The 60,948-nt window shown below is 45.6% G+C and overlaps 3 protein-coding genes and 1 non-coding gene across 13 annotated transcripts in view; 2 read left to right on the top strand and 2 right to left on the bottom strand.

Moving 5' to 3' along the window:
- Positions 1-503: 503 nt before the first annotated feature.
- Positions 504-14,003, bottom strand: Kpna2 (karyopherin subunit alpha 2). Its single transcript, XM_038327725.1, has 11 exons — positions 13,875-14,003; positions 12,388-12,503; positions 11,853-11,990; positions 6,193-6,281; positions 5,469-5,737; positions 5,024-5,118; positions 4,665-4,928; positions 4,249-4,482; positions 3,728-3,910; positions 1,317-1,466; positions 504-837 (listed from the first exon to the last, which is right to left on the bottom strand). The coding sequence occupies exons 2-11, from the start codon at positions 12,460-12,462 to the stop codon at positions 745-747; spliced, it is 1,590 nt and encodes a 529-aa protein (XP_038183653.1). The 5' UTR covers positions 12,463-12,503; positions 13,875-14,003; the 3' UTR covers positions 504-744.
- A 14,394-nt stretch (positions 14,004-28,397) lies between these two features.
- On the top strand, positions 28,398-28,470 carry Trnar-ccg. Its single transcript has one exon. It is a non-coding gene; the product is annotated as a tRNA-Arg (tRNA).
- A 19,605-nt stretch (positions 28,471-48,075) lies between these two features.
- Positions 48,076-53,008, top strand: C4H17orf58 (chromosome 4 C17orf58 homolog). Of its 2 annotated transcripts, none has more exons than XM_038327727.2 (4): positions 48,076-48,151; positions 49,955-50,413; positions 50,508-50,699; positions 52,077-53,008. In XM_038327727.2, exons 1-4 carry the CDS (start codon positions 48,076-48,078, stop codon positions 52,265-52,267), a joined length of 918 nt encoding a protein of 305 aa, XP_038183655.1. In that variant the 3' UTR covers positions 52,268-53,008. The 2 variants fall into 2 exon arrangements, with proteins under 2 accessions (XP_038183655.1, XP_038183654.1); XM_038327726.2 differs by having other exon boundaries at positions 50,505-50,699.
- Positions 53,009-57,130: 4,122 nt separating this feature from the next.
- Positions 57,131-60,948, bottom strand: part of Bptf (bromodomain PHD finger transcription factor) — a 108,590-nt gene continuing 104,772 nt past the window's right edge. For 8 of the 9 annotated variants that reach the window (XM_038327706.2, XM_038327711.2, XM_038327714.2 and 5 more), the window contains one exon: positions 57,131-58,023. In XM_038327706.2, the coding sequence (XP_038183634.1) occupies positions 57,987-58,023 (37 nt within the window). In that variant the 3' untranslated portion in view covers positions 57,131-57,986. Of the gene's footprint in view, positions 58,748-60,948 lie in introns of all 9 variants that reach the window. The other variant, XM_038327712.2, reaches the window with a different exon arrangement.

The raw sequence follows: 60,948 nt of genomic DNA, 5'->3' as shown, positions 1-60,948 counted from the left end.
GAGACGACCCTTTTTTCCTAATCGAACTTTTTTTTTAAATTAAAATTTCTTATGATTTATTTAACTTTATGTGCCAGGGATCTTCAGACAGTTGTGAGTGCTATGTGGGTGCTGGGAATTGAACCCGGGTCCTCAGGAAGAACAGTCAGTGCTCTTAACCACTGAGCCATCTCTCCAGCCCCCTAATCAAACTCTTATCACAGTACTTCAGGTAACATACCCAGGGGTGAAACTGTAGCCAGGCTCCACTTGAATCCAGAGATCCATGATTAAATTTAGGTTTTTATCAGAACTCCACTAGCCAGAAACAGACGGTACTGGCTGCCAGTACTGTGGGGTATGTGAGGGCCAGCCCTGATGCTCACTATGTATTCTAGGGACAACAACCTCACATCAAAGTATCTGCAAGCAGGGCCACCTCTGGCCATCCACTGCAGAAAACTTAGGTCAACCTTCATTTCCAATAGTAATGGCCTAAAGTAAGAAAACAGCAAGGCACAGAGTAAAGGAGTAGAACCTAATCTTTATTTACAGACACTGCAGGATACGAAATTCCACATAGAAATAAGAAACGCAGAGGACAGCTTCATATAGTATGTACAGTTTACAACTGTTCAAGTATAGTTTCTTTGTAAAAAGTGCTACAATAACAAACCACATTTAAAAAGAGTTCTTAGAGAAAACAGTAAGACAAATTTATGAGAGAACAGCACATAGCTAACAACTTTGTGCCTCAGCTGGACATTAGAAGTTAAAAGTCCCGGGAGCCCCATCCTGAACTTGGAAGGCAAAGCCTTCAGAGGTAGCTTCTGGCACCACGTTTTGATCTTCCTCTTCCTGGAAATAGTAAGACAAGATAAGATATAACCATTAAGTGTGGAACATTTTGAGCAGTAATCCTATCTCAAAACCTGTACTTACTGTCGTAACCTTGATGGGAAGGGAGAACAGGACTGGCTACAAACGTTTAGGTGATAATTAGCACCTGGGAAAAGGTTCTGTATACTCAACTATCTGTCTACCAATCACTATACAATAGGAGACCTATCAAGCAAAATAAGGCCTTGGGGTTGGTCCACTTCTACATAAACCCCCATCACAACACCCATAAACTTCAATCTCAGAATATTCTGAGATGTCAAAGCCAATACCCAAGGAGCAAATACACATACAAAGCAAGTCCTGGCTGCACTGATGCCATTCTATGTAAGGGCACTGGGTAATATAAAAACCTACACAAAGGATCAAAATCTAATGGGCTTAGGGATACTTGTGAATTCTTATATACTTTCTAAGTTAACATGGCTATTACTCACCTCCACTGAGAAATACTTCTCAATCAAGCTCAACGAGGCTTTGTATACAGACTCATTTTCATGGCTCTGGAGTGCTTCAATTTTGTCCAGGCCCCCACACTCTTCAATCATCACACTCAGTTTCTCTGTCTCACCTAACTTCTCAGCAGCCTGAAAACGAAACACAATTCAAGGTTACTACCATAACTCCGTTTTTATAAGATCATCTACAAGCGTTAATATCTACCAGACAAGGGAGGCTGGAGTGATGGCTCTCTTCCAGAGAGCTCAGGTTCAATTTCCAATCCCAACTCTAGTGTCTGTAACTAAAGTTTCCAGGGGATCTGACACCCTCACACCAATTCTCATTAAAAAAAAAAAAAAAAAAAAAAAAAAAAAATCAGACAAATGCCAGCTCCTTTGAGAGGCATTTTAGTTGTTTTGTATATTCATTTTGATCTGCCTGTCTCCACCTCTCCTGCACCATGCCTGGCTATTTTTCTCTTTTGAGACAGGGTTTCAATGTGTAGCTTAGTAGGACCACTGCAGCCCAGACTGGCTTCAGATTCCTCCTTACCTCAGCCTCCTAGGACAAATCCGAAGCAGCACTACTTTCCAGTTCATTGTGACATGAACAGGAATATCCTGTGAAAGCACCTCAGACTATCTCAGTGGTCATGGTGGAGACGGCCAACTTTATGACATTGCAACATGTAGTTACCTACAAAGTTCATCATGCTCAAAAAACTACACAATGGAAGCATAAGATAGTTTCTTTAAAAAGCAGCCAGGCACAGGGATAAGGATGCTCTTCTTTAATCCTAGTGACTGGGAGTTAAGAGTCAGGTAGTTGTCCAGAAACAGCTCAGCACCTGGTTTCGATTCCCAGCATGCACACTGGTTGTTCACAACGGTCTAAATCTAGTCCCAGGGATCCAATGCCCTCTTCTCTTAAACTCCTCAGATACCAGGCAGGCATGCAAATGGCAGGCAAAACATTCATACACATAAAGATTCCTTCTAAATCCTCAGTTTTTTTTTCTTTTTTTGACACAGGGATTCTCAGTGTAGCTGACTGTCCTAGGATTTGCTCTGTAGACCATGCTGGCCTCAAACTCAAAGATCCACCTGCCTCCTAAATGCTGGGATTAAATAAATACACCACCATGCCTAGAATCCCAATACTCAATTTTTAACAGATTAAATAACTGATTTGATTGAAAACAACATAGGGACTCAATTGAAGATGAGCAGGAAACCTGTCCACATGATACAGATTTACACACAGGGATGAAACACCACTGTTCCTTTCTCTAGACTCCATTACTTTTGTAAAAGGGTCTCACTTTGTAGCCTAGACTGGCTTGGAACTTACTATGTAGTCCAGGCTGGCCTTCAATTCATGGCAGTCCTCCTGCATGCTAGGACTATAGGTGTATGTACCAATTCCATCTTCCAGATTCAATTATAAAAGTTCCAGAATCAGAAATATATTAGTTGATGAACTAGGCTTACCTACCCTCAATTACTGTCACATAGTGCCAGATGCTGGCACACTTGAATCAAATAGGGGTAGAGTTGGGGGGGGGGGAAGATAATTAACTTATTTAAATTAAATCGCCAGGTGGCAGTGGTACACACCTTTAGTCTCAGCACTCAGGAGGCAGAGTCAGGTGGACCTCTGATTTTGAGGCCAGCCTGATCTACAACAAAGCTAAATAGAGAAGCTCTGTCTCAAAAACAACAAAAAATTCTTTGTGTTTATGGGTAAGAACTGGAGCTACACATGGTTGTGAGCAACCATATGGGTGCTAGGAATCAAACCCAAATCCTCTCCAAGAACAAATGCTATTAACCTCTGAGCCACTTCTCTAGCTCCCTTTAAGAATGGAGGGTAAACAGGGCAGTGGTGGTGCACGCCTTTAATCCCAGCACTCGGGAGGCAAAGGCAGGCAAATCTCTGAGTCTGAGGCCAGCATGGTCTACAAGAGCTAGTTCCAGAAGCTACAGAGAAAACAAAATAACAAAAAACAAAAGGGCGGGGGTATTCTTTGTGGCAGGGTATCAGGTAGCCTAGCCAGCTTGACCTCCCCGTGTAGCTGAAGACATCCTTGAACTTCTTTCTAATCCTCAGATGTTCTTTACCTCACTAGTCCCACAGGTTTTTGGTTTCTTTTGAGGGGGGTAGCTCTGTAGACCAGGCTGGCCTCAAACTCACAGGGATTCACTGGCTTCTGCCTCCCAAGTGCTGGAATTAAAGGCGTGTGCCACCATTGCCCAGCTAATTACTCATTAGTAAATTTACATAGTGAGGCTGCACAACCTTCTGATTCTATGGACTGTTAGTAACCAAACTTACCTGTCCTCTCCCCAGTCCTAAATAGTAACTATCAACCCCAAATTTAACCAAACATAGCCTGGTTAGGACTTACCTGAAAGATATTTGAAATGGCATCAAGAATAACCAAAATAATTTTGGTATCTTTTGCACTCAAGAGGTTCGTCAAAGGTTCTATTATGCCACAATGAACAAGATACACAATCTGTTCAACTGTCCCACCACTGGTGTAGTTGGTTACAGCCCACACGGCTTCCTTCTGTGTCTTAAAGTCGGCCTGAGAAACAAGAGGAAAATGCCTTTAGTTCAGCAGTCCTACAATAAGACTCCAAAAGGCAGTAGTCACAGACACCAACTAAACTACTTGTGGATTCTACCCAACATTAGAGATACTATCTGTATCTAACAAAGGGCTGTTCTTTAGACTCTTCAGTAGTTATTGCTGGGTTCTGAGACAAAATCTCTCTATATCTCTCTATGTAGTCCTACCTATCCTAAAGCTTGCTGTGTAGATTCCGAGATCTCCCTCCTGCCTCTGACCCCCACACCCATGGATTAAAGACATATAAGTTGTCATAAATATTAACAACCTGGCAAATCCTACACTCTCATTACCTTAGAGAGAACACCAACAAGAAATGGGACTAAGCCATGATTTACAACTTGCTGTATCTGGTCCTGGCGTCCAGCTGTGATGTTTGACATTGTCCACGTGGCTTCCTTTTGAATATTAGTTTTGGGGTTTGTCAGCAGGCTGGGAAAGACTGCAAGTGCTCCTGCATCTATCACAATTTGAGTCTGTTCGTCTGTCCCAGTGACAATATTCCCTATGGCTCTCAGTGCAGGAGTCTAAAACGGAAAAAAACAACAACAATGTTGATGCATTATTAGTTATGTTGCATTTTTTCCATTACTGCTAAAACATTCTCTGTTCTAAAAATTCTGCAAAAGTCATAGACAGTATCTCAGTACTACCAACTGATGATGCTTCAGGACTGTTAAAGCTCATGAACACAAAGATCAGCACCTACCACAATTGGCAATTCAGTAGCTCCCAGAAGCTTCACAAGTTGGGGCACAACTCCTGTCTTCACAACCATTTCAATGCGCTCGTTTGGGCCATCAGTCAAATAGGAGATTGCCCAGCAGGAATCTGCTAACACTTCTGGATCATTGTGATGTAGCAGACGAACTAAAGTAGGAAGAATCTGCTCAACTGCATCTAAGGGGGGTGCAGGATTCTTGTTTCGACAAAGGTTTGAAAGTGTCCAGGTAAGATTACGTAAGTAACCACACTAAGGAAAAGAAAAGGTAATTAGAAGGCTCGCCTTTGAGTAGATGGAAAATAAGAACAGAATCCTATGTGACTTTATTTATAGTACTAACTTACTGCCAAGGAAGACAGGTCAGGAATTGCAAGAAGTGCCAACAGTGGGTCAACTGCACCATACTTGATAACTAGGTCTCGGAAAACTGAACCATCACCTGAAATAGAAAGCAAGATTAGTTGGGCATGATGACAAACATCTTTAATTCTGGGATCTATTTCTGTGAGTTCCAAGCTAGCCTTGTCTATGGCCAGTAGTACACAATGAGACCCAGTTTCAAAAACTAAAAGAGCAAGATGAATGAATGAATCTAGTACACCAATGTTCAGCTACTGAACGCACTGTCAGACATGCAAACATCTAATGCAAACGTCTCCAGTAGCTTCCATTCCTAATAAGGGCCTAAAGCAAGCTCAAAGCTTGACACAGAAGTTATTAGGACTTCTAACACGGTCCTTTTCTATCACACTGGATATATTCAGTTCAAAGAATTTTAAGTGCAAGTACCTGCAATGTTTCCAAGAGCCCACACAGCTTGCTCGCTGATGTGAGCATGGGGGGATGCCAAGAGAGAGATGAATGCTGGGATAGCACCTCCATCCACCACGGCCTTGGTCTGTTCAGATGTTCCAGAAGCAATGTTAGTAAGCGCCCAAGCAGATTCAAACTGAATGGGACTACAATCAGTTTTGCCCAAGAAGGACACAAATTTGGGGATCAAACCAGCCCGGATAATGTTGTCTATAGGAGGCTGTTTCTCCCTAGAAAGCAGTTTCCTAAGGAGAAATCAAAAGAAAATCAAAAGTTAAAGTTAATTTCCAAGGTGCCTTGAAAGGTTTTAAAAATCTGTACATAGCGGTTGACCCACATATAATCTCCATATGGGAAGGTAGAGGCAAAAGGAGTGTGTGCTTAAGATCAGCCTGAACTACACGAGATTCTGTTTCACATTTTTAAAGTGGGGAAGGGGACGGTGAGATGGTCTAAGTGAATAAAAGTACTTGCCACCACCAAGCCCGACAACTATGTTCAATCCCCAGGAGTCATGGTGAAGAGAACTCCTTCAGGTTGTCCTCTGATTTCCACAAAAATAAAATAAAAATAGACCTAAGAAAAAATTCTCATGGAAAGTGGACTGGGTGGCTTTTCTTTATTCACCCCATTCTCACTGCCACATCTGAAAGGGTAAATTTCTGAGATTAACCATGCATGCCAGAGCCTACAGACGTACCGAGCAGCTTGAGTAGCTTGCAGCTGGCTTTCCAAATTGGTGCTGTTTATTCCTTTAACAATGTCCTCAACAGACCAATTTACAGTGCCCTAAAAGAAATGCAGTATTTTATAAATCATTATTACTAAATACAAGTAATATACTTTATACCTGCTGTTTTTGTTGTCAGCTTGACAAAATCTAGTCTACAGAAAACAGAATCAAGATGAAGAATTGCTTTGGTCAGATTAACCTGTGACCATATCTGAAGTAATCTTGATGATTGATGTGGGAGATTCCAGCCTACTATGGACAGCACCACTCCCAGGCAGGTGGGTGTGGGTTGTACAGAGAACCAGTCAGTAAGCAGAAACACCCTACCTACTGCCTCATGGTTTCTGCTCGAGTTCCTGCCCTGATTTCCCTCATTAAGGAATTATAATCTGCAGGTATAAATCAATAAACCTATCCATGCTGCTACATTGCTTCTCAGTCAACAGAAAAAAAAAACTAATAATACACAAGACATTGCAAATGTCTTTTTATGTATAGTCTGTTACTAAAAAATTAGCCTTACATTTAATTTGGCCTACTAAACACTTTCAATAGTTCTCCAACTTGGTACCATGACACTGGATTCTCAAGTCAGAGCACTTAAGCTATTGTCACTAAAATAAAAGGTAGCTTAAAAACCATTTCAAGAACAGTTTAGGGCTGGGGAGATGGCTCAGAGGTTAAGAGCATTGCCTGTTCTTCCAAAGGTCCTGAGTTTAATTCCCAGCAACCACATGGTGGCTCACAACCATCTGTAATGAGGTCTGGTGCCCTCTTCTGGCCTGTGGGCATATACACAGACAGAATATTGTATACATAATAAGCAAATATTTTTTTTTTAAAAAAAGAACAGTTTAGGGCAAAGTAAAGGTTATTCTTACACTAGTCATAATCACTTTAACTGCAATATAGTTTTAAGAAAGATATGTGGGCCAGGCAGTGGTTGTGCACGCCTTTAATCCCAGCACTGGGGAGGCAGAGGCAGGCAGAGCTCTGTAAACCAAGGACAGCCTGTTCTACAGAGCTAGTTCCAGGACAGCAGGGCTACTACACAGAGAAACCTTATCTCAAACTGACCCCTAAGAGAAGTATATAGAGCTATAGGCAATGTCTCCAATTTTTTGGTTTTGTTTTTTGACACAGAATCTCTCCGTGTAGACCTGGCTGTTCTGGAACTCATTATGCAGACCAGACTGACTTAGAATTCATAAAAGATCCACTATCCTGTCTCCAGAGTCCATTGGGATTAAAATCAGGTACCACCACACCTAGTCCAATTTCTTGGATTTTTACTTAAGATTTTCGCCTACAAATTTCTATAGCAGATATTTTTTATGTTGTCAGCCACTTCAGGAAAGAGGCTTGTCGTTGTCCTCAAAACAATTATCAGCTACTGTCAGTGCTCTTGGTTGGCCACTGGAACTTTATGCTAAGACCTCATTAATTGAAGACACTTTGGCCATTGGACATGAGAGGGAAAAAATATATATATCAAGCTGAGACTGATGTGGAAGCTTTTCCTCACTGCGGGCTAACTTTCATAGTGTTAGAAGGTAGTATACAGGCTGCTGGGAGGGGGGGAGGTCAATCATCTTACCCAGCTATAAATAACCCCTATATCCTGCCTTGCATGGTGTACCCACTGGTTCAATAGTGACCCCAATGCTATGGAGTTAACCAACTGCTTTCTGGTTGTATTCAAAACCTGTTCCACAAGGGAGATCTCATGCTTGTTCCTGCATACCTGGCCATGAATCCCCGTTGAGAGGTCATAAGCCCTAGGGGAAAATCAACTATTATTTCACTGAACAGACATGGTATTAGAATCTTTATACTTATAACCTTGCTCAGAGAAGCTTCTTTTGGCAATGAATGGTGGTTAATATAAAGATTCACAGATGGTCAAAGTGAGAATGAGTGATTAAGTGCTCAGCTGTAAAAGAAACCTCTCTCTCTCTTTCTCTCTCTCTCTCTCACACACACACACACACAGAGAGAGAGAGAGAGAGAGAGACTCCCTCAAGGCTCAGAGAAATTGAAGAAAAGGAAGAAAGAATGCAAGATGAAGATCCAGTGGTTGGGGAGGAATGTCAATCTGTTTTCTGGACATGACACAGCAACTGCACTCACTGTGACAATTAAGGAACTGTCTCTACCAGATTAGTCTGTAGGACATTTCTTGATTTCTAATTGATGCAGGAGGACCCAGCTCGCTGTGGGTGATACCATCCTGGGCAGGTAGGCCAGGTACCTGATATATTCAGGTGTGTTGGCACATGCCTTTAAGCTAAGCACTGGGGAGGCTACCCTGGTCTATACAGTGACTTCCAGGTCAATCAAGGGGTACAAGGCAAGACCCTGACTCAAAACAAAAAACTGAACAAGTCAGAGACTAAGCCCATAGGCAATGTTGTTCTTGCATTGGTTTCCTTGGGATAATGGACCTTAACTTGTAAGATAAATAAACCCGTCCACCACCCAAGCTGGTTCTGGCAGTATTCTATCACAAGCAACAAAGAAACCTAACTAAAGAACTCATGCTCATCACAATTTAAACTACCTTTTAGAAGATTAGATCATCTTAATACTTCATCAAGCAAGGAGGAAGGGCCCATAAGACCCCACCCCTACCCGGGGGACTACTGAGAGCTGGGGAGATGCATCAGCTTCCTTCAGGAGTAGAGCCATTGACAAGCTATGCATGCTCCTCCAGTAAACAAGCTTCTACCCATCCTCAAGCGGGCACCACAAACACGCTCAGTGGGTCACAGATAAACAAACACAAAGAAAGAGGAAGACTTGTTTGGAAAAAGGGTGATGAAAAGGACTAAAATTCATTATATACATATATAAACATTCAAAGAGTAAAAACTAAGTTTGGAGCCATGCTTTTAATTCCAACACTCAGGAGGCAGAGACAGGCATATCTCTGTGAACTAGAGATTAAAACTAAAGAAAAAAATTATAATAAGCAGGAAAGTCTAAGATATAGAATGGTAAAAGAAATCAAATGTTAAAGGAAAAGAAAAAGAAAAAAACTGCTAGTAGGCGTCCAGCACTGCCTCACTCCTCCTGTAAGGTCCTCACTGGGAGGCTGAGACAGTGTGAATCAGAGGCTAGCCTGGACATCTTGCTTCAAAAGACAGGATTAGAAAGTCTAAGATAGGTCCAATGGGAAGGCCACCATGGAGCAGACTTTGAGCAGAAAGAACATGGCATTAACTGACACAACACAGGATCCAGTTTAAGAAATGCGTCTCATGAACTTTTGTTGTAGGAAGTTTCAAGTGCCTAGGCTATATAATACAAACCTATCCTGTTTCCTGGGCTACAAAGCTATGGAACATGTTATACTGAATGCTGCAGGTAATTCTAACACAGTGGGAAGTGTATGTGTAGTCAAATGTGTAAATGTAGAAAAAAGTATATTAAAGGATAGCATAGAAGATAAAAATGGCATGTATAACCAAGCACTGGGCACTTTCCATTAATGGAGCTTCAAGACTAGAAGCTGCTCCGGGTCTAGATCGTTACCTTACACTTTATACTTGGTTCTTAACCTGGGGGGTGGGTCGATGGCCCTTTCACTGGGGTTATCAGAAAACAGTTATTTACATTATGACTCGTAACAGTAGCAAAATTACAGTTATGAAGTAGCAATAGAAATATTTTTATGGTTTATAACATGAGGAACTGTATTAAAGGGTTGAAGCATTAGGAAGGATGAGAACCACTGCTTTATAGTGTGTAGCCTGGTATAGTTAACTGCCACACACCTGAACTGAGTTCCAGACCAGGACATGCTATAGAGGAAATATCAGACCAGCCAGGGACAGCAAGACACTGTCTCACAAAAATAAAAAAGGAGCTAGCGATATAGGTCATTGGTAGAGTACATGTCTATTAAACACAAGACCCTGGTGTGTGATTCTTTTTTTTTTTTTTTTGGTTTTTCGAGACATGGTTTCTCTGTAGTTTCTAGAGCCTGTCCTGGAACTAGCTCTTGTAGACCAGGCTGGCCTCGAACTCAGAGATCCGCCAGCCTCTGCCTCCCGAGTGCTGGGATTAAAGGCGTGCGCCACCTCCGCCCGGCTAGTTCCCTAGTTATCAAACAAAAACTTTCTCAACTGGAACTGACATGTCAAAGTACTTTGCCAGTAGCTAGAATTGAATTGCAGGCAGTTTGAGGGAAGATCAGAACTAAAAAAACTTTGGACTGGAGTATAGCTCTAGGGGAAAAGCTGGTTCAGAATATACGTGTGAAGGTCCTGGTCTTTATCTGTAGCATTTCCCAAAAAATAAAAAAATAAATGTGGCTGACTGAAGATAAAGAGACACAGGTTCAATAGACAGCACCCATATGGCAGGCAGTCCATTAACTGTCTGTAACTATCTCTAGGAGACCCAACACCCTCACAGAGACATACATTCAGGCAAACCACCAACACATGTAAAATTAAATAACTCACTAAAAAATAATAGTAATAACAAACTGGACTGGAAAGATGACTCAGCCAGCAGCTAAAGGTACTTGCCACAAGTCTGGTGCTGAGTCTGAGCCCTAGAATCCATGCAAAGGCAGAAGGAGAGAACCCATTCCACAAGTTGTCCTCTGCCATCTACACACACATTTGCATGTGTGTACCCAGACACACATACTCAACAGAAGCAGCCAGGTATGGTGGCATATATCTTTAATCCCAGAGAAAGGCTGATTACCACGAGTTTCAGGCTACTTAGTACACAGTGAAAACCTTTTTTAAATTAAAAGTTAAAAAATTTAAAAACCTTTGAATAGCTTCAGTGTTACAGAGAGTAGCTAAGAAAATTCAAAGCTTAAAAAAAAATATTCACCGTGGCTTAAGAGATGGCTGAGCACTGATCCTACCTAGAGGAGCCACGTTAAGTCCATAGCACCTGCATTAGGTGGCTCATAACAGCCTGTAACTCCAGTTTAGGGGACACGACCTCTCCCTCTGGCCTCCTGCACACACCAATACAATTCTTTAAAAAAAAAAAAAAAAAAAACTACAAATCTTAAAAAAAAATTTCATATATTCAATAGTCAAAAGTAAATTACCAGGTATGTCCAAGAATGTTTAAATTTAACCAGTTGTGTTGGCACACACTTTTAATCCCAGCACTGAGGAAGAGGCAGATGGATCTGAGCTCAAAGCCAGCCTGGTCTACAAGACTGAGTTCTAGGACAGCCAAGGTCACACAGAGAAATCCAGTCTCAAATCCCACCCCCAAATTCAAATTTCTAAGAAACATTTATCCTCATGGGGTAGGGAGATGGTCCACACCTTTAATCCCAGTACCCGGGAGGCAAAGGCAGGCAGATCTCTCTCTCTCCAGGCTAGCATGGCCTACATAGTGATTTCCAGGACAGTCAGGCAAGTTACACAGAATTAAAAACAACAACAAAAACTCATTCATCTGGCCCGGCGGTGGTGGCGCACGCCTTTAATCCCAGCACTCGGGAGGCAGAGGTAGGCAGATCTCTGAGTTCGAGGCCAGCCTGGTCTACAAGAGCTAGCTCCAGGACAGGCTCTAGAAACTACAGGGAAACCCTGTCTCGAAAAACCAAAAAACAAACATTCATCGGTGAACTCAAATCTATTTACCTGATTGTTGCGGTTTTCCTGCAAGGGAGAAGTAGCATCATCAGGGAATGAGCTGACGTTCCTCCTTTTCAGCATCTGGTCATCTTTCTTCGCTTTCCTCAGTTCCACATTAACTTCTATTCGGCGGCGCCGCATTTCCTGAAGAAAAGACAACACCTCATTTTATCTATTTCCTCAGTTTTTAATGACAAATGATTTCTCTTTTTTACACCCCTCACAGGCCAGCAAGAGATGGCTCATGCAGGAAAGGCACCTGCCACCAAGTCCGAGGACTTCAATCCTTCAGAGCCAAGTAGAGGAGGGGACCACTGCCTCCAGGTTGTCCTCTCACCTCTGCATTTGTACCAGGTGCAAAATACACACACACAATTTTAAGAGTTTTTCAAAAATACCTAAGACTAGAGCCATAGAAAAGCCCACCTACCATGAGTGAGGCACTGGACTTGATCCCCAGCACCTCAGAAATGTGTTCTATAAATACCCCTTCTTATTTCCACTGGAAAGTATACACTGAGAAGCAACAGAAGGTACTCACTGTACTGTCTTTTCCCTTGTTCTTGAATCTGTTAAGCCGGGCAGCTGGTGAATTAGCATTCTCGTTGGTCGACATGGTTGCAGGAATAAGGGAGTAAGCTAGTAGACAAGGGAAGGCTAGAAAAAAAAATTTAAAAAGAATACAGCAGAAGTCAGTCATAGTAACACACTATCATAGCGCATGGGAGGCACAGAAAGGCACATCTCTGTGAGTTTGAGGCCAGCCTGGTTTGCATATCCAGGCCAGCTAGGGCTACATACCTTAAAAAAAAATAAAATGTAAAGATCGACTATATATTTACTCCATCTCTATGCTAGAAAAAACAAAAACAAAACAACAACAACCAAAAACCTCACAAGCTTTCAATATTATGGCTACAGCATTAAGTGGAGGGATGGATAACTGCCCCTTCTGGCTCCGGAACTGTCAATCAGAAACACTCTTAAACAAACAAAGTTTTCCACTATCTCGAATTTTTAAAAGGCTAAAAAGAAACAACTGAAATTTTAAGACTTTTACCCAAAATAGCTAAAATATTTCCATGTCAGGATGTCATCAACACAGAAAAATTAACATGTCTTAATGTCGTAATACACCTTCAAAATCCTATGTGTAGTTTATGCATACACAGCATCTCATTTCAGATTAACGGCTTTCAAAATCTCAATGGCCTTAAGCCTCTGGCCAGCACGGTATTAAGGCAGGGCTCTACATTCTAGACTCCACTAGTTCATAGAACACCGGCTAGGAGAACCCCGGCCGCCTTAGAGTTAATATCTACATCCTTAAGGCAGTGAGTGCAGTTCTGCTTTCTGTTGATTAATGGCCAAAATCAATACGTAGTGGTATCTTCTATCAAGGTCCATAAAGAATCTGTTCGCTACATTACAGAACCTTTCCTAACCATCGCTGTCAGCAAAAGTGACATTGGCACCGCATCTTCAGCACTCAGCACCTCGCACACACAGATTTCCAGGGAATGCACACAAGCAGGATGACATCAGCTGTGAACACCGATATTTCACAAGTGTGATCGCCGCAAAGTGACAGGTCTCAAAAGTCCTGACAATCTGCTAGCTTTCACCGCTTTACGTTCGTCCTCGACACTGACACGGGTAATCCGGGGTGTCTTTAACTGCCACCTCTATCTCCGGCTCTGAGCCCCGTCCCCCTCCCCAGGCAGAAGCAGCAGGGAAGCAGGGGGACAGCCGGGTGCGCTCGTCAGCGAGCCGGTCTCCCCGCCCCCGCCGACCGTCGAGACCGCGCCGCTCCGCTCCGCATCCCGGGCCCGCCGCCCTCCGCAGCGACCGGGGACGCCAGGGCAGAGCCCGGTGTGGCGAAACCAAGCCGCTGGGTCAACCACCCCGCCCCGAGGCCTCGTCTGGGCACGGAGGCCGAGCACACGCCCCGGCGCGGCCTGCTCCCGCTCCCCGCCCGCTCAGCACTCCGGCCGGCCATTCCCGCCCAGGCCCCGACTCGGTTGCCACCTGCACAGCGGGCTCAGGCGTCCACGAAAGGCGGTGCGGGGCTCGGAAGCTACGGGGTCGACGGCCCTCGAAACGTCCACTGCTCTTCAGCCCTCAGACTTTGTGCCTCGTGCTGCCGGCCGGCGCGATTTAAATTTCCCGGTGACGCCGCGTTCCGATTGGCCGGTTTGAGCCTAAGCTGCGCGTTCATTGGTGGATTTGAAAAACACGTTGGGGGGGTGCACGGACGCCGGGCGGGGGGGGGGGGAAGGTGGAGGCGGGGTGGTAAGGAGGGTAGCCTCGCGAGATGAGGGAGCGGCCGGGCAATCCCAGAATGCCTTGCACGATAGTGATTTCCTCGGAGCTCCCCACGCAATGCTAAGGGGTGTGTTTGGTCTCTGTTTAGCCAGAACGCTGGGCGCTACCCTCTTAGCTTTCCCTGTGGCCTGTCCTTAAGCAAATAAACGAAATTATTATTAGACGCATTATCTTAAAAAAAAAAGTTTGACCTGGCGTAATTGGCGTAGGTTTTTTTTTTTTCCTGGTCTTTCGAGACTGGTTTTCTCTGTAGCTTTGGAGCCTGTCCTGGAACTAGCTCTTGTAGACCAGACTGGCCTCAAACTCACAGAGATCCTCCCCAACCCCGTCTCTGCCTCCCGAGTGCTGGGAATAAAGGCGTGTACCACCACCGCCCGGCCCTGGTGTAGGCTTTTAATCCCAGCACTTGTGCGGCAGAGGCAGGAGTTATGAGTTATAAACTATGAGTTCAAGCGAGCCTGATCTATATTCCGAGGCCAGCCAAAGCTACATAGTGAGACCTCCCCTCCTCAAAAAAAGCCACCAAAATATAATAAAAGAGTTTAACATAAATACATTGATTTGCATTTTTTTCATGTCAAAACGAATTTTAGTAGGGATTGGTCACTGGCAGAAAGTAGTAAAGCAGATCTGTGTCTTTTTTAATTAAAAAAATTGTATTTACTTAGAAGCATGCAAGATGTCAACAAAACAGCTACATTGTTCTTGTTGTTGCAATTCCCAAGTGGTATTCAGTTAACAATTATTACCTTCGTATAAGCTGCATCAGAGACAACTGAAGATGGAAAAAAAAACCCAAGAAAACCTACCGTCCCCATTTTTAACTAAGTTGTGCTGTGCACCAATAAGTACCTGCTTTAAATATCCACATAAATTCACAGCCCCCAGACTGTACCAGGCAAGGTTAGCAGCTTGAAATACCACCAGGAGCCGGGCGGTGGTGGTGCACGCCTTTAATCCCAGCACTCGGGAGGCAGAGGCAGGCGGATCTCTGTGAGTTTGAGGCCAGCTGTCAGGACAGGCACCAAAGCTACAGAGAAACCCTGTCTCGAAATAAACAAAACAAAACAAAAACAAATAAACAAAAACCCCATATCGGTACACTTGTATTACTTGCAAAGAAAAACGGGACAAAAATGCTACCATTTGGCAAGTCTAGGTAAAGGCTTGAGATTCTGTATTTCAGAATCAATAAAGTTTTAAAAAGTGTGAGGATGGCCGGGCGGTGGTGGCGCACGCCTTTAATCCCAGCACTCGGGAGGCAGAGGCAGGCGGATCTCTGTGAGTTTGAGGCCAGCCTGGTCTACAAGAGCTAGTTCCAGGACAGACTCTAGAAACTACAGGGAAACCCTGTCTCGAAAAACCAAAAAAAAAAGAAAAAAGAAAAAGAAATACCACCAGGATAGGATAGGGCTATCTCAAGATATATTCGGTAGTATGTTAACTATACAAAAAAACAAAACAAAACACTGTACAATTTAAAAACAAATCTTACACAGCCTTACATTTCAATTTTTTTCTTTAAAAAAATTGAGTTGTGGCTAGGCGGTGGTCGCACACGCCTTTAATCCCAGCACTTGGGAGGCAGATGCAGGCAGATCTCTGAGTTCGAGACCAGCCTGGTCTACAAGCACTAGCTCCAGGACAGGCTCCAAAGCCACAGAGAAACTCTGTCTCGAAAAGCAAAACAAAACAACAACAAAAAAAAATGAGTTGTGAGTTGTGTAAGGGAGGTTAAATGCTTTATAGACAAGAAAAAAACTGCACTGGAACCAATTTATTCATCATCATCTTTCTCATCTTCATCTTCCTCCTCTTCTTCATCCTCACACTTTTTTTTTTTTTTTTTTTTTTTTTTGGTTTTTCGAGACAGGGTTTCCCTGTAGTTTCTAGAGCCTGTCCTGGAACTAGCTGTTGTAGACCAGGCTGGCCTCAAACTCACAGAGATCCGCCTGCCTTTGCCTCCCGAGTGCTGGGATTAAAGGCGTGCGCCACCACCGCCCGGCCATCCTCACACTTTTTAAAACTTTATTGATTCTGAAATACAGAATCTCAAGCCTTTACCTAGACTTGCCAAATGGTAGCATTTTTGTCCCGTTTTTCTTTGTAAGTAATACAAGTGTACCGATATGGGGTTTTTGTTTATTTGTTTTTGTTTTGTTTTGTTTATTTCGAGACAGGGTTTCTCTGTAGCTTTGGTGCCTGTCCTGACAGCTGGCCTCAAACTCACAGAGATCTGCCTGCCTTTACCTCCCGAGTACTGGGATTAAAGGCATGCACCACCAACACCCAGCTCACAAATGTCGTTTTTATATATTAGTTTTTTAGTCTTTTGATAGCTTCAAAATTATCTCTTTAGCCCTAAATATTCCAAAGTATATCTGCTAAGAAAAAAAGTGTTTTCAAGCCAGACAGTAGTGGCACATGCCTTTAATCACAGCACTTGAGAAACAGAAGCAGGTGGTTCTCTGTGAGTTCAAGGTGAACCTGGTCTACAAAGTGGTGAGTTCCAGGACAGCCAGGGCTACAAAGAGAAACTCTGTATCAGGGGAGGAAAACGACAACAACAACAACAAAAAAAAAACAAAACACCACTCTCTGGAGTGCTGGAGAAATGACTCAGAGTTAAGAGTACTTACTGCTTTTCCAGAGGACCCTGGTTCTATTCCCAGCACCCATGCACCCACATGGCAGCTCACAGCTGTTTGTAACTCTAGCTCCAGGAGATCCTACACCCTCTCACAGACATAAAGGCAGTCAAAACACCAATGTACATTAAATAAAATAAATAAAACAAATATTTTATAAAAGAGATTCTCTTGTGTAAACACACTGCAAACTCTCACATTAAGGAAAGATTCAACTTCCATGTTATCATCATCCCATATTCACGTTTTGTGGTCTAATTATTTCCAAACATCAAAGATGTTTAAAAGCAGCAGGATCGTGAGCCATTTTTTGTATTCTACCTCCAATTTTTTCTGGGTCCTTTAGGGGAGTATTTTAGGAGTTTTAGTGGTTTACTTTGTACAAAGAGATACAAGCAGTACGCTTCGTCTATTCCCGCAGGCATTCGGTAAGCTTCGTCTATTCCCGCAGGCATTCGGTAACTTTCGTCTATTCCCGCAGGCTTTCAAGCCACTTTCTCTCTCTTTTACAGGCAGTTGCTCCCAATCTGACCCGCTAAATGCAAGAATGTGGAAGGAATTCATTCTCAACCAATCACCACCAGGCATTCTCTTGGCGACTGTGAATGGCTCAGGAGCAGGCACATGACCTAAATTCATCCATTTGGGGAGGCTATGTTCTTTGTTTAGTAGTTGGGGTAGGAACAACTTCTGAAGGGAGATTGAGTCTTAAGAATGAATAGGGAGTTTGTAGAAAACCCTTGAGGATTCTGATCAACAGCAACCTGCCCGACTTCTCAAAGCTGATGCTGTCTCCCTGAGTCCCCACTTAGTGATCCGCCTGTTACAGGCTTTGTGAAACTGAACTTTCTTTCCCTAGAAACAATGAATACTGTGTTCCCCAGTGTGTGTGGTGCTATGCATGTATTAATTGTCACAGATAGGATAATACCATAAATACTTCAGTGATTATCCCAGGTTTACAGAGAAACAAATGATAGATGGGAGTCAAGTCCCACTGTCTAGCACTCGAAAAGAAATTGGAAGCCAAGTATAAATGCAAAAGCTGCCTAGAAAATCAAGTGTGGTGGGGCAATTAATCCCAGCAATCTAGAGGCAGAGACAAGTGGCTCTCTGTGAGTTCAAGGCCAGCCTGATCAGTGAAACCCTGTAGAGGAGCTGGAGAGTTGGCTCAGCAGTTAAGAATACTGCTGCTTGCCGGCATGTGGTGGTGTTGGCCTTTAATCCCAAAGGCAGGAGAATCTCTGTGAGTTCAAACCAGCCTGGTCTACAAAGCAAGTTCTAGGACAGTCAGAACTACACAGTGAAACCTTGTCTCAAAAACAAACAAAAGAGAGAGAGAGAGAGAGAGAGAGAGAGAGAGAGAGAGAGAGAGAGAGAGAGAGAGAGAGAGAGAGAGAGAGAGAGAGAGAGAGAGAAGAAAGAAATCCATCTGATTGGTGATGGGTCCCACCTTTAATACCAGCACTGGCCTTTAATCCCAGCACTGAGATGGGGGTAGGGGAGAGGCAGGCGGATCTCTGAGTTTGAGGCCAACCTGGCCTACAGAGGGAATCCAGGTCAGCCAGGGCTACACAGAGAAACCCTGTCTTAAAATAAAAAAGAATTGGTGATACTTCCTTTTGATGCTGAAAGACTCTACATGCATGTGACATGTGTGTCCCTCCCATAGACACGTAAATAAAAATAATTCTTTCCCCTCAAAATAATGTTTTTATTAATTATTTGGGAATTTCAGCACTAGGCAGTGGTAGCACGCCTTTAATCCTGGTACTTGGGAGGCAGAAGCAGACAGATCTCAGAGAGTTTGACTCACTGAGCCTGGACTACAAAGAGAGTTCCAGGACAGCCACAGCTGTTACACAGAAACCCTATCTCAAAAAAGAAAGAAAAGAAGGAAGGAAGGAAGGAAGGAAGGAAGGAAGGAAGGAAAAAAGAAAGAAAGAAAGAACAGAAGAATAAAAAGAGAGAAAAATTATTTGGGAATTTTGTACGATGCACCCTAATCATACTTGTTTCCATTCCTCCCAGGGACACCCTCCCAGAGACACCCTCCCACCCTTGTGATCTCCTGTCCCCGCCCCACCCCCAAAAAATACACCAAGTCCAATTTGCGTTGCCCATATACTTACTGAAGCATGGTCAAGCTCCAGGGGCTAGACCCTTAAAGGTAACTGAGTCCTACCCCGCCCTCCTGCCAGACGCTGTCAACTGTAAAGAGCCACACTTCAGCATCTTTATAACAGTGTTTTAAAATTTATTTCTTTTTTCTTTCTTTCTTTCTTTCTTTCTTTCTTTCTTTCTTTCTTTCTTTTTGTTGTTGTTGTTGTTGTTGTTTTTCAAGACACAGTTTCTCTGTGTAGCCCTGGCTGTCTCGGAACTCACTCTGTAGACCAGGCTGCCTCGAATTCTTAGTGCTCCTCCTGCCTCTGCCTCCCACATGCTGGCATTAACGGTGTGTGCCACCACCACCTGGGTTTTTCATGGTTTTTAAGGACTCTCTTCAATAGCTTCCTGTATGAACCGTTTCTTTTGGAGGGGGGTGTTACAGAAGCCTTCAGTATTTCTCATTCTCGATATAGTCTGCAAAAGAAGCTTCCTTGCCCATAATAGCTAGTGGCAGCTCAGGTGGTGGACATCAACCTGGTGCCTGGTAGTAGCACAGACCCCAGCAGACGTTAACACAGCCTGTGGCAGCAGCATGGAATAGGGGCATCAGCATGGCCTCCAGCAGCAGGGTAACACAGAGCCTGTCATGAGTTTAGTTCTCAGCACCTGCATCAAGAGGTTCAAAACCACCACCTATAATTCCAGCTCCAAGAACTGGCGTCCCCTTCTGACATGAGAGGTAACCTGTATGCTTGTGGTATATGTGTCCCCCCACTAGACACGTAAATAAAAAGAAATATTTTTTTCTTTTTCTTTTTTTAAATCTGATTGGGGCGGTGATAGCACAAGCCTTTGATTACTTTCTAGAGGCAGAGGTAGGAGGATCTCTGTGAGTTTGAGGCCAGCCTGATCTAAAGAGCTAGTTCTAGATGCCTTTAATCCCAGCAGAGGCAGAGGCAGGTGGATCTCTGTAAATCCAAAGTCAGCCTGGCGGATCTCTGAGTTCGAGGCCAGCCTGGTCTACAAGAGCTAGCTCCAGGACAGGCTCTAGAAACTACAGGGAAACCCTGTCTCGAAAAACCAAAAAAAAAAAAAAAAAAAAAAAAAAAAAAAAAAAAAAAAAAAAACAAAGTCAGCCTGGTCTACAAGAGCTAGTTCTAGGATAGACTCCAAAGCTACACAAGGAAACCATGTCTTGAAAAACCAAAAAGAAAAAAAAAAAGAAAAGAAGGAGAAGAAGGAAAAGGAGGAGGAGAGGGAGAAGAAGAAGAAGAGGAGGAGGAGGCGAAACCATGTCTCCAGAGGTAAAAAAAAAAAATCTCCAACTGGACTTGACAGATGATTTAGTAGTTAGGGGTACTTACTGAGGAATTGGGTTCAGTTTCAGCATCCACATTATGGCTCACAACTCACAATTATCTGTAACTCTAGTTCCGAGAGGCCAAAAGGCCTCTTCTAGGGTTCTTCTGGCACCAGGCATGATTATGGTACACAGACAAACATGTAGGCAAAACACATAAATAGATATATAAATACATACATAAACAAATAAACTAAAAACCAAATAAATCCATCTTGATGGGAGCCTGTAATCTCAGCACTCTGGCAAGTTCCAGGCCAAACAACTAGGTCTACATAATGAGGCTCTGTTTTGTTTATATCACTAATAAAAAAAAATGAGGTTGGGGTAGGGAGGTGAGGCCCCAGGTTCAGTTCTCAGCTCTGAAAAACAAAAACAAAGTTGCTGTGAAAGATACAATGCCCTACAGGGAAGACACACTTCTACCCTCCCGCTCCCCCAAGACAAGATCTTATTTGGTGGCTCTGGCTGGCCTGGAAATCTCTGTAGACCAGGCTGGCCCCTACTTCACAGAGATCTGCCTGCCTCTGCCTCCCAAGTGTGCGCCATGACACCCAGCTGCTTCTACCACTCTTAACCACCGTAGTCCATGTATTTGGTCTTTAGCTTTTGTTTGACAAGATCTCAAACCAAGCCCAGCCTGACTTTAAACTCCTAATCCTCCTGCCTCTGTATGCACTAGATGGGGGTGGAAGAAGGCCTTGTCGGTACATTCCATTCTCTGCACGCCAGAGGAAGAGATCTGTTTGGTGGTTGCTCAGTGTAAATGTGTTGAACATAAGATTTGGGGCTGGCAGCCGGTGTGGCAGTGTCCAGAGACCATGGAATCTAATTGGGGGAGAAGAATAGTTACAGGAGGCTTGCCTTTTGTTGTTGTTTTGTTTTGTTTTGTTTTTTGAGACAGGGTTTCTCTGTGTAGCCCTAGCTGTCCTGGAACTTGCTCTGTAGAGCAGCCTGGCCTCGAACTCACAGAGATCCACCTGCCTCTGCCTCCCAAGTACTGAGATTAAAGGCGTGTATCACCACCACCTAGTAAGGTTTGTCTTCTAAAGGGAGTGGTGTAGTTTATGTGAGACCCTGGCTAGATCCTGAGAGGGAGCTATTAGGGCAAGCTTGGTGCCTGAAATGCTTTTTCGCTTGTCACCTAACCATGTAACACTCTTTGAAAATCGATCCTACCCTGACACCATCTGCCTTGTTACAATGTAGCCCAGCAGGTCCTCACCAGGGCAGAACCGTTGGCAGCCCCGTGGTCTTTGAACCTCCAGAACTAAGTCTCAGCTCTTATTTTGCTTCTTTTTTTCCCCTCTATGTAGCTTTGGAGCCTATCCTGGAACTTGCATTGTAGACTAGGCTGGCCTCGAACACACAGAGATCAATCATCCTCTGCATCCTAAGTGCTGGGATTAAAGGCTTGTGCCACCACTGCTCAGTCTGTTGCTTTATTTCTTTTAGGTAGACTAATTGGGCTAGAGTGCTAGAGCATTCCCTGCCTAAGTCTCAACTTCTGAGAACATATCTTTAGTATTTTGACAAACTGGGAAGGATGCATCAATTGCTTCTACCTCAGACCAAAATATAGCGGCTAAGTGTCTATGACACTTGCTGCTCTTGCAGACAAACTGGATTTGATGCCTAGCATCCACATGATGACTCGCAACCATCAATAACTCCATTGTCAAGAGATCTGACCCCAAACTCTTCTGACCTCTGCAAGCACTAGGCACAGGCTTTCCACAGTACATAGAGACCTTTTAAAAAACTGAGGTAGCTTGGCGGTGGCGGCACACACCTTTAATGTCAGCCCTCGGAAGGCAGAGGCAGGTAAATCTCTGTAAGTTCAAGGCCAACCTGGTCTACAGAGCAAGTTCCAAGACAGCTCGGACTTTTAGACAGAGAAACTCTGTCTCAAAAAAAAAAACTTAAATACATAAATAAATAAAGTAAAAAATGGAGGGAAGAGTACAGAATCCTCAAACACATTCTCACCTTCTGGAATTCTCCCATGAACAATTTGCATTCAGTGGTACATTTGTTACGATTGATGAACTCACATCGATACATTGTTAACTAAAGTTCTTAGTTGACATTAGGGTTTTCTCTGTGTATATTCTATGATTGGTACAAATGTACATTATTATGTAGTCTCTATTTGCAACATCACACAGAAAATTTTCACTGCCTTCAACATACTGTGCTTAGGCGGAGAGAGATGGTTCAGCAGTTAGGAGCCCTTGCTGCATGTGAGTTCTAGAGTTTAAATCCAAGAACCAAATAACAACATTCTTGAAAATGCCTATAACTCCAGCTCTGAGGACAGTGGAGACAGGAGGATCGCTGGGACTTGCAGGCTTCCAGCCTTGCTGAGAAAACGTGAGCCCCAGAATCAAAAAGAGACCTTGTGCCTCAAAGGAGAAGCTGAGAGATGAAAGAGGACACCCAACACCCTCTTCTGGCTCCCACTCATGTGACTACACTCACACACATACACACACACACATTCAATTCACACACACACACACACAAGTGAGTAAATAACTCACTTGTACTTATTTTCTGTGTATGAGTGTTTTATCTCCACAAATGTGTGTGCACCGTATGATGCCTGGTACCCATGGAAGTGAGAAGACGTCATCAGATTCCCTGGACCCGGAGTTAGGGACGGTTGTGAGCTGAAACATGTGGGTACTAGGAACTGAACCCAACTATTCTTCAAGAGCAACAAGTGCTCTTAAGCACTGAGCCAAATTTAATTTTTTTTTTTTTTCTGAGACAGGGTTTCTCTGGTAGTCTTGGCTGTCCTGGAACTAACTCTGTAGACCAGGCTGGCCTCAAACTTAGAGATCCACCTGCCTCTGCCTCCCAAGTGCTGAGATTAAAGACTTGTGCCACCCCTGCCTAGTTTAAAATAAAATCCTTAAAATGCCATGCTTTTTAGAATGTAAATAGACGGCAGTGTTGGTAGCAGAGCGGTTTAATGAAAACTTAATGTGTCCCAACTTAGATTCAGTATCTCTGTCTCCTCCATAGTGGCAAGAGTCCAAAATTAGAGTCCTGATAATTGGATGTCCCTCTCAATGTACCAGGTCAACAACAGTTGGGCATCTAGCAGGAGAGGCAGCCAGCCTGCTCCAGTGGCAGGGAATGCATATTGCAGAGTATGTTTAGCCTCTGTCTCTGCCACCACGGCCAGGTCCTGTTAAGCAGGAGGATGATAAACATCCACCAAGGAGGTCACCACAGCCACCTGAACGTTAAGAGCCTATGCCACCATGGAGGCCTTTGGGTAAACATTCACATGACTTAATCTGTCACTCCTGAGGTCATTCTAAGATACACATGCAGCTGATAGAGCTTTGAATGTTGACCTGACAGAACTCCAAAGCAAGCTGATATCTTAGCCCTGCACCCATTTCCCTTTGGGTACATACACACACACGGCAGTCATCCTGGCTCAGAAGGCCTACCATGAGTAGCTTAGCAGAGCTCTCCAGCACCCGCCTTGAACCAGCTTTCCCTTTGCCCTTTAAATCCTTCCATTGCTGGATTTGCTCCTTCTCACTGGGTCCCCCCACCTGCTCATTTGCATCAAGTGAATTCCACGGAATGCTCCCACCCGCTACACAGTGAATAAAACCACCTTGCCTCTCGCTTCATCTCAGCTGCTGACCTCAACAGTTTGCCGTTTCCATTGGAGTCTACCGCCAGTTTCTAAGTCCCAACGCCAAGTGTTCATTCAGTTTGAGAGGTTGGGCTGCTAACCACAAAATAAATAAAACCCGACCTTATTTCTGATAAATTAGGTGGGTGCAAATGCCTGTCCCAGCACCAGAGGTAGAGTAGAAGTTCAAAAGCATCCTTGGATGAACCCTTTTTTCTCCATCTCTGCTCAAGTCCAATTTCCAACTTAGAATCGGAATGGGTGTTATGGATTAAATGTTTGTATCTTCCACACAAGCCCCCAGGCTGAAGCCCTAGCTGCTGGTGCGACCTTTGAAGGCCAACCCTTTGGGAGGTGATGAGCTTTGAGTGAGTTCCCGAGAGGGTGAGTTGTCTCAGTGGGAGACCCTGGAGGGCTTTGCAAGTTTGTCCCCCTTTCTTCTGTTTCCTACCCAGAGGCCTCAGTGACCCTGAGTAGGAGAGGTTCTTATCCTCCCCTGGTTTCCTCAGATGCTCTTCAAGGACCACACATCCATTAGGGCAGCTCCATCCGTATCCACATTGGCGCGGAACACGTCACTCAGCCTGACGACCAGATGCCCACTGACAAGACAGTTTGGGGAGGGAGATGACTCGCGTCTTTAACACCTCCCCAGGGTGGTGTTTGTAGACATGGAGCCCACAATCACTGATGAAGTTTGCAGTGGTACCCACCACCGACTCTTCCATCCGAGCAGCTTATCACAAACAAGGGCAAGGCTGTCAATAAAAGGCCCGTGCCTACTGGACTATAGGGATGTGGTGTGGTCATGGCCAAAGATGCTGCTGCTGCTGTCATGGCTACCTTCAAGGCCAAGCATAGCATCGACTCTGTGGACCCGAGTCTCATTGTTTTCAAGGTTGGTATCATCCTTGCACTGTGGTACCTAGTGGAGGCTTTGCTATGGTACCGAGAGCTGACCACAACAGTGTCACTGCTCAGGCCTCAGCCCTCCCAGACCACAAGTTTGACTTGATGCATGCCAAGTGTGCCATTTTGCATTTGTATATGGATGAAGAGATGGAAGAAGGAGAGTTTTCTGAGACCCTAGAGGATTACGAAAGTCGAGCAGATGGTGCCGATGGAGATGAGATGATGAAGATTGGCCACGTGCTACAACCTCACTGTCTCAGAGCTGACTTTGAATGGGTTGTTGTTTTGTTTTGTGGGGCTCTCTATTATAACCCTAATCTATCAGTAACGATTGATGATTTTCCATTTTAAATGACAAAACAAAGGGACCTAGCTCACACACTCGAGCAGTAGTTCCTCGTCAGCCACCAGCCCACAAATAATGACAAGGGGCCTCTTATTAATTATGAAAGTTCTGTCACAAGGCTTGTTACCTCATCTCTCCATACTGCCCATGCTGCTTCCTCCGTGTCTGGCTAGTAACTCTGCCTTCTTCCCAGAGGCCTCTCTCTACCCGGAAGTCCCACCTATACTTCCTGCCTATCTACTGACTGTTCAGGTTTTCATTACATCAATCACAGCAATACATGTACACACAGCGTACAACCATCCCACAACATTTCCCCCCTTTGTCTAAACAAGAAGGAAAGGTTTTTAATTCCAATACAGTAAAATTATATACAATAAGAACAATTATTGACCAGGCTGTGGTGGTGTACAATCCCAGCACTTGGGAGGCAGAGGCAGGAGGATCTCTGTGAGTTCAAGGCCAGCCTGGTCTGCAAGAGCTAGTTCCAGGACAGGTTCCAAAGCTGCAGAGAAACCTTGTCTCAAAAAAATCAAAAAAAAAGGGGGCTGGAGAGATGGCTCAGAGGTTAGTTCCCAGCAACCGCATGATTACTCACAACCATCTACAATGAGATCTGGTGCCCTCTTCTGGAATGCAGTCAGAACACTGTATATATAGTAAATAAATAAATCTTTAGAAAAAAAGCAAAGGAAAAAAAATTGAAGAAACTACTCTGTTTTCTATCTTATTTTGATAAGTCCAAAGTTTGATGCCTAAGCTGTTTCCTATCATTGAATTACCATCCTAAAAATAACTTTTTAGATCTTCAAACATCTTAGATAAACAACTTAAGCCTTATGGTTTTCAGCTTATAAACTTTACATATTTTATGTAAGCTTTTTCTTTCTGAATTGTTTAACAAGGAAAACTATATACTATCTTGATACATGATTAATAAAACTCAGAGAGAGAAATCAGGGTTCATAGCCCGGCGGTAGTGGCATCTGTCTTTAATTCCAGCACTTGGGAGGCAGAGGCAGGCAGATTTCTGTGAGTTCGAGGCCAGCCTGGTCTACAGTGCAAGTTCCAGGATAGGCTCCAAAGCTCCATAGAGGGGAAAAATGAAACGAAATAAGAGCTGAGACTTAGCCAGGTGTGATGTTACAGGCTTAAAATCCGAGCACTGAAGAGGCAGAATAGAATTGTTGCGTTTGAAGCCAGTTTGAAGCTAGCCTGGTCTACATAGTGATCCCCAGGGCTGCACAGAAGAAAAGGAAGGAAAAAATTGTAGAATGGAGCGGCAGGGCTGCGTCCCGCCACCCGGCTAGCTTTACCCAAAATAATTACACAGAAACTGTATTCTTTTAAAACACTGCCGGGCCCATTAGTTTCAGCCTCTTACTCACATCTGGATTAACCCATATTTAGTAATCTGTGTGGCTTACCAGGAGAGATCTTAACCTGCATCCATCTCGGAGAGGAGAAGCATGGTGACTGCATATGGCGACTGCCTGAAGCGTCTCCCCACTCCTGCTACCCAGCATTCTGTTCTGTCTACTCTGCCTACCTAATTTTCTGTTCTCTTAAAGGGCCAAGGCAGTTTTCTTTATTAATTAACCAATGAAAGTAACATAGACAGATAACTCTCCTCCATCAAAAAATTCCCAAAGGCATTAAGTGAAGCCTTGTCTTTCCGTGTGGGGAAGAGGGTTACCCCTGTAACTGGGAGGCATTTTCATCCACTGCTGCTTACACCATCACTGTTACACGCCATCATCAAGGCAAATTACAACCACTAAATAATAACTTGGAGCTTAAGAAGAACGTTTCCCAGAGGCTCAGGGGCTCACAGGCTACAAGTAACCAAACAGTAAGTGACTTATCATTCAACGAACTGTCGAGGGCACACAGGCACTCAGTTAACAAACTTCAAGTGGTAAACTTAGCAGCACTTTTAATTTTCTATTTGATATCTTATTTACTTTTCCTGTCGTTGCCACAAAATACTAGGAGAAAAGTGATTTAAGGGAGGAAGGATTTATTTTAGCTGACAGTTCAAGGTACAGTCAGTTGCATCACGTGTGTGTGTGTGTGTGTGTGTGTGTGTGTGTGTGTGTGTTTAGCTCACAGTTCAAGGTACAGTCAGTCCATCACGGGTGTGTGTGTATGACCACAGCAGGAACTTGAAGCAGCTGATCAACCACAATCAGTAACCAGAGATAGTGCACACCGGCCAGGCCGCTCCATTAGTGAGCCCCTTACAGAGTTTGTTCCCGCCTCCGACAGGGAAGTAAGAGTCTTCCCAGGCAGATTTAGGTAATAAAGATAATCCCCCGTAGACATTCTCAGAGGACCGTCTCCCAGGTGATTCTAACCTGAGTGGACAACACTAACCAATACATTTGAATTACTCATATACACGTATTCTTACATTGCAAAGAAGGGGGATTATCTGTCCATGGGGGAAGCTCTGAAACTGTTTTTAAAACCTACAATGTAGCATTTTACACGCTGGAAACAAATTACATGAAACCAGAAAGTCAGTTGTTATCCGATATCTACCTTTAGGGTAAAAAATAAAAAAGGATTAGTTTGTATTTAGAAACCGTGTTCATTTCCCTTTAATGTAGGTGGGAAGGAATGGGGGGCGGGTGTAGTCAAGTGGACGTTGGGAAAGAGGACAGATTAGAAGTTTCGTTAGGCTGGAAAAGCCTGTTCACCCTAGAATCTGCCAAGAGTCCGCAGCACATAACAGGTTACCAAATCAATGTTTGCTGATAAAAAGCACGAAAGAATGGGGAAACGGGGATGGACAACCCAGGGAGTTTAAGGAGGGTTTGGGAAAGGCGGCTGCTGCGGCCCGCCCGAGGCCAGCGACTACGAATGCAGAGCACAGCAGTGGCTGTTTTAAAGTTTCTAGGAGGAGCCTAACAATGTCAATATCAAGAGTTTTCCCCCCAAAAAAAAACCTCTGAGGAGGCCGGAGACACGCTCTCGCTTGCCTTCCAGCGCCAAGGATCGTCCAAAATCAGGCGTCCGCAAACCAGGGCGGCGGCGCAGGCGCCCTGGAGGTTCCTGCGGTGCAGCAGTGAGTGCGCAAGCGCACTCGGCAATCGCACACTGGCCTACAGGAGAGCGGAGCTTAGCGTGTGTGAACGCGATGATTACATCACTTAAGGAGATGCAGTGAGAAGCAGGATCTTGTGGTGACCCAGTGGCCTAATGGATAAGGCATCAGCCTCCGGAGCTGGGGATTGTGGGTTCGAGTCCCATCTGGGTCGTGCCAATACTTTTTATTTTGTTGGAAGGAAAAAAAAGACGAACAATATATAAATCGATTGTTTCTCGTGCTGCTGAGTATTTTAAAAATTACGCAGAACTTTCAAGTAAAAGATTTATCCTTTAATCGTACGTCTGCTTTTTTTAAAAACATTTTTGTCTAATTTTGTTAAAGTATAATGAACAAAAACTATATATTTAAAGGGACTTTACTCTTTTTCTTGGTTTTTCTTCTCGATACTGATTTTTAGTTGTTTTTCTTTTTTTTTTTCTTTTTGAGGCTTGAATTTATTTCTAAGGCTTTAATGAAAAATAAATTTGGCGTGATGGTGCTTCATCCCAGCACTCAGGGAGGCAGAGGCACGCGCGCGTGCAAGTAGACCTTTTTACTTAGGGTTTCCTATAGGTATCAATATTCATAACGCTCCCTTCTCATCATGACCCAAAGGAAAGCAGCAATAACAGCACACAAATGTAATAAACATAATTTAAAGTTCTATCCTCGGAGTACTATGAATAATGAAATGTAATTAGGGCATCGTTCCAGGGACTAAAAAAAGAAAAGAAAACCAGGTGGCAGAGGAGCACATTGTTAATACCAGCATTTAGGAGGCAGAGGCAAGCAGCTCTCTGAGTTCAAGGCCAGCCTCGTCTACAGAGCAAGTTCCAGGACAGCCAGGGTTACACAGAGAAACCCTGTCTAGAAAAACAAAACAAAAAAACAGAGAAAAAAAAAAACCATTTATTTGTGTGTATCACATGTGTGCAGTGCCCTCGGACGCCAGAAGAGGGCACAGGATCCCCTGAAACTGGATGCAGGTGCTGGGATCTGGTCCTCTAGAAGGGTTACCAGATCAGGGCGTTACTGTTGAGCTCAAGACGCTAGGAGCTCATTTTGTTGTTGTTTTGATGTGTGTGATCTACAAATCAGAGAAACGAAAGAAACAAATAATTCAAACTTAAGCTTGTGCACCATTATTTAGGAAAACACAAACTCTTGATTTCTCTTGTGCAAAAGGAAAGTTCATTCTGAAAGCACACACGGTCACCCGGACCCCAGTGTGTTTTTATTTTATTTAGTTGTTTAGTTATTGAGAAAGGGTCTTATGTAGCCCAGGCTGACCCAGGAACACCTGTCCCTCCTAAGCCTGGGATTGCTGGTGTGTGTCATCCTGTCTGACTTCGGATTTGAATTTAAAAGCAGAAGAGGGTTGTGAGAGTAGAAAACAATGAAACCTGAAAACAGGGCGCAGTTGCTTTCTCATCATGTGCGCACTTGATTTCTTGGTCATGACGTAGGACCAAGGTGTGAGGTGGAAATAAACGCTCTGCGCCATCTTTGCGACTTGCTGTGTGTCTGTAATCATTCCAGATTTAAAAAAAAAAAAAAAAAACAAAACAAAAACAAAACAAAAAAAAACTGTACAGCCCAGGGAGATGACCCAAGATGTTAGGAACTAGGGAACTAGTACTGCTCTTTTTTTGTTCGTTGGTTTGTTTCTGTTTGAGAAAGGGCTTCTCTTTGTAGTTCCTGGAATTCACTCCCTAGACCAGGTTGGTCTTGAACTCACAGAGATACGCCTGCGGCTGTCTCCAGACTGCTCGGATTGCAGTAGGAACTTTCAAAACAAAACAAAACTGGGGACCGGAGAGATGGTTTAGTGGTCAGGAGCACTTGCTGCTATTCTAGGGGACCAGAGTTCAGTTCCCAACACCCAAGGAGCAGCTTACAAAACTTCAGGCAATCTGGCGCCCTCTTCTGGCTTCCATAGACATCTGCATGCACATACATATCCTCACATAAAAAAATAATGAGTATTAACAAGAATAAACTGTGATGTTTCTTTCATGCCTGCTACTAGTAGGTAGCACTGGGGACAACAGCGATACAGTTTCCTAGTCAACCAAATGCAAGGTTTCGTTCAGGAATGACAGGTGCGGATTCCTCAGGCACTCTGTCTTACTGGGCGTCTTCTCCACGGGACTCACCCCGTCTTCCCACCTCATTCCTCTCCTTGAACTCCTTACCCCAGCTCCTCTCTGGCAGATGTTTCTCAGTTTGCTCGCCACAGCTCATTCAGCTAACGTCAGCAGACTTCGCTGAGTGTCTGTGAGTACCCCAGCTTGTGGTTCTGAGTGCCTCCACCTCCTCCACTTCCCCTCACCTTCACCATCTCTAACCCCCCTTCCCGTCTCAGGGGAGAGAGTGTTTTTCTGATTTACTGTCAGGCCTTTGGGATGGACTTGCCCCTTTTCCTCGGGAAATCTGACCAGCACTTAGCTATCGATCTCTCTTGGAAAGGGACAGGGTCTTAATTCCCTGTGTCTCCAGCTGGCCCCTCAGCTGGCTCTTTACTCGGAGCCCTGAAACCTTTACCAGCATCTTCAATCCCAAAGAGCTCTTTCCTGGCTCTGTGGCCGCATTTGTGAGCTTTGCTGGCGCGCTCTCCACGTAGCCAGGCTGGCTCAGGATGCTCAGGATGCCCTCACACCCAGCGCGATCTCTGTGCACCACCCACCCCCTTGTCACCTGACTCGACTCTCTTCCTCAACATGGCCTCTACCATGGCATCATTTTGTCTGAACTTACAAACATGTTTCCTCTTCTTCCCCAACACAAGAGGAGCTAACACAATTTTACTTCAAATTTCTCCTCCTTGGCTTTTAGTTGGCTTTCAAATTCTTAATCGTTCAAGCTTAAAAATTAGTTTTGTTGGGTGTGGTGGTGCACACCTTTAATCCCAGCTCCTGGGAGGCAGACAGGTAGATCTCTGTGAGTTTGAGGCCAGCCTGGTCTACATAGTGAGATCTAGGATACGTCCAGCGGTGGTGGCGTTTTTAAGCCCAGCATTTGGGAGGCAAGGGTATAAGGAGCTTGAGTTCAAGGTCATCCTCAGCTACAGAGTAAGTCGGAGGCCAACCTGTCCTTTGTGAGATGCTGTCCTCTTTTTTTGGTCATTCATGACAAGGTTTCTCTGTATTGTACTGACTGCCGTCAGTTGCTCTGTAGACCAGGCTGGTCTCGAACTCTGTGAAACCCACCTCCCTCGGCTTCCCAAGTGCTGAGATTATGGGCATGCGCCACTGCCCAACTCTCCTTTTCTCCTTTATATTTTTAATAAAAGTCCTTTGTTATTGGTCCCTCAATTTTGTTTGTCTAAGTCTATTTGAACTCTCTTTTTAAAAAAGATAATAATATATGCTAGGTCTCCCTCTTTTAATTTTACTAATTCATTCATCTATCTATCTATCTATCTATCTATCTATCTATCTATCTATCTATCTATCTATTTATATGTATTTTAGATAGGATTGCTCTGTCTGCATGTATGCGTGCAGGCCAGAAGAGGGCACCAGATCTCATTACAGATGGTTGTGAGGCACCATGTGGGTGCTGGGACTTGAACTCAGGACCTCTGGAAGAGCAGCCAGTGCTCTTAACCTCTGAGCCACTCTCTCCAGTCATCACTTTGCAGGTGACCAGTGGCTTCATTTAGTTTTGGCCGTTCTTTTTAAAGCTTTATTTCTTTTTATTTTATGTGTATCTATGTCTGTGTGAGGACGCCCTGTAATGGGAGTTACAGACAGTTGTGAGCTGTCATGTGGGTGCTGGGAATTGAACCTCTAGTTCCTCTGGAAGAGCAGCCAGTGCTCTTAACCACAGAGCCATTTCTCCAGACCCCTTGTTTTGTTTTGGTTTTATACACGTTCTTATGTAGACCAGGCTGGCTTCTAATTTGCTATGTAGCCAAGAACAATTTTGCCTCTACCTCTTGAGTTCTGGGATTACAAAGGTGTGTCACCATAATAAACTAAAATAGAATACTAGTTTTCAAAATTATGCCTGAAAGGCTGGGGGTGGGGGTATAGCTTGGTTGGTAGCACGCACAAAGAACTGTGTTTGAAACCTGCCCCCAGCACTGTACAACCTGGGAGACACTGTGCCATGTGCCCATAAACCTAGCATTCAGGAGACAGACAGATGGATTACTGAGAGTCTAAGGCTAGCCTAGGCTATGTAGTGAATACCAGGCTAGGATGGGGGTACAGACAGAGTCCTTATCTTAAAAAAAAAAAAAACAAAAAACAGAAAATGCTGTCACTGGGTGGTGGTGGTGCATGCCTTTAATCTCAGCACTCTGGAGGCAGAGGCAGGTGGATTTCTGAGTTTGAGACCAGCCTGGTTTACAGTGCTAGTTCCAGGACAGCCAGGGCTACACAGAAAGACCCTGTCTTATAAAACCAACAAAAGAAAAGAAGAGAAAAAAACCCGTCTTGGTCCGATTCAGTTGGAAGCTGAAGCTGTTACCGGTCATTTAGAGTTACTATTGCTGCTGAACTGTGGGGAGAACATTTGCCCAGACATTGGGGGCCAATAGGCTCTTGCTGGCCTAAAACCGGACTAAAACAGTTATCTGATCACACAGTGTGTAACTTCCCCAAATTGAGCCAACCTACGTTTGCCAAGGGGCTCCAGCAACAGCTGCCGTGACTTGAGACAAGAAGACCTGAAGCAGTATCCAGCTGCCGCAAGGGACCCTGATGCCGGTGATGCTACTTCCCCTCCCCCGGATGTGTGGGGGCTATATAATGCTTTCCCCTTCCTACCTAAAATAAACTGAGCTTGCTACGTCCAGCTTGTCTTCCAAGGTCTGAGTCGTTGTCCCCGCTATCCCACAGGTAAGATCAGAGAGACAGAGCAGCAGATCAAAGCAACACTGAACCCACAGGTAAAGGAGCGGAATGCAGAATAAGGGGTGAATGACACCCTTCCCCTCCTGCGGTTCAGCGGTGAAGACTGAACCTTCAAGGTGGTCAGAGTCTTTGAAGGTGGTGAAATTTGGATCAGGATTGAACCTTCCTGAAGGTAGACTCTCTAGCCAAAGAGACAGCCAGGTGTGGTGCACATCTGTAATTTGATAGGTTGAGGTCTGAAGCAGGAGGATCAGAGTATAAAGCCTGGGAGTGGGGACATACATTACAAAAAAATTTAAGTGTTACAGCTGATCAAAGGAAAACACCAATTATAATCCTATTGTTTAGAAATTAGCAGTATATTTTGATGTATCAATTCCCAGATTCTTGTGCATATCTATGTGTGTATACATAAATTTATACAAATGTGGAATGATTACAAATATACATACTTTGCTTTAAAAGTCCTCCCCTTGCCACCCCCCATTGTAACCCTGGTTGTCTTGGAACACGTTCTGTAGACCAGGCTGGCTTTGAACCCACAGAAATCCACCTGCCTCTGCCTCTTGAGTGCTGGGATTGAAGGTGTGTGCCACTACTGCCCAGCTTACATTAAAATTCTTAAATATTTCTTACTCTTTAGTTTTCAGTAAATACAAGAGTCCATGATCTTCCATCATGGTTTTTTTTTTTTAAGATTTATTTATTTATTGTGTATACAACATTCTGCCTCGATGTATGCCCGCATGCCAGAGGAGGGCGCCAGGTCTCAGTACAGATGGTTGTGAGCCACCATGTGGTTGCTGGGAATTGAACTCAGGACCTCCAGAAGAGCAGCCAGTGCTCTTAACCTCTGAGCCATCTCTCCAGCCCCCGTCATGGTTTTTATTGTGCAGGGGACGGAACCAAGGGCCCTGGGCACTTCTGGGGTTCACCCCCAACAATATACTCACTGCCTTTTCTTTGTTTAGGCACAGGATCTCTCTTTTATGAACCCAGGCTGGCCTTGAATTATTTTTATTTACATTTATCTATCTTTTGGGGGGGCATGAATGTGCTATGACACCCATGTGGATGCCGGAGGAAACTTTTGGGGGTCTGTAGTCCCCTCCTTTAAAAAATACTGCAAGATCCCCGGCGGCAGTGAGGGTCCCTGACCCGGAGAGCCCCGCAGATCCAGCCATGTGGTGAGCGGCTGGGCAGGCAACAGTGAGTCCCCGGAAGGCACAGGTTCCCAACGGCGAGCAGGTGGGAGACACATGGGTGTAGAAGGAAGCGGCGGGGGCTGCATCCCGCTACCCGGCCGCCGGCTAGCTTTACACCCGAAATAATTACACGGAAACTGTATTCTTTTAAAACACTGCCTGGCCCATACTTTCAGCCTCTTATTGGCTAATTCTCACATCTTCCTTTAACCCATATTTAGTAATCTGTGTAGCACCACGAGGTGTGGCTTACCAGGAGAGATCTTAACTTGCGTCCATCTCGGAGAGGAGAAGCATGGAGACTGCCTGAAGCGTCTCCCCTCTTTCCCAGAATTCTGTTCTGTCTACTCCACCTACCTAATTTTCTGTCTCTTAAAGGGCCAAGGCAGTATCTTTATTAATAATGAAAGTAACACATAGACACTCCTCCATCACATGGGCAGACACATTGTATGGAATAGAATTGGATATTTATTACTTAGAGGAGAGAGGAAGAAAGACGAGAGAGAGAGAGAGAGAGAGAGAGAGAGAGAGAGAGAGAGAGAGAGAGAGCGCCAAGAGAAGACTGAGAATCTAAGATGGGGGGAGGGCAGTGGGCAAGGCTTATCTTTTAAAGAGACAAAAACCATAACACCTCCCACCTGGGGTTTGAACTCAGGTCTTTGGGCTTGAGGGGTAGTACTTTCATCTCCTGAACCCTAGAAAGGCTGTTCTTTTGAAGGAAATAGAGAATTCACCCCTTTGCCCTCCTTTTCAGTCCAGAAAGGATAACCCACTTCCGTTAGCTGCATTTTCTAGTGCCTGCCAGGCAATTCCCTGATTTATAACTAGACCCTGACTCTCCTAGCTTGTAGCTGTTGTAATTTAAAAAGCAGTGCGGGAGAGAAAGAAGCCAGGCGACAGAGCTCATGTGGGGGGAAAGGGAACGCAACAAGGGGGAAGGGAGAGGAAGAGACTGGCCTTTGGAGACAGGAGCAGCAGGAGAGAAGAGAGGCAGAAAGAAGGGAAGAGACAGAGATATAGGCAGAGAAGGATGGAGGGAGAGGGAGGGAGGGAGAGAGAGAGGGGGGAGGGAGGGAGGGAGAGAGAGAGGGAGAGAGGGAAGGAAGGAGGGAGGGAAAGAGAGGGAGGGGGGAGAGAGGAAGAGAGGGAGGGAAGGAGGGAGGGAGGGAAGGAGGGAGGGAGGGAGGGATGGGAGATGGGCAGGGACCTTTTAAAAGGGAAGGTAGTGAATGTGCACAGGAGGTGTTCTTAGTGGCTGCAGCTGAGGACTATCCTGTCAGAACCCCAAGGGCAGGCCAGTACCAACAGTAGCTTCTCCATGCCAAATTAAGAAACCACAGGGGCTGGATGGTGGTGGCACACGCCTTTAATCCCAGCACTTGGGAGGCAGAGGCAGAGTGCTAGCCAGAGATCCTGTTTTGTTTTTTTGTTTTGTTTTTTTTGTTTTGTTTTGTTTTGTTTTAAAGGGGGAAGGAGGATGGAGAGATGGCTCAGAGGTTAAGAGCACTGACTACTCCAGAGGTCCTGAGTTCAATTCCCAGCAACCACATGGTGGCTCACAACCATCTGTAATGAGATCTGGTGCCCTCTTCTGGCATGCAAGCATACAGGGAAGGAACGTTGTATACATAATAAATAAATAAATCTTTTAAAAAGGGGGAAGGAAAAGATGATGCTCAGTCACAGGGCATGAACTCTTCTAGAAGGATTGCTGAAATGGCCGAGCAGGGAGAGCGCTGTAGGCCTTGTTCAAGCTAGTCCTGGTGGGAGGTGGTGGCACGGGAAGACGTTTGTAAAGTGCCCACTTGACGGGGCGAGTTTGAGAAGTGTGTAGCTACCCTGGGCATGGAGGTGTACCCACTCGTGTTCCATGCCAACAAAGGACCTATCAAGTTCAATATGTGGGGTCCAACTTGTAGGCCCATATTTCATATAAGATATTTGCAGCCAGGTTCTCTGGTCATGCTTAGTTTCCAAGGGCAGCTGCTATCCTGCCACACACCTGTGACCACCTAACAAAAGACTCAGCAGGGTGGACTGTTCCTTCTCTTTGTTACTACGTAGATCGCCTGGGATGTACTCAGTACTCCCACATCCCTGGAAAGAGAATATTAATGAGTTTCCACCTTGGTTTACCTGGGGGGAATAAAAGGTTTGAAGGATAAACGCAGGTAGATCTTCAGGAATGAATGAAGCCTGAGATGCCCTTCCCTGATATTGCTGTGTGAACTGTGTCTCATTATTTCCCGCGCCTCCATATCGGTCCAGTTAGGGAAAAGTAGTTTTTATGTTGGGGCTTCAGACCCGGACACCAACTGGCCCAGAGAAGTTCAGGGACCTGTGTGATGGCTACCACATCCAAGCCCAACACGCCTAACTGGCACAGAGATCTGGCGCCTGGTGAAAACATCCTCATTGTGCTGTGGCTATAAAGTGACTATCAAGGGTAGGAAAGGGAAGGCAAAAATCTAGTCTTCCACCAGATGTAACTGCAGTCTTGAGAAGCCTTTCCTGTGGCTTCCCAGTAAGCTCGCTGGAGATCCTAACTTGGAGTTTGCTGCCATACCGGCTCTTGGCCCACTTGAGGTGTTCCTGGACCCAGCGTTGACAGCACAGTACGAACATGATTTAGAGGTTTGCTCAAACAACCACCCTCCCGAATGATGACCCATGAGAAAGGGAAGCCAGAGCCCTGCGTGAGAAGTCTAATTTTACAGGGAATCATCCTGTGGTGTGTGCAGTATGGCATGGGTATTGTCGTATGCTAAGCGGGACTGTGCTTCGTCTTTGGGATGCTGGCAGAGATGAATGGGCTTCATGGTGAACATGGCAGTAGAAACATACCTTCAGCCAGGCGGTGGTGGCACACGCCGCCTTTAATCCCAGCACTCAGGAGGCAAAGGCAGGCAGATCTCTGTGAGTTTGAGACCAACCTGGTCTACAAAGCAAGTTCCAGGACAGCCAGGGCTGTTAGACAGAAAAACCCTGTCTCAAGCAAACAAACAAAAACATACTTCATACTTTCCTGGCGGGGGGGGGGTCTTGCATATTTAGCCATGGGGGGGCGACTTGCATATTTAGCTATTTGAAACATGTAGTGCGAAGCGGCGGGGCTGCGTCCCGCCAGCTAGCTTTACACCCGAAATAATTACACGGAAACTGTATTCTTTTAAAACACTGCCTGGCCCATAGTTTCAGCCTCTTATTGGTTAATTCTCACATCTTCCTTTAACCCATATTTAGTAATCTGGGTAGCACCACGAGGTGTGGCTTACCAGGAGAGATCTTAACCTGCGTCCATCTCGGAGAGGAGCAGCATGGAGACTCACTATGGCGACTGCCTGAAGCGTCTCCCCAACTCTCTACTTCCTTGTTCCCACAATTCTGTTCTGTCTACTCCACCTACCTAATTTTCTGTCTCTTAAAGGGCCAAGGCAGTTTTCTTTATTAATTAACCAATGAAAGAAACATAGACAGATAACTCTCCTCTATCAGAAACACAATTGCCCCTTGACTGGATTTCAAAGCTGAGCGTGCTACAGTGGTATCACAATACTCAGAGATGAGATCTTACTTGCTACTTTCATAAGGTGGTTCCTAACCTTCCTGATGCTGCGATCCTTTAATGTAGTTCCTCATGTTATCGTGAGCTCCCCAACCACCAAATTATTTTGTTGCTACTTTACACTTGTAATTTGCAAAGGTTATGAACTGTACTGTAAATATTTGATGTGGGACCTCGTGGGGGTCGCGACCCACAGGTTGAGAACGGCTGCTCTGTGCGGAGGTTCTAGCTTCGTCCAGAGCATCGATTGTCCCCAGAGTCCTAGGTTAAGGCTAGATGGACTCTCAGGTTTCCAATACGTCAGGTCCAGCCACTCACACCAGGGATAACAATGGTGAACAGATTATAATCAACACAGCAACACCCGGAAGACAGAGGATGCAGGCAGACCATATTCCACAGACTGATGTGAGTTTTAAAAATTTATTTATTTATTTATTTGTTTGTTTGTTTGTTTGTTTGTTTGTTTTGAGGCAGGCTTTCTCTGTGCAGTCCTGGCTGTCCTGGAATGCACTCTGTAGACCAGGCAGTCCTCAAACTCAGGAATCTGCTTACCTGTTCCCAAGTGCTGGCATTAAAGGTGTGCACCACCCTACGCCTGGCTCTTTGACTTTTTAAAAAACAAAATTGTGTACAACTTTACTCCTAGCACTCGGGAGGCATAGACAAGTAGATTTTCAATGATTTTGAGGCCATCCTGGTCTACACTGCGATTTCCAGGACAGTTAGGGCTGTGTAGTGTGATCCTGTCTCAAAAATATTTTTATTAGGGCTGGAGAGATGGCTCAGAGGTTAAGAGCATTGCCTGCTCTTCCAAAGGTCCTGAGTTCAATTCCCAGCAACCACATGGTGGCTCACAACCATCTGTAAAGGGGTCTGCTGCCCTCTTCTGGCCTGCAGACATACACACAGACAGAATATTGTTTACATAGTAAAATAAATAAATATAAAAAATATTTTTATTAATTCTTTGAGAATTTCAAACCTGCATACAGTGAATTTTGGGATCCACCCTCCCCACTCCCCTAACTCCTCCCAGGTCCATCCTCCACTCCTCATCCCTCTTCTTCTTTCCCAGACGTTTTTCTTGAGACAGCATTTCATGTAGCCCAGCTGGCCTCAAACTCACTGTACACAAAATGACCTTGGGCTCTCAGCCATGCTGCTGTCTTCTGAGTGCTGGGATTAGGGGCATGGTTCATCATTCTGTGTTGTGTCGAGTGCTGGGGATTGAAACCAGGGCATTGTGCATGCTAGACCTATGCTCTCCCAACTGAACTACACCCCTAGACAGGGCTGCCTGTTACCTGTAGGGGCTGAGTGGGAAGCATTTTTTCTTTTCTTCTTTTTTTTTAAACAAGGGCTCACTATGTAGACCTGGCTGGCCTCTAACTCACAGAGAAACCCCTGCCTCTGCCTCCCAAGTGCTGAGATCAAAGGTGTGCACCACTAGGCCTGAGTAGCAAAATCAGTTTCTGAGTACTGACCACACAATTAGCTTTACCATCAGAGAAGCTTCACTGGACTTCTAGAGCCTAGAGATTGTGTTGTGGTTCCGCTCTGGAGGCGTGACTAATGAAACCCCTGGCCATGTGACCAAACTTAATCTCCAGTGCACTTCTTTCTCTTTATTAAAGATTATGGGGGTGGCTCAGGTCCCATTCCTCAGATGCTGTGATTTTTCTGGTGACTCATCCTGAAGCTATGGGGGTATGTGGGGACCCCCCCAAGGGCTGCTCTGCCTCATTACGGTAAGCACAGGTGTGACCCACAAAGTTCAGGAAACCAAGACATTTCTATCTCTAGGCAAATTCCAGAACATAATACATGTTCGGCAAATATTTGCCAAGCAGAAGGTACACTCAAACACCAGACATTGTCAGGGGGAAGGGAAACAGGCCCTGGGGTTCTTCCAGCGGACCCGAATACAGAGTATCAGTACCCAGGTGAACACAGGAGGCCCTGGGAGACCAACACGACCCCACATTCCAAGCACGGGAGCGACTCCGTGCTCTGGGGTCTATTACGAAACAGCTTGAGGGTAAACAATGGAAAGGAAAAGTATTTTCTTTTCTTTAGAAACAGGGTCTCATTACACATTCCAAGGTTCCCTTGAATTTATTATGCAGCCCCAGCTCACCTGAATGTGGGCCATTCCTTCCTCAACCTCCTGAGTGCTGGAGTTATGTGCCTGCCTCGTCCCCCAGCAGGGACTTATTTCTAGACAGGAATCTACTCGGGTCACTTTCTCACTGTAAACGAAGAAGCCGATATTGGGAGCTGGGTAGATGGGTTAATACCTACTGCTCTTCCAGAGGATCAAAGTTCCAATCCCAGCACCTAGAGGGCTCATCACTGTAACCGGAGTTCCCGAGGGCTCCAACACCCTCTTCTGGTCTCCACAGGCATCAGGCACGCACATGCTGCGCATAGATACATGCAGGCAACACCTGTTAGTATTCAGGCACCTGTGCTGGCTTGCCCTTAGGATCCTGACAACTACATCCTCAGCTGCAGCCACTAAGAGCACCTTCTGAGCATATTTGCTTCGTTCCCTTTTAAAAGGTGGGCCCTAGCCGGGCGGTGGTGGTGGCCACCTTTAATCCCAGCACTCAGGAGGCAGAGGCAGATGGATCTCTGTGAGTTCGAGACCAGCCTGGTCTACAAGAGTGAGTTCCAGGACAGGCTCCAAAGCCACAGAGAAACCCTGTCTCGAAAAACCAAATAAAATAAAATAAAATAAAATAAAAGGTGGGCCCTGCTCACCTCCTATTCCCCCTACCTTCACCCCTCCTCTCTCCTCTTCCTATAACCCTCATATGTGAGCTTTGTTGCATGGCGTGACTTCTCTTCACAGCATTTTTGTTGTTGTTGTTTTGCTCTGTTTTGTTTTTCAAGACAGGGTCTCTCTGTGCAGCTATGGAGCCTGTCCTGGAACTCGTTCTGTAGATCAGGCTAGCCTCAAACTCAGAGATCCACCTGCCTCTGCTTCTTGAGTGCTGGGATTAAAGGCGTGCACCACCACCGCCCACTGCCTGGCCTTTTCGCAGCATTTTTAAATTACACTATTGGTTCCCTGACTAGAAAAGGCTCTCCTGGGGCTTCTTTTTGTCTGCAGGCAGTCTGAGGCAAGCTGGGACACTGGAACCTGGTCCACAAATGACCTTGCTTTTCCAACTAACAGATCACTGGGCCCTTCCACCTAACATGGGCACTATAGGTGAGCTCTCTCTTCTCACCTCTGTTTTCCGCCAGCGAGGACTCATCTCTCTGGTTTCTCACCTTTCAGCCTTGTTAAACCCTGGCAACCACGATCTCTGGGCTCAGGGCTCTTGGCCCCTGCTCTTTGGACGAATCACTGAGGCAGCCTGTGTCTTCTCCAAATCAACCCTCTCTGAATTCCTGGGACGCTAGGAACTACAGACCCTTGGGTCTCACTTATCTGCCTCACTCATGGGAACTTTGACATCATCTATACCTCCAACTTTTGCACCTAGAACTTGGTTTCAGGACTTCTAAACTCGTCTTTGCCGTTAGATCTGGCCCAATATCCCTTAGATATTGCTTTCTGATCCGCTGTCTTCCTCCTGTAACAAACCTGCTTTCTTGTTCACTGATGGCTTTGCCTTCCATTCTTCTATTCCAACAATGGGTTTTCTGGCAGGGTTATCCACCTCTGTCCGTTCCCCTGGATGTGAGGCTTCCTCTCTCAAAGCACAGTCTTCTCGCCTTCTGGCTTTCCTCAAAGTCCTGGTAGCAGGCAACTGTGTCTCTCTTGGGCTCAGATCCCTTGGCGTCTGTTCTTGAGTGACGATGTACGATGTACTGAAACAGCTTGAACCCACTCAGTCTGATCCCCCCTGGGTCCCTGGGATGCCAGCATATTCAGGCCTTGGATCTTCTTTCTCTGTCTTCCTCTGCCTGATCCTCGGGAACTGTCCTACACCTCCCCGCTCCCGTGGGGATGTCTTTGGAGACCCACTGACCACTCCTTTTAAAGAAAATCTGGCCTCAGTATACTTTGGACCAGACAGTTGGGAAACATAGAAGGAATTCTCCATTTTCTTATTCATTGCTTCAAAACCTGCTTTCTCCTGGATTGGGAACCACTATGGAAGTGGATGCTTTCTTTCCTGACCCTTCTCCTTGTTTTTCTGTCTTTAACAATCACACCCTGCTTCGTCAGTTTCTTCTCTATGTATATTCAACAATACATTCAAAAATCTCTGATCAAACAACTAATTAGCTATTGTTACAGGACTACCAACTGTTAGCCACAGAGCTGGAGGTGCAAGACCACCAAACATGTCCAGGTGGTGAGAACCAGCAGCACCCCAGAGGTATCCACGTCCCCCAGATTCAGAAAAGAGACTTACAGAACAGATTCTAATGTAACTCTTTACATTACATTTATTTTATTTACATTACATTACATTTATTTAAAAGGTACCAACTCTATAATGACTGCCCTCAGTAACCAACCACCTGTGTCTCCTGGTAAATTGGCTAGAAAGAGGGTGTCCAGGCTATGCCTTGGTGATGAGAAAGGATCAAGGGCCTTAAGATCCAGGCTGTGGACTTGAACACCTCAGACAGCATTTTGCCAGGTCCAAGCACCGTCTGACAGATCCACAGAGCCTGGATGATGGAGGATTCTCATTGGCTAATAAACAAACTGCCTTGGCTTTTTGATAGGGCAAAATTTAGATAGGTGGAGTAGACAGAACAGAAAAAAGGAAGTGAGGTAGATGGCTCAGACAATTGCCCCGCTTCTCCTCTCTGGGACAGACTGCCGTGCCTCTCCTCAGTGAGAGAGATGCGATGAAGCCAGCCACCAGATCAGATGTGCTGAATCTTTCCCGATAAGACACCATTCGTGGTGTTACAAAGATTATTAGATATGGGTTAATCAAGATGTGAGTAAGAGGCTGAAAATAATGGGCCAGGCAATCTGCCGTTGGGGTCCTGACAGGATTCGTCCTCAGCCGCTACTGTCCCGTTTAAAAGGGCCTTGCCTGCCTCCCATCTCTTCCTCTTTTTGTCTCTCTCTCCCTCCCTCTCTCTCTCCTTGCTCCTCCTCCCTCCCCCTCTCTTCAGCCACTCTTGTCCCCAGGAAGTAGTTTCTGCCCTGCCTGCTCTGCCCCCTTCTTTCTCCTCTTCCCATAAACCTTCCATGTGAGCCCTGTTGCATGGTGTGATTTCTCTTACTGGCGTTTTGGTGTTTTTTTTTTTATATTACAACAATGCTCATATACATAAAATAAAATAAAAATAGAAGCTCATAGATATTCTAAGTAGATCAACCCATTTGAACTCTTTGTCTCCAACCATTAGTGGATTTATCCTCCTCCTCTCTTTCTTATTCTTTTGAGATAGGGTTTTACCACATAGCCTTGACTGGTGGCTGGCCTGGAATTTGCTATGTAAACCAACCTTGAACCTGTGACAATTCTGTTACCCCTGCCCACAGTGCTAGGATTATAGGCATGGTCCACCATTGCTAGCAAGAACTTTTTGGTGATATTGGGTATTGAACCCAGGGCCTTACTGATGCCAGGCAAGTGCTCTACCACTGAGATCCCTCCCTAGCTCTAGTTGGCTTATGAGGCTACAAACCCGACACTGCCTATTTTAGTTTGGTTTCTGCTGTGTTTTTGATAAAACACTGACCAAAAAGCAACAGAGGGTGAAAAGAATTGGTTTCATTTTACACCTTCAGGTCCATGGTGAAGTCAGGCAGAAGCCTTGATGCAGAAACTGAAGCAGAGGCTATGGAGAAACAGAGCTTTGTAGAAGGAAGTTTATGTCCTGCCTGGTCCTGCAGTGGTTCAGTCCCAAAGAAACACACAGAGACTTATATTAATTAAAACCATTTGGCCTATTAGCTCAGGCTTGTTACTAACTAGCTTTTATACTTAAAGTTAATGCATATTCTTTATTTATGGACCACTGGCCATACCTTTTCTCAGTATGGCGTATCTACCTTGCTTCCTCTGCTTCTGGCTGGTAACTGTTGTCACTGCCTTTCATCTTCCCAGAATTCTCTTAGTCTGATTGTCCCGCCCACACTTCCTGCCTGTTACTGGCCAATCAGCATTTTATTAAACCAATATGAGTGACAAATCTTTACAGTGCACAAAAGCATTGTCCCACCTAGCTCAGTCCATGGAGCATGAGACTCTTAACCTCAGGGTCATGGGTTAGAGCCCCACATACTGCTTGGTAGCCGGCTCCCCAAAGTTTGCTCAGCTTGCTTTCTTAGACAGCTTGGACTACCTGCCCGGGGAAGCATGCCCTGCCCAGTGAGCTGGGTCCCCCCATATCGACTGCTAAATCAAGAAAATGACCCATAGATTCCCACAGGTCAATCTGATGGAGACAATGCCCTTAATTGAGACTGTCTTCATAGGTGTCTCTAGCTTGTCTAATCAGTACACTGGCCAAGAGCTGGCATTGGATTCTGGAAAGTTCTCTCAGTTGGTGCCATCCTGGGTGGATCTAGGAACCTGTATCTCTGGGTGTGAACTGTGGGTATTCCCATGTCTGACAGAGAATTCCAGAAACACCTCAAACCGGATCTGGGTGACTTGAATGTAGTCTCAGGAAGGCATGTCTAAGATGTGGTTGTAACTGAGAAACCTTAAGCCTAATTCCACTTGGCATGGGGAAAAAAAAAACCATGAGAGAATTAGGTCAGCTCACATCTTGAATCCCAGCACCCAGAACTGGAAACCAAAGGTGGTTGCCTGGCTGTGTCCTGAGTTGGGAGCCAGCAAATCGTGAACACAAGGCTGGTGTGACTGGAGAGGCTATTTTTTTTTCTTTTTTAAGATTGTGTGTACAAGTTTTGCTCCTGTGTATGTGTGCCATGTGCAGTCAGTACCAGTAGCAGCCAGAAGATGGCGTCAGATCCCCTGGAACTGGAGTTACAGATGGTGTGAGCCCACAAGTGAATGCTGGGATCCAAGTGATCTTAATCACTGAGTCATCTCTCCAACATTTCCAGTTCTCTTTTCTTTTTTCTTTTTAGATTTATTTATTTATTATGTATACAACATTCTGCTTCGATGTATGCCTGCACGCCAGAGGAGGGCACCAGATCTCAGTACAGATGGTTGTGAGCCACCATGTGGTTGCTGGGAATTGAACTCAGGACCTCCGGAAGAGCAGCCAGTGCTCTTAACCTCTGAGCCATCTCTCCAGCCCCTCCAGTTCTCTTTTCTATTCGTTTTTATTTTGTTTTGTTTTCAAAAAGTAACCCTGGGGCTGGAGAGATGGCTCAGAGGTTAAGAGCACTGGCTGCTCTTCCAGAGGTCCTGAGTTCAATTCCCAGCAACCACATGGTCGCTCACAACCATTTATTATAAAATCTGGTGCCCTCTTCTGGTATGCAGACATGCAGGCAGAATGCTGTATACGTAATAAATAAAATAAATCTTTTAAAAAAAAAAAAAGTAACCCTTTGTAACCCTGGAACTCACTCGGTAGACCAGGCTGGCCTTGAACTCACAGAGATCCACCTGTCTCTGCTTCCTCTGGGGTGTGAGGACTAAAGGTGTGTGCCACCACTGCCTGGCTGTTTACTCTTGTTTCTGTTAGCTCTTTCTATATATTGTCATGTGTGTTAGACAAGTGCTCATGATTAAACTGTCCCCCTCCTACCCCTTCGCCTCTCTGCAGCCCTCAGGACACTGTCAACCCATTTTCGGATCCTGATCTACAGTTTCCCTCTTCCGGTCTCTTCCTGGCCAGTGACACTTTCACCCAAACAGCCAGCCGCTCACGCTCACAAACCCTCCATGCTGTCTGCAGTCTTTATTTCTGTATTTTGGTTTGTTTGTTCCTGGCTGCTCAGCCCTGAAATAATCACACAGAATCCATATTATTTGCAATACTGTTTGGCCAATAACTTAAGCATATTTCTGGCTAACTCATAACTTAAATTAACCCATCTCCATTCATCTGTGTATCGCCATGAGGCTGTGGCTTACCAGGTAAATTTCTGGCCTCTGTCTCCAGCGGGGGGCTATATGACTTCTCTCTGACTCTGCCTACTTTCTTTATACAGCCTGGCTACATTCTGTTAAGCCACTGGCCGAAAGCAGCTCTTTTATTCATTGAACAATAAAAGCGACACATAGACAGAAGGACTTCCCACGGCAGTTTAGAGTTTTAAAATAGTCTCTTGCTGGGTGGTGGTGGTGGCAGCGCACACCTTTAATCCCAGTACTTGGAGGCAGAGGCAGGAGGATCCCTCTGAGTTCAAGGCCAGCCTGGTCTACAAGAGCTAGTTCCAGGACAGTTAGGGCTGTTATACACAGAGAAACCCTGTCTCGAAAAACCAAAAAAGGAAAAAAAATATTTATTAAATTTTTGTGTAAGTGCGTGTGCCTGAGTGTGGATTTGCAAGTGCAATGCGCAGAAGCCCAAGAAGGTCAGAAGAAGGTCAGAAGGAGGTCAGAAGGAGGTCAGAAGAAGGTCAGGTCCCCTGGGACTGGAACTGACAGCTGGGAGTCAGTCGCCTTGTGGGTGATGGGAACTGGAATGGCAAGAGCAGTAACTACTCAACCCATAAGCTATTTCTCCAGTCCTAGGGTTTTTGTTTTTTTTTTAAATGGCCTGCTTCTTTGGGGACACTAGCTGTGATTACTTTTGAGGCAAGGTCTTGTGTATCCCAGGATGGTCTTGAACTCCCTCCCTGCGCAGCTGAGGATGTCCTTAAACCCCTAATCATCCTGCCTCTGGCTCAGCATGTCGGGGTTACAGGCATGCGTTCTACCACAGCTGCTTCATAGAGAGCACGCAGTCCAACCTAGTGCTTCGTGCATGCTAGGTGAGTGTTTTACTAACTGAACTACATCATCCCCTAGAATATTCGTTTGGAAACTAAAGATGGGTCAGTACTTCAGAACTCCTGACTCCTAGAACATAACCGACAGGTCAGCCACAAGCTGCCTTTCCTTAGGTCCTTCAAAAGAACTCAAACACAATGAAGCCTTGCTCTCTTTGCACTGGTGTTCCGACTCTAGCTTCTCCGTGCCATTTCTGAGATCAGGGCCTCAGCGTCTGCTACCCAGGGCACCTGCACTGTGTTTTCTGGACCCCGGATGCCAATGCCACAGAACTCTGAGCCTTCCTTCTGTAACCTTGGGTACCCCAGACAAATCCCTTCATCTCAAAGCATTTCTGCTTCCGTTTGGGTTTGAAGTGAACTGAAACGAAATCCCCTAGGCTTCGGACTTGCTCTGGGGATGTGATCCACGCATGCTTCCCTTGGCAAATGCTGGTTTTATTTCATCCAAGAGAAAGGGGCCTTTCTTAACTCCTGATCGATCGAGGTGAGACGCTGTGTCAGGAAGTTGGACATAAGCAGGAAAAAGAATTTGCTTTTCTTAGAAATAAAACCTCGGCCTTTTCCCAAGCAGTGAGATGCCCCCAGAATCGGAAAGGTGCCAATCTTTATGCATTCAATACACACTTGCATCTGGTCAAATGAATACCAGGCATCAATGGCTGGATGGAGGAAAGAGAGGGAGAAGAGGGAGGAGGAGGAAGAGGAGGAGGACAGGGCTGGCAAGAAAAACATTTTTAAAGGTCCCCCCGCCCCCCGTTTCTGGTTCTAGAATATCAAGATTGCACATACAGTCAAACAGCTTTGCCAAACTTGGTTTGTCTGGCAATCGCCTCACACGTTCTGGAATGCGGTTTTTGTCATCTGGAGTCCCCTCCCCTCCACAAGCCCAAGCTATTCTAAGCCCTGATTTATTTGTTGTTGACTTCATCACTCACTTCCCTTCATCCCGTCCCTTCAGCTCCCTCAAAACCCTCACTCTTCCCTCGCCCTGTCACCTCAGGCCAAGCACACCACCCATCCAAAGCGAGAGCTCAAGGCCGTGGTGTTCTTCGGGCCCACAGATCCCAATCCGGACCACACATCCGACCCTCTTCGGGAAGAGGGCGAGATCCCCGCCACTCGGTTTTGTTTCAATGGTCTGTGCAGCCAGAGATGCCCGTTTCCCCAAAGGCTGCCCCTCATTAGCATGAACGGGGGTGGGGGGGTGTGGAGAAGGGGTGGGGGGAGAGGAAGCGAGCCAAAGCCCTTGCTGCATTTTCCAGCCCTGGGAACCCTGTCTACAAAAATGACAGCTCGAGCCCTCTGGCTTCTCTGTTTGATCATCGGATGGTCCCCCGAAGCCCCGGTGGCGGAAAGAAAAGGTGAGGTCGCTGAAACGCAGCGCCCCAGGGACCGGGAAAAGGGCGCGATGCAGGGCGGGACGAGCCAAGGGTCAGAGCCTGCGGGACAGGCGACTCCGGGTCTGCGTGCGTGCCAGCGAGCAGCGACAAGGGTCTCCCAAGATTTCATGCTCCTTGGCAGCCCTTTCGAAAGGAAAGACGCGGGTTCAGCTGCTGAAATGATCGCGTGCGAGCCAGGCAGGCTGGAGAAAACTTTGCATGTTAAATAGCTGCATCCCAGAGGAGGGAAAGTGTCAAAAGGGGTCGCGGCTCGCTGTGGACAGGCTCTCAGGCTAGTCATGGTGACACAGGCCACCGATGGTGCGATGGTGCGATAGCCGGGGCATCCCGCATCCCGCCCCTCTCCTGCAGCTCCGGTATAGCCTCTGGTGTACCTGAACCTGTGGTATCACACACACACACACACACACACACACACACACACACACACACACACACACACTTAGGCACTCATCACTCTCACACAGGCACAAATCAGGAGTCTCGGTGAGGGGATGTTTTGTTTTGCTTTTGTTAGGATGTTTTATTCATTTCACTATTGTCTGGGAAAAACAGCTTCCACATCTCACGGAACAATTTATTTTAGTTTTTTTTTTCTCCATATGGAAATCGAAGGACTTCAGTGGCATTTAACCCGAATATCAAACCATCTTCCCCATGACAACCCAACAGATGGTAATGTCAGTGGGGAAGCAGTTGAGGTCAACAGTTGACAGTCAGGAGTTGGATAGCTACCAGAACTTTATTTGGCTGTGCACAATGTGCCGGTTTAATGTAGGAAGTTAGAATCAATGGCTTTGCAAAAACACAAAATGTATAACTAGCCATTTCTACTGGGAGAAAGTCGATTTTTCAAGATTTTTCAACTGGCAAGACACGTTGTCAAAGCTGCAAGGGGCAGACCAAGCTCTTTAATGCAAACGGAGAGAAAAGTAGGCTCTGGGATGTGCTTGGCTGGAGGGGCACTGGGAGGTGATATTGTGTAACTGTGCATGGAAAGTTGCCCAGACTTCAAGCTGGCTGAAGTTTGTGCACCAACCTGTGTGCAGAGCTGGGGAAAATCATTAATAACTTAAAAAAAGGTATCTTCGTGGTATTTGGGAGAATTTCTAATGGGGAGGGGTAATAGAGCTAATGTATGTTTTTATACTTAGCCAGGGGTCTTTGCCTCCCAACCAAGCTTTAAAAACCCGTTCTAAGCTGTTGCTTGCTAGTAAGTGGTGTCCAAGAAGCCAGCTAAAAATCCACTCAAATGCTACGCTTGATGCTGAGGGAGAGGACGATGACAGTGTAAACACGGATGGGAAAAACAAATAGCTGTTGTCAGGGGCGCTTAAACAATTAGGAGAAACCTGTAACTCGAGACGTTTCTCCTTGGGGCTTGTTCTTGTTACTTTCTCAACAAACTAGTAAATAGCAAAAAGGTGTGTGTGTGTGTGTGTGTGTGTGTATTGTATTGAAGGGTAAAGACAGAGTTTAATCAATGTTACCCGAAGTATTTAGCTCTAGAATAAATAGAAGACTGTAATTTGAGAAGATTTGGCAAAGTTCCTTAGCTCCATTCTTGGATTTACTTGTTTATTCTTATGATCTTTTGACACCATAGCCCAGGTTGACCTCGAACCTGCAGCCAGCCTCCTGCCGAGGCCTGGTGCTGCTGCAGGCGGTGGTCCGGCCGTGCGGGGCTCCTGCAGGTGCTCGCTCCGAGCTTCCTCAGCTCCAGTCGCGCCTCCCCCGGGCTCACCGCCTCGCTCTCTCCCGCAGCCCCGCCGCCGCACAGAAAGCCAGGCGCCCGGGAGACGCCGGGGCCGCGCGCTCAGCCGCTGCCCGAGTTCGCGCGCCGGTCGCGAGCCGCGGACACTGACCCGCGCGCCTGGCCCGACCCCCGGCGCCGGAAGCCCGCGCCGCCCGCTGACAACCGCGCCGGCTTCCGGGACGCGGCGCGCGCGCCCGCAGGGCTCCCCGGCCCGCGCCCCGTTCAGGCGGAGAACCGCGCGTCCCCGCCCGAGGACGCCCCGCGGCGCGCGCGCTCTCGAGCCCCGCGGCCCCAGGCCTCGCGCGCCGCCGGCCACACCCACCCGAACCGGCCGCGCGCCGCCGCGCAGCCCTCCGGGACCCCACAGGCGCTGCCGCCCGGGGACGCCGAGCTGGAGACCCAGTCCTGCGCGCGCGCCTGCAGCGCAGACGCGGACGAGCACGAGGCCTTCTGCGCCAGCGAGTTTGGTGAGCGCACCCACCCTGCCGGGAACCCGCGCGCCCCTCCCCACCCTGGCGCTAGTTGTAATGCTTTTCTTCAAATCCCGTTTCCCCAAAGTAGCCGTGAACGGAATCGTACACGACGTGGACGTGCTGGGCGCGGGCCTGCGGCTGGTGACTCTACTAGTGGACCCCGACGGGCTGTACAAGTTGAGCCGCCTCTACATCACTCCCGACGGCTTTTTCTTCCGCGTGCACATACTAGCCCTGGACTATTCCAGTTGCCATAAGCCGTGTCCAGAATTTAAGCCTGGTATCGAAACTGATCCAAAAGACCAGCTCATACGTGTCCTTTATTTAGTTATTCGAGACAGGATTTCTCTGTAGCCCTGGCTGTCCTGGAACTCACTTTGTAGACCAGGCTGGCCTCGAACTCACTGAGATCCGCCTGCCTCTGCCCAATGCTGTGATTAAAGGTGTCCTTTATACTGCTGTTGGGGACCTAAATGCTGCAGCGCAGCTTCTCTTGGCCACCACTCCCTCTAAGCGCCACCCCCTCCCCCCAAAGACTAGGAATTGAGCAGGGCCTCACACATGCCAGGCAAGATTGTCTGAGACAGCCTGTTGATATGGAGCCCAGGCTGGCCTCAAACTCATGGCAATCCTCCTGCTTCAATACATGCTGGGTTACTGGTGGGGCTCAATCCCAGCTTTGTGGGACAGTAGTGTAACCAACAGAATTTAGATTACAGCACATTTCAGCTCTCCCATAAATATGAGAAGAGCGATTGGCACAAAACAGGCCAGAATTGGTAGTGTACCCTGCAACTCCAGCACCCAGGAGGGATTTGGGGGCAGGAGGATCAGAACTTCAAGGTCATCCCACCTATATAGAGTTCAAGGTCAGCTTTGGCTAATATAACTCTTCAAAAGGAAGGAAAAAAAAACCATCAAAAAACAATAAATGGTGGGCATGGTGGTGCATGCCTTGAGTCTCTCAGCACTCGGGAGGCAGAGGCAAGTGGATCTACAGAAGTTCGAAGCCAGTTTGGTACCAGGACAGCCAGGACTACACAGATAAACACTACCTCAAAAAATCAACTGGGAACAAACCAAAACAAAACAAAACAAAACAAAAAAAACCAAAACGTCCCAAACACTGATATGTTAACACATAGATTCCTGACAAAATACCATTTTCAAAAGTGACTAAGGGGTTCTACTGCACAGCACTGAGTTGAGAAAGGCCTTTTTGGGGTTGGTGGCAGTGTTGGGGATACCTGTTCTTCATTTCTTCCTAGAGATTTCTGGGCTTTCTTCTTGTAATGTTGGCTGTCTGCAGGTTATCTTTTCTATAGATTTTCCACTTGTTGCCTATAGGTTAGATAAGTTGCCACATGCATAGAGTCAAGCTCAGGGGCTGGAGAGATGGCTTAGTGGTTAAGAACATTGACTGCTCTTCCAGAGGACCTGCTCTTCTAGAGGACCTGGATTCAATTCCCAGCACCCACATGGCAGCTCACACCTGTCTGTAACTTCATGTTCCAGGGGACCTCACACAACACAGACACCTGCAGACAAAACACCAATGAACATAAAATAAAAATAAATTAAAAAAGAATCAAGCTCAGATTTCACAGGTTTCTTGGCATTTAAATGACCTTGTTTCTCTTCGGGTTCTTTTGTTCAGGAAGCCGGTATATTGTGATGGGCCACATCTACCATAAGAGACGGCAGCTCCCTACTGCTCTGCTCCAGGTCCTGAGAGGGCGCCTGCGTCCAGGAGACGGACTGCTCAGGGGTAGCAGCAGCTACGTTAAAAGATTTAACCGAAAACGGGAGTGGCAAGTTCGGGATGCCAGCCACGCTCGGTGCATCTGAACAGATCAACTCGATACTTGTGCATCCCAAGAGCCCTGGAACTCGGCAGTAAGATGGAAAGTTGGTCTGCACATAGTGGAGGTTCTGCTACTTGAAACTGGGCCCACAGCTAGCTACCTTAAGAACTACGTGTGCAGCCTAACTCTGAAGCTGTCACTTTATTTACAAAATGCTGACAGGGTATGCTCCACAGCACAGTGGTAAAGTTACTCATAGCAGTGACAGACAGTGATACACACAGCTCAGACCTGACTTGACCTGCCAGGTCAACAGATCACCACCACTTCGTGTTGCTTTTAAGTTATTTTAATTTAATACATTTTTTCCCAGTAGAAATAGTTCACAAACATTTCTTCAATTTAAATATACAGCTTTGAATAGTATCTATCAAGTGTCAAGCCAGATTTCGTATTTAAAGCATCAAGTTTTGAATTCCACATGAGAGTAAACATCCCCATCAGAATTCATTTACATGTGAAGTGTCAGAGGCGACGCTAAGGTCAGAGCCCAGGCTAAGTATGAAAATTATACATCTCAAGGGCCAATTCAAGCAAAACATCATTCAAAGTGTGTTCTTGATGTACCCCTGTGTACTGTCATGCCTCCTTGCTCCCAATAACCTGTTTTGTGTTAAACTGGCTTCTATTCCAGCATGTTTTCTGGTGTATCTGATGTCATTTTTCTGTTAAGACCCAGTATCACCATTGTGTTTGTAAAGCAGTAAATCTTGCCTTGAAATCAGATCTTGGATGCACCTGGCTTTTTTTTTCCCCACTCACTGATCCTAAACATTGAGAAAAAGCCTTTCTAAACTTCCTTCCCAAACCCTGGAAGCAGTGCTCACTAGTGACAGTTCAAAGGCCAGTGTAGGAGCCATTTGTTTGTTTGCTTCCTTGAGTAAATCACTTTAAACGCGAATACACAAGGACATACTCTACTGTCTTTCAGATGACCAGGCTGTATTTCAGTTAATCACAGAATAAACGCCAAGAATGCACGAATCGCTGGGCAGTGGTCCCAGCACTCGGGAGGCAGAGACAGGCAGATCTCTGTGAGTTCGAGGTCAGTCTGGTCTACAAAGTGAGTTCCAGACAGGCTCCAAAGCTACATGAAACTCTGTCCCAAAAGAGAACATAATGCTTGGGGAGGTGGCGCACGCCTTTAATCTCAGCACCAGAGAAGCAGAGGTAGATGGTCTCTGTGAGTCTGAGGCCAGCCTGGTCTACAGAGTGAGTTCCAGGACAGCCAGGATGGCCTGTTGGGGGAAAGAAAACAGCCATGTGCAGGCATGGTAACAAGGGAAACATTACTAAAATAAAGCTGAGAGGTTCTACTTTATGGCAAAGTATTACTAAGGGACTTCTTTTGTTGTGTTTCTTTTAGTTTTGGGGAAAAGTCACATGCAGCTTTGGATAGTGCTGCTAAAGAGGCCAGATTAGCCCTATACTTAAGGTCATGGGACGAAGGACATTGCAGGCTCCTTGCAACTAACTCTATTACAAACTCCCAGCTAAAGGTCTTTTAGAGAAATTTCCAAAGATAAGACGTGTCTAAATCCATTAAAATCTGTTTTGTTTTTGAATGCTAAGTATGGTAGAGTAAGCCTGTAATGCCAGCCTGGGCTACAGGAGGCTCTGTCCCAGAAAGAGGCAGTGGGAGCTTGAGATTGCACAGATCCTTAGAGGAATGGAGTCCAGCTCCTAGCATTGCTATCAAGTGGCTCGCTCTCAATTCCCTGCATCTCTGGCGTTAGGGCATCTAGCGCCCTCTGATGGCCTCCTTGGGCACCTGCGCTCACACCTCCGAACATACAAACGCCAATGTCAGACTCCGAGGTTCAGTGTACTTGGAGGTCAGGGTTACTGCAGAAAGAGACTACCTGAATAGGAACGAAAGCCATCACTCAAGGCTGGGTCGGCAAGGCAAGGCTAGGAAAGCTCAGTTGCGGTCAGTGGTGGGGCTGGAGACTGGGAAAGGAGGTGGAAAGGAACCCTGGAGATCCCAGGCTAGCAAAAAGGTTGAAGAATCACTTTTTCAACATTCACACAGGACCTTGATTGCAATTTCTAATTTTATAGAAAAAATTTAATGAGAAAATCATTGTTATCTCTAATCCTTTTGTCCCATCGATAGATTCCACCACTCCCAGTACATGGGTCCTTGCTCTAAAGATTAAAGGGCCCTTGTGTTTATGTCCCTTAGTTACCTTCAAGACAAATTCAAAAGCGTCTGTCTTTCAAATTAAGCTGTTACTTCAAGGATTCATGGAGGGGTTTAAGGACACAGTCTCCCTCCCGCTCCTGCCTTTTGGTGTGTGTGATACAAAGTTTTAAATATCATATGGTATTGTGCAGTTCTCTTCTGAACTCATTTAAGGTAATCAAGGGGATGCATGTGCAAGACCTCTTGCCTGCAGCTGACAAGGCGCTCTCGGCTGCTGCGTGGTCTCTTCCAGTCTGAAAAGACAGTATTTTGCTAGGTGAAATTTGCCTGGATCAAGGGGTATCCTAGTCTCAGAAATGTCTTCCTCGAACAACACCAGATGACTTCCCCCCACCCGCCGCCAGTATTCTTGTCCCTGCTCTCTATGGACCTATCAGCCAGCACTTTGCTCAGGAGAGAATGACACTTCCAAGTTCAAGACCCAGCTGGAATCTGCCTCCGCTGGGATGAAAGTGAATCCCAGGGGCTGGAGAGATGGCTCAGCAGTTAAAAACCACTGGCTGCTCTTGCAGAGAACCTGGGTTCAGTTCCCAGCACCCACTTGGTGACTTAGGACCTTAGTAAACTCTAGTTCCAGGGGATCCAATATCCTCTTCTGCCCCCTATGGACAACAGGCACACACCTGGTGCACATACACATACATGCAGGCAAAACATTCATACACACAAAATAAACACAAACACACACATCTTCAACACACACACACACACACGCACACATACATGCACGCATGCACACCGTGAATGTCGTCGATCTGAGTGTGCAGCCACCAGGTTTGGCTCTTACAGCGTGACACAAACGGACGGAGACAGGGCAAGAAGTTTTATTTGCAGATCTTAGGAGGAAGGCTACAAACAGCAACACATTGTCAGGGCTCCTACACAGCACTCCAGGCCACTCCAAATAGAAAAGGCCATTTTGACTGTAGAAACATCTCCAAACGATCACAATTTGGCTGACCTACTGTAGGATAACTAAATACAAACCCTGAAGAATTTGCACAGGAGAAAAAAAGCCTTGCAGACATTATGAAAATATCTCTTATGAAATGGTCTCAAATTGTGAATTTGGAGATGAAGCACAGGAAATGCTAAAAATACTTTTAGCCAGAGAAATCTATCAAAGCCAAGAACATACAGGTTATAGGTGCGAAGCCCAGGCAGAATGTCCTAACATCACCAATGCACATTGGAGCACTCTGGCTGCCCAAGCCAACAGCTTAACGTTTTATTCAGTAGCAGAAGTTCCTCAAATCAGATTCATAGAAAAGCAGCTTTTGAAATAAGAATGTACGATTTTTTCAAAAATTCCTTTTGAAAGACTAAAGCTCTATAGTCTGATAAAATTATAAAATGTCTTTATATGGTGATAGAAATTGCAAAATTCTTTATACCATTAAGTACACAATATGAAATTAACATCTTCCCGGTCTCAGAAATTCACAACCCACCCCCCTTCTGTACAACTTGGCAATGCCAACAGCTACAGAAAATATATCAAACAACAAACCAACCGACCATTGTTTCATTAGAAACTGCACAGAATCCAATGTCAAAAACATTACTTTATTTTTTTTTTTTTAGGATGAAATGTCCTATTTACGTACAAAAAGAATTATTTAGAATTTGCTACAATTTGTAAAAACATAGCAATCTATTGCCTACAGGTAGGAAAGCTCTTGGGGCAACAAGCGTAAGTGATGGAGCCCATACATACCTAGATATATGACTGGATGGGACAGAGTACTATGAGGTGGCTAGATGCAGAATCACTCTTATTAGAATGTAGAATTCTTGCATCAGCACAGTGCTTACAACATGGAACATTTTCTTTTTGTAAACTAAAAGGATAAAATAGCCTGTATTTAACTACTTCCACCTAATAGTTTAAGCAAAAGCTGTTGCCACATTGAGCATTTAGTCGCTTTAGCTGTGAGCATAGGCCAAAGTGACATCTTTATGTACAGAGGGAGTGGGCTTCAAACAGAGCGTGTGAACCCCGAACCTGTACACCTGAGCCTGTAAGGAGGAAGAACTGCCAACTGCTGCCACAGTTTCCTTTTGAGAAACTAAGGGCCGGGGAAGGCTTTGCATAGCAGGGCGACACCAAACAAAGACTTTAAAAACAAACAAACAAACAAACAAACAAACAAACAAACAAAACTAGGTAGATTCTAGAACTCAGCAGGACAAGGCTAATATGGACTAGTGCAAAGTCTAGAACGCCTGCAAAGCTGCACAGCCCAGCTCCGCTGATTTCACGACACGGTGAGCAGCACAAGGGAAGGAGAGGGCGCTGGCAGGAGGCACACACAGAACACACTTGTCTGCTGCCTGCACCCTTCCCAAAGGAGCCCAGCCAAGGTCATCTACACAACCTTCACCCCACAGACAGGGAGCTGCCTAGAATCACAGAAGGTGGGGATGAAGTTGGCTTGTACTGTGTCACGTTCCTGTTCTTAGAGGGATGACCAACTGACACACTAAGAGATTTTCTCTGATGTGATGACAAAGGGTGGGGACCTATGAAGAGAAGGGCTTCTGCTCTACTGGAGAAACTGCCTGGGATTTCTGGTGGCTCTCCCTCTCCCCACAGGGCTTACAAGTAATCATTAGCGCACATTCAAAGAGACCTCCATCTGTGGGAGAAAAATTATCTCCATTTATTTTGATTCATATACATCCATAGTTGAATTTTAATACAAAAAGAAAAAAATTAGAATCTGACAAATGTTTACAAACAAGATACCTTCAAATAGATTTTGCTCACTTAGCCTGGCGCAGAGTGAATGACAGTTTGTACTGGTGCATTCAAGGCAAAGGCGGCTGTAGTCCAGGACCGCTACTTCCCCCAGCCTTTCTGCAAGCGTCATCTGTGTCCACCATGAACAGCAAACTCATTGTTGATTCCCAGTTGTGTGTGCACATGTGTACATAGCAGCTCCTTTCATAGAAAGAAAAGACATCTAGAGGTCGCCTTGTACTTCACCTACAGGAATCATGATAAGATATAGGATGGATACACGTAACCAGGGCTGGATTTTATAAGAAAAAATAATTAGCTGACAAATGAGGGCAGCAATAAAAAAGCGTCTTTTTTTTTTGCAACAATAAATAAATACAGTCAAAAAGTTTTCTGTGAGACTCTAAACAGCTTCTTCACTGAAGAGCAGACGTGGCATTTCCACGGAGTTACACTTGACCCCATAGTATCTTTTTTTTCTTGCTTTTTCTTTTTTTTTTCAATAAACAAAAGTTTCCTGCTTCTGCCACAACAGTAAAGCCATTTGCTCTCGACAAGACAATGGTGCCGTTGACTTTGCTTTTCCTTTGTCCGTTGGACAAAACTGGCCAAGAATACAACTGGACTGTTGTGACCAACAGGAACGAGTCATGGTCAAGTCCTGTCGGGACAGCCTGCCCGACAGCATCTGGCGCTTTAATTAGACAGTGCAGACCACCAGACTCCGTGTCTCGCTCAGGGGACACGCTGAGCTCAAGGAGCTGTAGACTGCAGCTTGTTGTTGTGAGACCTACAGAATACAGAAAGGGGACGATTAGGCACCGTGGGTTCTCAGACAGTGACCCTGATGTGGCGCCGAGGCGGCCGCGCTCTTTCACTCATCCGGGCAGCAACGCTGAGAAAACTGACAATTTAGAAATCTGTAAGCTAGAGTATGAAAACTTTCCACTGTACAGTAAACATGGTAGCTCACTGGAAAAAGCCAATGTTTAAAAATATATAAGTGAATATATATTGTTTATTAAGATAATACCATTTTTAACAAATGGGACAGAGACATTTACAGAGCATCACTGCAGTAAAAGGTGTGTGTGCCTGTCTATTCACAATGGCGCAGGAGATGAAAGGTTGTATTAGACAAGTAGCAATATTAATATCACATTTTCCACCTCAAGTCCACAAAGTCCTCCTCTCTTCACAGTTTCATTCACAGCTTCTGTTAGGAACCACGTTACTGTACAGGAAGCAGGACTAGCTCACAGCGCTCTAGACTGCAATAGCAGGTGAGTACAGCATCCCGAGCAGTCACAATTCTTTAAACACGTCCAACATGGCTGCCAGAATAAAGTTTTTACGTATCTACACATCTGTATTTAACATTAAAAAATTGTATCAACTAGTTTCAACTTTTGGGAGGGGAATTTTGAATTAGGCAATCACGTGGTACAATAAACAGTGACCCCCAACATCCAGTTCTGATTCCAGTTAAAAATTCAGACTAAAGATATCACAATCTGTAAGAAAAGAAAGAACATGGATGGCATAAATGAACCAGAACAAAGTAATGAGAATAATGTGCACACAATAGTGGGGGATCACAAATTAAAAACAGAGGGTATGGTCAGGAGAACAGCAAAAACAGAAGAGGGCTTAAGGACTGCCCGCTCTGCACCTGCCTTAAACTGGGCGAAGAGAAGCCTGGAGAGCAGAGAGCGGCAACACAACAGTAAGCTGCCTCTGCACGACTCTATATGGTGAATGCACTCGGACAGAATTGAGCCAACTTCTAAATTCATCTCTGGTGTTCTTAACTGCACACCAATGCTTCACTATACAGAAAGCCAAAGAAGCAACTTGGTGTCAAGATGTCATAGTGGTCCCTTAGGTCTGAGGGTGCAGGTCAGTTTTACTATGTGTACTTAACGAAACCCTGGGTTTGATAACATACACACCACACCTTGTAGGTTGCTAAGCTTCTTTCTATCTTCTTCAAATCCTTTTATTTTGCTACAAGGCCCAGGACTATCAAGCCTTTCCTCCTCCTTCACCCTCCCCTCTGCTCTGCCTACGGAATGCTGGGATAAAGGCATCCTCCTCCATTTGGTAGCTGCACTTCTCATTCCTTAGAACTTTATTTTGCTTTGAGAAGCGCGCTCACCTAGCCACCCTCCCACCTCGCTCTTCAAGCCCATTCTATCTTCCAATAATATCTCCTTCGGCTGATTTGAGACAGAGAAGCCCCTGTGACTCTGGAGCTTTCTCTGCAGCACCTAGATGTTTCTGAGAGTATTTGCTGCCCCCCCCCCCTTGTTTAACTTAGTGTTAAGCTTTCTGGATTTGAACTAGTTATCTCATGTCTAAACCCTTTGCTCTCTCTAGACATTCCTATCTCAGGCATATTCCATTGTGGTCTACTGATCTGAACATTTGTCAACACATACTGGCCATAAAAATGTCACTGTAGGTTTCAGGCATTCTTGATTGGTTGCTGGGATCTCTTGTTTCTTGGACTCAAAGGCCTGTTTTTTTTTTCCCCTTTGCTTTTTGAGATAGCGTCTCACTCTGTACGTAGCTGCTGAGATTAAAGACATGTGCCACCAAGGCGGGAGTCATCATGCCAGGCACTAAAGGTCCTTTCTCTTTCTCTCTCTCTTTTGATTTTTCAAGACAGGGTTTCTCTGTGTGGCCCTGGCTGTCCTGGAACTCACTCTATATATCAGGCTGGTCTCGAACTCAGATCCACCTGCCTCTTTCTCTGCCTCCCAAGTGCTGGGATTGAAGGTGTGTGCCACCACTGCCTGGCTAGATCTTGTTCCTTGTGTGTTTATCTCTGCTAGAGCACACACCTGGCAGTAGTAACTCAGGAGGCCCCTTTCACACACCATTAACAAGGGTCCTGCTTTCACTATGTCCCATCAACCCATCTGGACACATGCAAACTGACCACATTTCCTGAGGAGCTGGGATTTCGCCTCCCCTTCCAAAGACGAACAGCAGGCTAATCCTGCCCTGCTCTGGCATTTACAAGCTTTACTACACTCTTCCATCTGTCCTCCCGCCCTGGCGTACTAGCTAGCAGTGTTCCTCTTTCTCCCCATAAGGATGCAAACCACGTTACTGAGGGTCCTCACTACCAGCATCCCTGTGGCAGCATGGGGGGTTTTTGATGGCTGTGCTCACTCAATGAAGGATGGTGCTGAATGCTTTACTTCTCAACAGAATCTTTTGGTCATCTCTATTGTCTCCTCTGTCTAGACGTCTCACTGAGTTCTGTCTCCTCTGTCTAGACGTCTCACTGAGTTTCAAGTACAGCAACATTTTTATTTCATAATTCTCCTGATGAGCTTTCAGCACTTAACAATTTTGTCTTTTCCTAATTTTACTATCTTAGGTTTACTTACTCCCAATAATCTATTTTCTAGGATAAAAGTGCAGTGTGCTTGACATAGAGGTGTGTTCTGTCTGTAAAAAGTTGTTGTTCTTTCTGGACTATATTTTTCTTCTCCACTGTGGACTTTCGCTTCACTAATGCCTTCCCTGCACGTCTGGCTGCTCCTGGGTGTCTGTTAATCTTCAAGAGGTATCACCAGATGGGCAGTTACTTCTCTGCTATTTGAGACAGGAACTTGCTAGGTCTCCAACTTGTAATTCTCACTTTAGATGAAGAATGAATTTTTCAGCATTCCCTGTGACATTCTGGGGATGGTTCATTCTT

The sequence above is a fragment of the Arvicola amphibius genome, chromosome 4 (assembly GCF_903992535.2).
Source record: "Arvicola amphibius chromosome 4, mArvAmp1.2, whole genome shotgun sequence".
Classification (NCBI taxonomy): domain Eukaryota; kingdom Metazoa; phylum Chordata; class Mammalia; order Rodentia; family Cricetidae; genus Arvicola; species Arvicola amphibius.
Note: the sequence above shows the minus strand (reverse complement) of the source record. Positions and strands in the feature narration are given on the sequence as shown.

What these genes read in the sequence shown, in the direction of transcription:
- Kpna2 (XM_038327725.1), bottom strand. Translation starts at nt 12,462, where the DNA reads ATGTCGACCAACGAGAATGCTAATTCACCAGCTGCCCGGCTTAACAGA. An exon ending in ACAAGGGAAAAGACAGTACA is followed by an intron (nt 11,991 to 12,387) that starts GTGAGTACCTTC and finishes TCTTTTCTTCAG; the next exon opens with GAAATGCGGCGCCGCCGAAT. An exon ending in GGCTCTTGGAAACATTGCAG is followed by an intron (nt 5,119 to 5,468) that starts GTACTTGCACTT and finishes TTTCTATTTCAG; the next exon opens with GTGATGGTTCAGTTTTCCGA.
- C4H17orf58 (XM_038327726.2), top strand. Translation starts at nt 48,076, where the DNA reads ATGACAGCTCGAGCCCTCTGGCTTCTCTGTTTGATCATCGGATGGTCC. An exon ending in CTTCTGCGCCAGCGAGTTTG is followed by an intron (nt 50,414 to 50,504) that starts GTGAGCGCACCC and finishes GTTTCCCCAAAG; the next exon opens with TAGCCGTGAACGGAATCGTA. An exon ending in GTGTCCAGAATTTAAGCCTG is followed by an intron (nt 50,700 to 52,076) that starts GTATCGAAACTG and finishes TCTTTTGTTCAG; the next exon opens with GAAGCCGGTATATTGTGATG.